Source organism: Nicotiana tabacum, chromosome 20 (assembly GCF_000715075.1).
Source record: "Nicotiana tabacum cultivar K326 chromosome 20, ASM71507v2, whole genome shotgun sequence".
NCBI classification, from domain to species: domain Eukaryota; kingdom Viridiplantae; phylum Streptophyta; class Magnoliopsida; order Solanales; family Solanaceae; genus Nicotiana; species Nicotiana tabacum.
This window is the reverse complement of record NC_134099.1, coordinates 26236934-26309022: the sequence shown is the minus strand read 5'-3', so window position 1 is coordinate 26309022 and position 72089 is coordinate 26236934. Positions and strand designations below refer to the sequence as shown.

Sequence of the window (72089 nt, the reverse complement as noted above, 5' to 3'; positions counted from 1 at the left end):
ACTTGTGTGGAGTGACGGATCTTGGGGCAACCAGGTATCTATGTCTCAAAGCTTCGGTACTCCCAACATAACCGCCTATCTCTTCCATAGTGGGTGTGAGTTCAAAGTCCGAGAAATGAAACACGTTGTGAGCTGGATCCCAAAATGTAACCAGTGCATTTATTATTTCTCCTCTAGGCCTGATCTTCAATAAACCGGTGAGACCCCCCAAGTAATGGTTGACCACATCTCGTCCTGATTTACCCAGATCTTCCCACCACATATACAGTTCCAAAGGAATCTTGGTCATGACCTTCATTGGCAAGTTTTGACTCGTGCCCATTCTGCACATTTAAATTAAGGTGATTGGTTTAAAACAAAGCGAATTTTATAAAAGAGGTCAATATTGCAAAAACTTAAATAACACAACTACTTTTGCAAATGCGGCCCTTCAGCACTTTGCAAAAGAAGATTTTAGGGCTATGTTTGCTAGGTAGCCAAAATTTTGAAAAAGGGCAATCGGTGGTTATTCTTGCAAAAACAGCCTTCCAGCGTCCTTTTGGGGACATTTTGGGTTATTTAGACAAGAACAACATTACCTAATTTTATTTATGACAGAATAACAAAATTTCAAATTTTGGGTTATTTTTGCAAAAATGGAGTTGGACCCGGTGAGGGTTGCCTATGTATCCCACATCCGGTGAGAATCAAACTTGCGTAGTTCGGTCAGTTTTGACATAATGAAAAATATGAAATACTTTTTTTTGTTTTTTTTTTGTTTTGAAATAATTTTCAAAATTTCGGCAGAGTTTCGGTATACTTTGGACAATAGGTTTTTTTTTCAAAGGCGAGTAATTATCTCTCTCATACCTCAATTTTATGTTTTCCAATTTCTCCCTATTCTAGCAACTAGTCAACGTGCAAACCGAAGCAAATAATTGCACAGGTAGCACGTAAAAATGCATCAGGATGGTCTTTTGATTCTGGGATCCACCTGTCCTAGACGGACCCAACCCCTATGTTGAGCCCCCAAAGTCAAATGCACATGATGCAAACAAGCGTTCCTACTAGGAATCCAGTATGAGGCTGAGTTTTCTAAGTTTAAAACACGGGTATATTGTTCTAGACTTGGTGTTCCAGAGCGGACAACTCGATAGGGGGTACGTACGGGGAACCAAAAGGTCATCCGGCTTTGTAACTTGTCTGAGCCTCTTTCTAATTCAAGGTATGACACTAAAAGAAAGAAGAGTCACGCCAGCGTGCACATCCCCAAAGATGAGAAGAGAAGGGTTTCATAACAGCTTATATACAGTTCAAATAATATCAAAGCGGTAAAAAGCAGCATTTAGCACATTAGGCTAAAACATGTAATAAACAATCAGATAATAAATAAAAGCCAATTATAACAATTATTCTAAGCTTGAATTCTTGAAACCTGAACCGAAGTTCTGGGTTTTGATCCCCAGCAGAGTCGCCAGAGCTATCACACCTCCTTTTTACACCCGAGAGGGGGATATAAGGGAGTTTTTCCAATTAAAGTGACATTATTCGAAATGGGATTAATTAATTTATCAGAGTCGCCACTTGGAATAGTTTATTTGTTGTTCCAAGTCACCGGTTTATTTTAAATCCCAAATCGAGGAAATTTTCGACTTTATTCAAAAGTCTGCGAACCAGAAATTCTAGATAAGGAATTATGTTAACCCGGGAGAAGGTGTCAGGCATTCCCGAATTCTATGGTTCTAGCACGGTCGCTTAAACTATTAATAATTGGCTTATTATCTGATTTACTACACATTTTAAACCTATTATGCATTTTTTAACTTTATAACCGCTTTTAATAATTACTGTTACATATTGCGAATCATGTCACGGGAGTCGTACCCACGATCTACAACATGTTTAATTTTAAAAGACTAAATTATGGCCGGGTCACATAAATGTACCCCCGAATTTTAGTAATTAAGCATCACAACTACGTCACGGGAACCGTACCCGTAGTTGTAATAATTTAATTGCGCGCCTAAAAGCAAACTACGGTATTAAAAAAATATTATTTATCCTAATTTGGGCTTATTGTAAAGGTCATAAATTAAGAAATTGATTGTGAGTAGATCCATGTTTCAATACTAAGAGAAGTATCATAAATGGTCATAACCTGATTGATTTAGTAATGCTCACATTCTGATTCTTGTAAAGTAATACGTATTAGGCTTTCTACAGATTTGCCAATGAATTTCGTAAGTCAAGTAAATTCATTTGAGTTAACTCTTGAAGCCCAATGACCTCAGTAGATCAGACTTGAGTGCATAGTCCCTTTCTGTTGGGCCTTTGGCAAGTTGGGCCCATCACACTTTGTACATACAAAATTGTAACGGATAGGTAATAGGTAATCTGAATCTTAAACAAAATCATACAAAAACAGCTTAAATGACAACCCTTGAAGTGAATTAATTCAAGCATTGACTACAAAATTCGACCAGAGGATAGGTGATTAACACATTTCGAGACTAAGGATTGCAAATTAAAACTGAATGATTCAACTAATTAGCAATAATATTCCCTAATTGGAATCAAACTTCCTAGTAGCTCACTAAGCATCATCCTCAAGCCATTTCACTATTTCACCCAAATTAAAATTCAAATACACATTCATAGCCCATTACAGCAATAGAAATCATAACTTTGGCCAACATGAAATAGTTAGAAGGAAATTTAATCAGTTCTTAAACATTCGCTAACTACTCTATTCCTTTGAGCTAGGACGGTCCAACTAATGAATCAAGTTATCACAAAATACAAAACCAAGGGCAACACAAAAATGTCTCATCACTCTCGTTTTCAGTTTTACTTTGTAATATGCTCAAAATCATATATAACTCCACATCACAGTGATTCAACTTAGAAAGTGACTACCAACAAATGTACAACTAAAAAATACCAAATTAATGTTGCAGTCATTTTCAATAATGGTTCCAAACGGCTCCATTTCAATTTGTGTATAAACAGTCAAAAGTCGGATAACATAGTTGTTCACCAAGCAAGCAGCACAACATATATGGCGAAGAAAAAGGCACCAGTTTAGGATGCCAAAGATTCTGTATCAGGCAATTCGCTCTCCTTTACAGGCCTAATGTGTCAAAGACCTTAACAGGAATAGTTGTTCCTCGTGAATCATGATGAGGCATGGACACCAAGAACTTTAAAGACCTTAACAGGGAAGAATCGCAGAAATATGAACCTATTCATTAACTGATAAACCTTGTTCAAATCTTTCATTTTTACTTTAACAAGAGAAGACAAACTAATTTTAATGTCCTAAACAGAAATACAGTCACAACTATTTTGACATCAAACAATTAGAACAACCAAACTCTCATTTAACCATAAACAAGAAACAATAATAGAGGCAAGAGTAATAGGAAGGCACCTGTTATTGCCAAAATTCTTAGTAAAAATCAACCAATACACAAAGGTCGACTCCAAAACTCGAGAAGAATCAGCAGCAAACAAATAAAGGCAGAGAAAGATATGAATCGAGCCAGCCAACACAAAATCAGCAGTCAAAATCAAACGAAATCAACGGCAAATCCACAGCTTTGAGAACCAGAAATCAACTCAATGCAAAACCATTCTTGATAACCAGAATCAACCAAAAAAATGTTGAAAAACGTTTTTGTGCTTTTGCTCTAATTTTCTTTTGAAAATGAAACTCGAATGAAGAATACAAACTCAGACCATTTTTTATTTCGTGTTTATCGTTTTCTGAAAAGATGTGGACTAAAAAGAAGGCCCGATCTGAAGAAAAAACTTCAAGAACCCTAGAAATTTACTCTACTAATTTTCTGAAAAAAATTTCCTCCCTTTAACAAGAAAAGACTTACCTTATATATAACCCTAAAAAATCTCAACGCTTCTGCTCAAAAATCCAAAAAATCCCCTCGTTTGTGAGCAATTTTAAGGACAAATGGAAGGTATGGACTGATTTCCATCCATCCCGGCTCCCATTCATCCAGCAAAACGCTCAATAGTACAGAATTCAGAGGGAATATTCTTTTTCTCTGACAGAAATATGTTGGAATAAAGGTGACGTGGAGAGAATGAACTCGTTTGATTGAACTCGCCTTGAATCGATGAAGAAGATGAACAGTACAAGGGGGCGCTGTTTCTGCATTTTTTAGGTCTAGGGTTTGAATTAGGGAAATGATATAAGGAGGTTTATATATGGAGGGGAAACGGGCGGGTAAAAAGGTGGGTTTGGGTCAGGTTTTTTGGGCTGGAGCGATAAAGGGGTATTTTGGGCTGGGGATTAAGACCAATTGAAGAGCAGCCCAAATGTGTTAGACCCCTTCCAAAATTCGTTTTTTCCCACTTTCTTTTATTATTTATTTTTTTTGTTTAATCTCTTTTTTTAATTAATGAAATCCTAAAATTAAAATCCTAAATTATCTAAATTGTAAAATTAGACTAATTATCTATTTATGAAAATTATAAACATCACTTAATTCTAAATTAAAAGAGAAAAAATCAATAAACTAAAAATTAAAAGACAAAAAATGTAAAAATGAGCTATTTTTGTGATTTTCAAATTTCTATAAAACAAATAATTATTGATTAATTCTAAAATGCAAGAACAAATCCTAAGTGTTGTGCATGATATTTTTGGTATTTTTTCATGATTTAGATAAAAATTAAACATGCACAAAAATGCAAATAATTAAGAAAATTCTACAAAAATTCCTAAAAATGGCAAATAATTAACAGAAAACCTATTTTCTTGGGATTTTATAGGAGTATTTAGTATAGAGAAAAAATCACATGCTCACACATAGTACACCGGATGAAACATTTTGTTCACTCTTTGACCCAAAACAGCCCCAACTGCAACATCACTCGCATCACACATGAGCTCAAAGGGCAAGCTCCAATTAAGTGCGGTAATAATAGGAGTGGTGGTCAACTTGTGCTTGAGAAGTTCAAAGGCTTGCATACATCTCTCATCGAATAGAAACTTGGCATCTTTTTCCAATAACTTGCATAAGGGATTCACTACCTTCGAAAAGTTTTTGATAGATCTCCGGTAGAACCCCGCATGCCCAAGAAAACTTCTAACTCCCTTGACAGAGGTAGGGGAAGGAGTCTTGGAATCACATCAATTTTTGCTTTGTCCACCTCTATACCATGCTTTGAAATTTTATGCCCAAGAACTATGCTCTCTTCCACCATGAAGTGGCATTTCTCCCAATTAAGAACAAGATTGGTTTCTTCACAACGATCCAACACTTTATCAAGATTTTTCAAGCATTCCTCAAATGAATCACCCACAACACTAAAGTCGTCCATGAACACCTCCAAGATATCGTCCACCATATTGGTGAAAATGGCCACCATACACCGTTGAAATGTAGCCGGTGCATTACACAACCCAAAAGGCATCCAAGAAAAGGCAAAGGTGTCATATGGACAAGTGAATGTGGTCTTTTCCTGATCTTCCGGAGCAATCAAGATTTGGTTGTATCCAGAATACCCATCCAAGAAACACTAGAAGGCACGACCAGCAAGGCAATCTAATATATGATCAAGAAAAGGCAATGGAAAGTGATGGGTCACTTTATTCAACTTACAGTAGTCCATGCATACCCGCCAACCTGTGACGGTTCTGGTAGGAATCAACTCATTTTGAGAATTTACAACCACGGTCATGACACCCTTCTTCGGTACACATTTCATCGGCGAAGTCCAAGAGCTATTAGAGATGGGGTACACAACCCCGACATCCAACCATTTGATCACCTCCTTTTTCACAACTTCTTGAATTGCCTCGTTCAACCTCCTTTGATGTTCCAATGAGGTCTTTACATCATCTTCCAGAATAATCTTGTGCATACATAATGCGGGGCTTATTCCCCGAATATCAGCTAAGGTCCATCCAATTGTCTTCTTCCACTTTTGGAGCACCGCCAAAGTGGCATCAACCTGCATGTTAGTAAGACAAGAGGAAAGAATAACTGGCAAAGTTGAACTAGGGCCTAAAAACTCATACCTGAGGTGTGGAGGTAACAGCTTCAACTCCAACACCAGAGGTTCCTCAATTGAAGGTTTTGTTGGTGGAGTCTTCCTATTCTCAAGGTCCAAAGATAGTTCCTTAGGCTCATAAGAGTAAGAGCCCATCCCATGTAAAGCATTCACACACTCCACTCGGCCTTCATCATCATTTACATCAAGATTCAACAATACGGCCTCTAGAGGGTCCTCCACATTGATCATTGCATTTATATCATCAACTATCACTGCTGTGACAAGGTCCACAAAAGAGCACACCTCAGAACTATTGGGCTGCTTCATTGACTTGCACACATGAAAGACCATTTTCTCATCCCCACCCGGAAGGTGAGTTCCCCTGCTTCCACATCAACTAAGGTCATCCCAGTAGCAAGGAAAGGTCTCCCCAATATGACTGGAACTTCATAATAAACCTCACAATCCAAGATCACAAAATCAGCTGGCAAGATAAATTTGTCCACCCGGACAAGCACATCATCAATAATACCCAATGGTCTCTTCATCGTTCTATCCGCCATTTGCAATCTCATGGAAGTCGGTCTCGGCTGCCCAATACCCAAAATCTTGAAAACTAAGTAGGGCATCAAGTTGATACTTGCCCCTAAATCACATAGAGCTTTAGCAAAGTCCGCACTCCCTATGGTGCAAAGAATGGTGAAAGCACCGGGATCTTCAAGCTTCGGTGCCATTGAATTCACTATTGCACTAACTTGATGGGTCATCTTTATAGTTTCACAATCCATGGATCTTTTCTTTGTCATCAAGTCCTTCATGAATTTAGCACAGCACGGCATTTTTTCAAGTGCCTCCACCAAAGGCACATTAATGGATAAGCTCTTTATCATGTCAATGAACTTTTAAAACTAATTTTCATTTTTCTGATTCGCGAGCCTTTGAGGATAAGGTGGAGGTGGCCTTGGCAAAGGAGCCTTGGCTTTAGGCACAACCGGATCCGTCATGTCTATTAAGTGTTCCCTAGACAGGTTCACGTCATTCTGAGTCTCCACCTCGGCATCTTGAATATCAATCCTCACTTCTTCATTCATGTTCTCATCAACCACATTTTCAACCACCAAAGGAATTTCATCTTATTGCAACTCGACTTCATCACTCTAAATTGCTTTTTGCTTAGAGGCATTCACATCACCGCCTCTTCCACTTCTCGTAGTCACCACCATCACATGATTGTTTCCACCCTTCGGGTTAACTATCGTATCACTTGGTAGTGCCTCCTTAGGGCGAGTATTCAAGGATTGTGAGATTTGGCCTGATTGAACCTCCAAGATTCTGATTGAAGTATTGTGGGAAGAAAATCGAGCATCAGAGTCCGCATTCTTTTTTATCATCTGTTCAAACATCATTTCAATTCTCCCCAGTTCGTTGTTGGAGGAACTAGGACCTTGGGATGGAAATGGGGATGGATTGTTCGGTTGTTGGTACATTGGGGGTCTTTGAAAGCCTTGCCCCCGATTTCCTTGATTGCCATTGTTCCAACCTCCCTAATTGTTGTTACCACCCCAATTGTTGTTATTGCCATTCCAATTACCCTGATTGTTCTGATTATTGTTCTGATTGCCCCAATTGGAATTTTGGTTGTTGTTTCCCTAATTATTGTTCCCTTGTTGTTGTTGATTGCCCCAATTGCCTTAGGGTATCCGTTGTTGTTAGTTGGAAGAATTGCCCTTTTGGCCTTGATAGTTGTTCATGTATTGTACCTCTTCATTCTGCCCATCATAACCATCATCGTGGAATCCACCACAATTATTGTCAAATTGATCTGAACTCCCTTGGTTTTGTTGACCTCTTTGTCTTCTTTTTGTTCACTAGCATGTTGACACCCTCCATAGCATTCACTTGGCGTGAATTTTGAACTTGTTGTAATTGTGCCTTTGCTAGCTGGTTCATTGTTGTTATCAGTTCTGCTATAGCCTGCCCATGGTCATATAGCTCTTTGTGCAAATGAGTGACCGTGGGATCACCCTGGGGCACATTGGCTCTACTTTGCCAAGCGGAGGACGTGTCAGCCATCTCGTCAAGGATGTCACAAACCTCATCCTATGACATTTTCATGAAGTTACCCCTAGTAAGTTGGTTCACTATGCACTGGTTTGTTGTGTTAATGCCCCGGTAGAAAGTATGTTGGATCATCGCCTCAATCATATCATTGTTGGGGCATTCCTTTACCATTGTTCTATAGTGCTCCCAAATCTCATGTAATGGTTCGATGGCTCCTGCTTGAAGGCTAAGATCTCATCTCTCAATGCTTCCATGTGCCTTGTTGAGAAAAACATCGCAATGAACTTATCTGCCAACTCATCCCAAGTAGTGATGGAATGATTGGGAAGTCACTCAAGCCAATCCAATTCCTTCCCTCTAAGTGAGAAAGGGAAGAGTCTCAAACGAAGTGCATCCTCTGACACATTAGTTTGTTTTCTCCCCCAATAGGTATCCACGAAATCCTTGAGATATTTGTAAGAATTTTGATTGGCAGCGCCCGTGAAATACCTACGTTGCTCCAGCAATATCAGCATCACATTGATAATTTGAAAATTGTCCGCTCGGATCTGGGGTGGGACAATTGCACTTGCATAGCCTTGGTTGGGAAGCACTCAAGGAACCACTCTTGGATGTGGAGGGGGAGGGTCTGGAATATTATCGTTGGCCTGGCGGCTTCTTCTTTGGCCTTGAGGCACAATAGGGACCTCATCATCAACATTGTCATTTACATCCTCCCCCGGCGGAAGATCTCCAAGAGGTGCGTTGTTTAATTTTGCTGTCATTTTGTCCCAGAAGTTGTGACACACACAAATTAGTAACACAGAAGGAAAGAATAACAATACACAAAACTAGTTAGATAGATAGCCAAAACCTTTAGCTCCCTGGCAACGGCGCCAAAAAGTGATCCAGGCCAACCTTGCACTACTACAAAGTAGTGAGAGTGGTCGAAGCAGCTTTTACCTAAGAAGGTCGGGATCGATTTCCACAGGGAGCTAGAAATGGGAATTGAGTGTCTACCTAAATTAGAGATGCGTAATTATTCTTAATTGCACTTCTTATCATGATTGGTTTTGATATTACTTCTAACTTTATACTACTAAGATGCTAAATTAAGTTAAGTTAAGCTAAGAGTAAGATATTCGAAGGTTGTCTAAATAGTTAAAAGGCACTAGGGAAGTGACTTTCTCCTAGGTGGATACTTGACGGGTTCTCGAGTCTAAGGCTAGGTTGTCATATTTGGGGATTATGATATAAACATTGCACGATACTTCTCACTCTATACATCTCGATAATTTGAGTGATTTTGCCCTAATTGACTTTCTCAAGACCAATTGGGTATGATAATTTGTGCAAGCAATTGAGGTTCAAGTCGGGTATTACTATCTCTAGGTTTAACCCTTTAATTGGGGTTATCAATCTCTTGGATACACCACAATTCCTTGTTGGACTAATTTTTCTATACTTAGGCTCTCTTTCTCGAGAAGAGCCCAAGTCAAAAAAGCATAAATTAGTGTTTGCAACCACTAATCCAATATTAAAACCCTAAATTAGTCCAAATATCAAACACTCATAGACATTCAAGCCTTAAAACACAAGAATCGTCAAATACCCATACTAGGGTTGAGCCACAACCCTAGCTAATGGGTCTAGCTACTCATGATAATAGAAGAAAACAAAGAAATAGATGAAGAAAAACCAATAATATTTAATTACTAGCTGAAACTTGAAGATTCAATGATAAAACTATTGTAAAATTACTCAAAATAGTAAAAGGACACTGTTCACGAGCGCAGCTCTGCTTGAAATTACAACTAAGGACCTAAAAATGGGAAAAGAAACTATATATACTAGCCCGAATTTTCTGGACAAAAATACCCTTGCAGGGGTAGTACGATCCGCACAAAATTGAGTGCGGCCACACTGAGGCTCCTTGGCTTAAACTTCTGCTCTCTGAACTTGGCCACCGCGGGCCGCACAAAATGCTTCGCGGCCACGGTTGCTTCTATTGTGGTCCGCACAAAAGGACCGCGGACCGCATTGGCTATGATCCCCAAAATTAGCAACTCTCTGAACTCCAGCTTTGCGGCCTGCCCAAAATCGAGTGTGGCCGCAATGAAGCCAATGCGGTCCACATGAAATGCTTTGCGGTCGCATTGCTTGATTGTCTGAATTGAGCACCTCTCTGAACCTCCTCTTTGCGGACCGCACAAAATCGAGTGCGGTTGTATTGGTTTTGTTACATTGTGCTTGGACTTGTTCTTGGTACTTGTGCATGTTTCACTCCTTTTGTTTGAGCTGGTTTTGATGAAGTATCACCTTGTTGACCAAACCCTGCAATCAAGTACAACATGTAAGCCTTTGAGACTATTTTGTATACATTTCTAATCAAAACTCGAGTAAGAAGGAGTATAAAATGCATTATAATCCCTAGTTATCATTAAGCAATAAAAACCTAAGGGCTTATTACGTTACGAGTCTGAACCGATACTCGAGCTGAGTATTTGAATCATCAAAATTTTCCACAAACGGGGACAAAATAAAATTCAACACAAGTCGAGGATAGAGCAAAAAGATACTTTATATTCATAAGGGAAATTTACAAAACATATTTAGAATGCCCACAAAGGGCCCTTGCACAAAAAAGAAAATTTAATCTATTTTTGGGGTCACACCCCCGGGAGCGTCATTTTCAGAAATTGCATCTTCAGCGGCTCTATCTTCGGGAGTCTACTATCCCTCGGGAACATCTTCTTCACCTTCCTCGTCCCCGGATCCACTCGCTACATCCTCATCATCGGAGGAGACAAGAAACCTAGCATCGGTTTATCGCGCCTTTGCCTCGGCTATCTCCTAGGCAAGGTTGAACCTTCGGGCATGGATTTCTTTGAGAGTCACCATATGGACTTGTCACTTAGCCAATTCATTGGTTCGTTTTCCCCGGTTGGAGGCCTCCCTCAACTCAGCTTGAATGGCCGCAGCTTCCCTCAAGTATATGGCAATGGATTTATCAGCCACAGCCTTTGTCTTCTCAGCTTTGGCCTTAGCCTGTACAGCTTCGGCCTGGGCTCTAGCTAGCTCAGCCTCTAACTCCTCGATTTTCCTGGCCTGAGCCAGATCCGTTGCTTCAATGCCTCGGAGCTGAGTTTTAGCCGAGGCCAGTTGGGCCGTAGCAGCTTGCTTATCGGCAGCAAGTTGATCCATGTTCTTCTTCCACTAATGACAATCAGCTCTAACTTGATCAACTTCGCCCCGGAGCTGCCCAATCATCTCTACCTTTTGCTGCAGCTGAGATATCAATGTGTTAGCCTCCGAAGCAGAGCCAAGAAGGTCGAACTCTGTTAAAATCACAATTACCTGCTCATCTAGCTCGGACTCGCCTTTTTGAGCTTTGGCCAATACGGTTCGGAGATTCTTAAGCTTCTCTTCCTTTTGGCTATAGAGGAGCCTTAGGGCTTTCTCTTCGCCCAAAACTTTCTTGAGTTCGGCCTCACATTGGCTCAGCTCAACTCTAAACTTTACAATGGCCTATACGTGAAATGGAGACATATCAGTTAAAAGAAAAAGAAAGAGAAAATTACAATAATGGAAGTAAATACTTACCCGGGAGAGGAGATGTTGAGCCTCTTCAAAGATGGTAGATACATCATTAAGGTCATTGGCATCCTCAATCCCAGTGTACCAACCCTAAAAGAGATTATCCTGGATGACCTTGCTCGGAATGGGCATACGCAGAGCGTTGGCTTCTTTGATTTCCCCGTCAGAATAAGTTGGCAAAGAAAAGGAGTGACATGTTGTCGCGGCCCCGAGCTCTTCACTCGGGGCGTTCTCATTAGCTTCGGGGGTCTCAACATTTACCCCCTCTGATGTAGTTGTTGAATATGGAGGGACAATCTCAACCTCCGGGGACACGGGGGCCTTGCCCACATTTTTCTTTGGGGTTACATCACCACGGGATAAGGTTTCTAGATCGGAAGGTTTGGCGGCCTCAATCGTTTTCCTGGTTCGAGACAACAACGCCGACTCCTCACCGTAATTTTCTTCATCATCCGGGGAATCATGGGCCGAATATGCGCCCGTTTGAGCAAACCTTTTCCACAGCCTTCGAGCAGGAGTTTTCTTATCTTGAGGGTCTTCAGGCTTTGAAACCCTTTTCCTTTTGTTGTCCCTCTTCGATTTCGGAATCGAAAGTTTGCTTTTCCCCGGGCGGATCCGGCCTCATCTCGGATGCATCACCAAGGCCTACGCAAATGAACGTTAGTAAGTTGATGACAATAATATACGAAGAGTGTTTGAAACTTGGGAAAAGCACTCACCATGGTTCTTGGCCTCCCACTAGCCCTTCGATAATTCACGCCACTTGCGCTCATCGTAGGATGAGGTGGAAGCTAAATTTCGAACCCAATCCTCGAGGTCGGGCACCACTTGGGGCACCCAGGCATTGGCTGCCAAAAGAAAGATAAAGGCGTTATGAAATGTGAAAGCAGAATATGAATAGATACTGGGAAAACGAACTCCACTTACGATTGAAATTCCACCTCTCCGGGAATGACATTTTATCCCCGGGGATGACATTCGAGGTTCTTACTCTAACAAAGCAGCTCATCCAACCCCGATCTTTGGTTTCATCGGTACTGTCAAAGAAGGCTTTCATTGTTCGAAGTTCTAGCTTGATAAGCCCTCAAAATAATTGAGGCTGATACAATCGAATCAGGTGGCTGAGGGTGAATTCCAACCCCTTGGCCTTCTCGGAAAAATACCACAGCATGATCACGATACGCCAAAAAGAGGGATGAATTTGACCGAGGGTGACTTCATACGTTTTGCAGAAGTCGATAACCATCGGATCGATGGAACCCAATGTGAAGGGGTAAGTGTAAACACTTAAAAAAACCTCCATGTGGGTAGTAATGATTTCCTCGGGGCTCGGGATCTGAATCACAACCTCATCTCCCCAGCCACAATTCTTCTTCACATCCTTGATGAGCTTCTTCGATATCAAGCTAATATATCGAGATGTGTGCTCGCATCGGCCTGGGACGTCGGGGATATTCTCGATACTAAAGTCCTTCTTAATTATGCAAGGACCGGGGGTGATTTCCTCAAGAGTTGGCGGCACCACCGGTTTTGCCGATCGGGAGGCAGAAGAAGACGATTCTTTATCCTTTTTAGGGATCGTTTTGGAAGTTTTAGCCATGGTTGTAAGCTAAAGAATACGGATTGCACAGGGATGTGGTGTTTCTTGCAAGAGCTTGGCGTTTTCCGACGCTTAAAGAGGCGGTGAAAACAGGTGATTAGAGAAAGAGATGAAGATGGGAAAGATGTGAAGAAAGAGTAAAGTTCTTTACTCAGAGGAATCGCCTCATATTTATAGAAGGGAAACGATGGTTCAGCAGCACTAGTGGCCGACCAATACTGCATGCATTCAATGTTTTTGGGGAAGTGGACCGATGGGACGTTTCGGTCACTTCAAACGCCTGCATCACGGAAATGACGCCATCATAAGAGGTTCGAGAAAATCGGGGCTCAAATAATTTTTTATCATCTTACTCTAAGAAACGCAGGGACTATCTGTATATGGTCGAGATCGAATGCCTTCGATCTCTATACTTGAGAGGTCGTCCTAAGTCCGAGTCCGGGTAAGATCAAGTCTGAGCTCAAGGGACCAGACCCGAGTTCGAAGGCTAAGCATGATGCATGCAGGGGCGGACCCACGTTGGTTTAAGGGGGTTCAATTGAACCCGCTTCGCAATTATTATTTTTTACTTTTTTATGTGGAAATTATCTTTCTGCGAAACAAACTTGTATTAAATACGAGCCGTTGACCCCTCTTAACGAAAGGCATATGTTGGTTGGATGGATAAAGCAGGTTTAAAGCTTGCAGATGGTTGCGTGGTCGAATCCACGCTCTTGCTTTTTTTTTTTTTACGTTTTTAGTTTTCATAGCTTTTCTGGCCCTTATGTTTCTTAAATTCCACTGTAGTAAATCCAGGAAAGCCAGGTAAATACTACACCATAAACCTTGGATTTTACTTTTTCAAGTTTGAGAATTGAGCCATGGTTTTATATTTTTCTTCATTTTTAAATGTATAAACATTGATTTTTTGCTTTTACTTTTTAATTATTTTTCCTTCATATTTTGTTCTATCAAACTTTGACCGCCTTTAGATATGAAACTTTCATATCACTTCTTTGTCTTCTTTCTTTTGCTGTTTAAATTAGTTTCTTTTTGTAGTTTTGGCGCTCTTTTTGATAAAATTATTAATTTAGTCGAGTTTATAGCTCTCTTTCATTGTTTTTTGTTTAGATTCAGCGTGAATTAAATTAGAATTAACGAGTAAGCCATTTAGTATTTTAATATAGATCACGTTGATGATTGTATGGTAAAACTAGTTTAAAAAATTCTAAAGTTTTAATAAATTGTTAAATTTGTAAAGGTAAATAGATTTATTGTTAAAATTTAGGTAAATTTATAGTAAATTATTTTAAAAAGTACGACTTTGAAACAAAATAAAGAGTCGCTAGCAAAATAAATTATGTTTTGTTAAGAACCAAATAAAGAGAGCAAGGTAAACTTCATTTGTTAACTCAATGTCGCTTGTATTGTCAATTGTCGTTGAAGACTTCAGCATGCGTTTGAACCCGCTTGCATAAAGTTTTGGATTTGTCACTGGATGCATGCTGAGGTCGAGTGTGTTCAACTCCGAAATAGTATCGTTGTGGATTTGTACCAGAACGAGTTAGATTCATGCCACGTCTTCAAAATCATGGCGCAAATCCCGAAATATGATTGTCTTATTCCGTACTAGGCGATTAGACAGTTGTACGAAGAATATTCCTTACTGTAAATAGAAATATTCTTTATTTAGGGTTCCCCTATTATATAAAGGGGACCTCAATCATTTGTAAGATCATCTTATCATCACTGAGAAAAAAATATATTTTCTACCTTTTTGCCTACTGTTCATCAGCATTGTCCTTTAGCTCCATTGTTCTTACTTTATTTTTATCACTTAATTGTTCTTATTGCCCTAAGCCACCTCGAGGTCACTAAGCTCGAGGTCACTGCTGCTAAGTAACATTGGTTTGATTCACTTCTATCTTTCATTTCTACTTCATATTTCTTGATTATTAATTGGTATTGAACTAAATCACATATCTTTAAAACCACTAATCAAATTTAATTGTTACTCGTATTTTTTAGGTAAACAAAATCTAAGTTCTGTTTCTTTTGTTGAGGTTCGTAACTACTAGAAATTCAGTCAAAATCGTCTATAGCACACCAACCAACTTTGGTGAGTTTTTAAAAATCTTTTTTTTTTAATTTTTTTTACGAAATCGATCGAATAAGGTCTTCTTCTTTTTTTGCATCAAAACGCGAAAAATTACTTTTGCGTCTCGGGAAGTTTATTTTTCAAGAAATCGACCAACTTCAGCAGGTTTTCCCTTTACAACAAATTAAAATTAATATTCAGAAAATCGATCGGTTATTTTCACGTAAAAATACGATTAAAGAGCATGAATAAAATAAAATAAAGTCTTAAACTAAAAAAGCACCAATGTTTTAGTGGCAAAATAGTATCTTGTCACCGTACAGACCCCAGTTCGAATCTCAGATGATGTAATTTTTTTGTACCTAATTTTAAAAAACCCGACCGAAGGCGATCGATTTTAACCAACCGAATTCAGTCGTTTTTTCGGTCGTTCTTTTTCTTTTGGGTCGGGTGTAGGATTTAATTGATTGATTGAAATCGGTCGGTCACAATCGACCAAAGTCGGTCGATTGGCTCTACAGACCTAACGATTTTCGACCCTATGAATCAGCCGTTTTACAATCAGTTTTTGCTAATTACTAACTGATATCAGTCGGTTTTGATCGAATTTCTATTAGTGATCGCTTCGCTTGTGGGTTTCCGTCTTTTTTATTTTTGATGATCGAAAAATCTATCTGAGGTTATTCTTAGGACTAATCACAACCTTCAAAACTCAAGAATAATGGGTCTATCAATATTTCCTTCTCCACTTAAATACCAAGTGTAGACATCGAAATTTTATTGGATAGAGCTAAATCCTAAATTCAAGATACTACAAGACCTCTTAAAATTCTAGAAATTTGTTAGTGTTGCTTGGAGACTACTCTACCAAAACCCTAAGTCACTCCTATAAAAAGGATCACATAATCCTTTAAAAAAATCTCAAAAATGGAGATCATCTCGAAAATTCCATAAACTCACGGGATATTCACAAAGAGATCAAGAAGTGGCCGAATAATTCTTGATATTCAAATATTTCTAGAAGATTCACAACATACTTCATGGATATCAAATAAATCCATGAAAGCCCGCAACATCCTACGTTCGAGAAACACGTTGTTCTAGCCCTCGAATCAAAGAGATAATCAGGAGAGAAGAATCAAGGGAACAAATAGAATTATACCCGCGCCATTTTATCGATAAAACTATGTTTCTTCATATTTATATTGTGGTTGCAATTTATTTTTGTATTCACAAATAATTTGTTGCAAACACCAAGCTTAATTTGCAATCCAAACTTGGGACCTAAGTCACAGGTCCCTTTTGCCACTTGAAATAAGTCATATGGGCTCGTTTCGTTCTTAAGTTTGGTATGTATTTGAAGAAATCTATATTAAGAAGAAGAAGATCCCTAAAACAGTTGCTTATTGCATTGAAGTTCCGGCCAGTTGGTGTGTGACAATCAGCAGCTCGGAAAATTAAATTTGTAAATGCTATTTGCGAGTTTGAACGACTAGCTCGCTAATCATTGATAGAACCTTTCAATACTCTACACATGCAACAAGTTTGGGACATATGATTTCCATGCCCAACTTGAGGGAAAATGTTGATTGAAATTAGTAAATTATATAGGAGTCACCTGCCATAATTAGTGTAGTAGTATAATTTTTTATAATGTTCCTCAGCTTTCCACTTCTCACTCTTACTCGCTCTCTATAATTGGAAATTTTGAAGGGAAAAGATGACCTATTGGAGATTAGAAGTTGAACCCTTTCTAAATATAGGATTAAATCCTTGAAAGGAACCCTTTTCATGTGAAGTTGATGTAACTGTCGTGTGGAATTGAAGCAAGAGTCTTTAGTGGTTTAAATATGGCTGAATTAGTTAATACTCTATTTCCAGACTCTTAGGGGTCGTTTGGTAGGAGGTATTAGAAAAAATAATGCAAGCATTAGGTCTATGCATTACTAATACCTTGCTTGGTACATTTTTTTAACATGTGTATAACTAATACAAGTAATGCATAGAAAACCATGGCATTAGTAATACCAACGCTATTTTCCATTGGCACCCGCAGTTATTGAGTTGCTTTAATTAAAAGAAAGTTTGTAAATATTCATGTGTAAGTCGATAAAGAGATAATTAATGATGACTACACCGATTTAGAATTTTTACCAATATCATATATTCAGAATGTCTCCTTTCAAGTCACTTATTAAGTTACTGAGGAACCATACTATACCATGGCAGACACATCGATCATAGAAAAAATAGAATGAGCAGATCTATAACTACACATATACACGCTTCCACAGGAGCGATTAAATGGGATACTTTTTCACCATCGTATGTATATAATATCAACTTGGCTTCGTCCCTAGTATATAATATCTAAGAGTAATAAGTCTCTAAAACATCTCTATAAAATTGTCGAAAAATTGTAGAAAAATTGATTGCGACAAATTACTAAAATATCTAGATATTCACATATACGAATCAACACTCCTTCCTCATTATAGATGACAATTTACATTATACAAGAACGTCAAAAATTGGGGACAAATGAATTGAATATGAGTGGAAGTATCAGATATCTTTCACTACTATGCTTTTGTTGGTTCGTTAACATGCCCTACGTGTAATGAGTATAATGAACTAATTTACTCAACCAAAGTGGAAGCCAGTTGATTTGTAATTACTTGATAAATTTGGTAGTCTGAGCATTGCAAAAATGCCAGCAGCAAGTGCAGATAAAGATGCCAAGACAAATGCCGGTACGTTCCCTCCACCAAACAAAGCATCCCATGGACCGGCACCAAGTGAAACAATCATCTAAGAAAATAGAACAATATGTCAACCTTAACGTAAATTACAAAATACAAAGAAACTTAATTACATCCTCGCATATAAATATTGCGCACACAATAGAGATGAATAGCAATAATTGGATAGAAAGACAAAGTTACCTGCGGTACAACAATTGCAAGATTTAGGACTCCTATTGCCAACCCTGCAAAAGGCATACCAGTTTCAAATAATATAATATAAGGCCTTATCGTAAGACATGATAATATTTTAACAGATTGAACAAACACCTTGACCACCACCAGCATCAGCTGTCAACTCTGCTGTGATAGAGAAAGGAACACTGTAAGTGACCTGCAGGCATGTAAAGCAAAATGCATGAAAGGATGAACATGCACCCAAAAGTATCAATCCCCACAGAAATACAAGTCATATCTACTGTATGATCAGCTAATAGGTACAAAAACATAATTAAAACTTACAGCAAGAGGAATGCCAAGAAGCGAGAAAACAACCAAAGAAGCAATTTTAGTTGATTCAGTAGCTTCAATCACATGTTGAACTCCTCGCGAATGTGCACTGATAGAAACCACGCTAATGATAGCGGTGCTGGCCATGCAGGCAAATACAATGAGGTTGCTCACAGCCCAAACAAGTCTGGAACCAATCCACTTGCACATTGGCTCAATAAAAAAGGAGGTAATGCCAAGAACAACCTGCTCAGGGAGATTCATGACAATAACTTAAGACGTTAAAAATACTGGAGCAGTTATGAGAGAGGGAAACATAAATAAGCTCTCGATTGATCATTACTTCTAGTTAAGCTGCAAAACACCTATTATTAGATCTAAATAAAGGATAACTAGTGATTCTCAATTCTGAGTTCTTACAGAATTCAATAGCAAACCAAATGCACCTTCTCTGACACCTTGGTTATATGCTTTTACTTCAGCTGCTTCTCCTTTCGGGTCCCCATGATAGACTTCTCTCCCCATCCAATCCGTGTCAAAGAGGAAAAAGGGAAACCAGGACAACTGGTTGAAAGAACATAAAGATATATAATTAGCGGCAGTGGAAAGATCATGAGAAAAATAAAGAATAAAACTCATAGAGTATAGCGAAATGGGAAAATTGTACAGCTAGTTAAAAGCTTAAATCAGAAAAATCAGAAAGTTACTCACCCAAGTCAGAGCCATGACAATGAGAACCGAATGCATTGCGGGAGGCAAATGTCGTAAGCTGGTCAATAGATTAACCAAAACCGCTCCAGGGCTATCAGTGAAGCTATCACCTTGATCCTGCTCATGTCTCTGGTCTTCATTCTTTGGACTATTAATGGTTACATGACCCACCTCAGATTCATTATTGGTCACATTATTTATAGATTGTAACTCCGTTTTTGATTGAGAAAGGTCAAAGCTAGTATTCTGTGGACTATCCAACAGAGGAGCAGAATCTGATAAGCGATTGGTTTGCTTGAGTGACAGCGGGACTTCTTTGGCAAAGTGGAGAGTTACCAACGTGCATAGAGTCAAAAAGACCTGTTCACAGTCCAGAAAGAACTTTGAATGACAGAGAACGAGCATGAGTACTAGATCATGCCAGTAACAACACTAGAGAAGGTTTCATTTTTACTATGTTCAAGCTTAAGCATAGTACTAATTCTTCACAGTCATAACTCATAACACCTAATAATTAGAATATAAAAAGAAAAATTGTCTCCCTTAATTAGCTGATTGCGTTTAGAAATGCTAGTCAACAAAATGACTTCTGCGAATTACATAGTACTTAAAGCTCTTTAACAATATTTTAAGACTAAACACAAATAGCAGGAAAAGACACGGTCAACTTATTTGATGAACCCTTGATTCCAGGTTCTGGAATTCACAAGAAATGTAACTGAATCATGAGATATACACTGTTCAAAGGGAAACTCATAAGGTTACATTTCCTCCATTTTTTCTCTTTTTTTTACCACCTCTTAAAGCCAGAATTAAAGAATTGACCCTTTCTAACTGAAAACATGTTCAGTCTCACTGTTTGAAGCATAAATTTCATTGAAGCGCATCGTTTCAACTTTCACCCATGAAGCAATAAACCCGCCTCGCATGACTTCATCACTTTAAGCAACGGTGCAATGGCTTTTCACAGCACTTATCCAATTTTAGATGAAACAGATTCACATGAAGTGGAACGAATAATGAGAATTCATATAATGTAGCACGGCAGCATTTTTACGAACTTACACCATTTAACAAGACTGGTGGGATCTACGAAAAGTGACCAAATTAGACGGAGGATTGACCGGGATTTGATCACGTTTGACCAAGATGTTGACTTGGACACTTGGTTGACTAGCATTTGGACTTCTGGAAATGTCATTCTCATGACCAAATCACTTGTGGGCCACATGTCCACCCCACTTGGGCCACACGGCCTACCTAGCTTTTTCTTTTTTCTTTCGTGGAGAAAGGCCACATTATAAGCAGCACTAAATATATACAGGTGAACAGAACCAAATAAGGAACCCTTTTCCAGTCTTACAAGGATTCTAGGAGGCTAAGTACAGATTCGGCTTCATTAACAAACTCCTCCCAACACCAAAAGGAAAACAAAAGTGACAATTAAACTTAATCTGATGGGCCTAGGCCATTAGCTTAGCGTATAAATAGGAAGTGTTTAAGGTTGACTTCAACAAAATCTCTTGTGAGAGAACCTTTTTGTGGGATTGACCTTTACCTCTTCTTGAACCTCATCTTGTTGCTTCTTAGTAAGTGTTTGTATGAGTTCAATTCTCCTCTTCCTTGGATGAACCTTAGGGGTCGTTGGTACGCAGACTACTTTATCCCACTTGGGAGGTGCGATAAAATAATATCAAGTTTGATGGGTTAAGGTGGGATAAGATGGGATATCTAATCCTGGTACAAAGTTCATACTATGTTTGGTTGCCGGTAATAAATCCCGGGATAAATGTATACTGTCAACCAAATATAGTATAAATTTAATATCACACTTTATCCCACCTTATCCCACGTACCAAACAACCCCTTATAGTTGAATTGCTAGTTAGTTGGTTGAACATATATTTTTCTTGTGTTGACTAATTGCTTCTTCTATGTGAACCAATCCTTTATTTCTTCCAATTCTATCTTGGTTTGGGCTAACTGATAGTGTTAGCAAGGATTCAAGCTATCTATTGCTTGCTTTTGTGTTAACCTAGTTAATTAGTTCAACTCCTCCCTATCCTTTATGTTTATGTTATTCATCTTCTCTTTAGGGTTGTTGGGTTTTCCATCAATTTACATGAATCTTCTGGGGTTTCTTGTAGTCATTAGCCGACCATAACTAGCTTGGGATTCGGGAGTATATGTTGTCATTGAAATTTATCCAATTTCGGAAAGCCAAATTTCAACAATAGTATATCAGCAACTAGCAAGAGACAAGATGCATAAGAGGACATGATTAATGTTTTAAGACATTGTTTAAAAAAGATGCTTGAGGAATATCTTTATTAACTAAGGATGCAGGATGTGACGAGTAGATCCAAAAACTCCCTTTTATGTTCTTTTAGCAATATTTTTTGTCAATGTACATCCATAAAAAATGTAGAATAAAACATGTCGAACTAAAGTAGAAGATCCCATAAATCAAGATTCAAAAATAGAAATTACTATATCTATGCAAGGGCTCTATCGAGGACAAATAACTCACCACTGCAACTAAGAACGCTGCTTTGAGATTTCCACATGGCTCACAACAAGCTCTATTTGTCAAAAAGGGAAACCATCTGTCCAGACACAAAGTTTTGTCAAAGGCTACTTTAAGCATGTAATGATTTTGTGAACCAAATCTTAATTGAGAAAACAATTTTTTGCCACTAAAAGAGTAACAAATTTCAAAGTGTTGACCCTTAAGAAGAATGCTGAACAAGTGTTATTGTTCAAGCAGGATGTGGACTATCTTTTCATATAAGCATATACACATATAACATCACCATGTCACTTCAGATACGCAATAAAAAACCAACCTGTGCCAACCTCCACTGGCTCCAGCAGAAAATCCAAGAATGTTTCCAACAGCCATCCAGGAGCAGAACACAGCGTTTGCAGTATTTCTTTGATCAGGACCTACAATCAAGTTACAAAGACATCTGGATAACTCTCAACAAAAGGAGAACTGTATCAACTAATTGAAAGACAATTCTCCCTTCCATCTAATGGAGCTTTTACCTGACAAATCTGCCAAAAGAGCTCGAGCTGGACCCTGCCAACATAAAACAATTACGGTACCATCTATTAGAATCATCTAAACTCCTAGCAATAGTATTAACCTTTCAGATGCTAACCTGCACAGTATTATTAGCAAGATCGAGCATCCAAAACCCAACAACGAAGACAATAGCCGCTCTAGAGCGAGTGCCTTTGAAAGTGCTGTATTTTCAGACATTAATCAAAGACTTCACAGCTTATTCAGATAATACCAAAACTACAGGACCAAGAGAAAGAAAGAACCTGCAATGCTCTTTTGTGTCCCCCAATAAGTATCCTATGTCTGCAGAAAACCCGATAATTATCACCTAAATGACAAGATTAAGTTCAGCCAATTTAACTGGAACCAATTAATTCAATATAGGATAAACATAACTTCTAAATGCTTACAGCAATAGATATCATGACAGCTCCAACAAAAATGAAAGGCCTTCTTCTGCCATATTTCGAATGACATTTATCACTCCATATACCTACACAAGGTTGTACCTGAAAGAATGTCCAAGAAGAAAAGCTTCTAAGTTGAATAATCGATGGAGCTGCAGCAAAACTTCTCCACATATTTTGTGTGTAGCATATATCTGGCGACATTAATTTACTGAACAAAGGACAGACTTCTAGTGCTAGGAACAGACAAATTTTGCAGAGCTCCAAAAGAAAAAATTGTAATAGTTCAACAAGCCATATCTGCTAGGTTAAGTACCAGGGCTGAAGTCTTAACAAATTTTTGTTTAACGAGTTAATAAGATTTCAAAGTGTTGGAGCTTTTATGTAGTTGGCTCTGCAGGTGCAAAGGTTATCCCTATTTTATATCTTCAGGAATTAATCTCAGTAAAGCTGTTCTCACATCTCTGATCCTAATTACTGCCTTTCATCGTTTTAGATGGATGTTTTACCAAGTAATCTGCAATAAAATGCCATGATATTTCATATCAAATTGATTGTGACACCTACCACAAGGCCTGTAATAGGACCGCAAAGCCAAATAAAAGAAGAGAAGGCATGCTCTATGCCAAGTGTCTGCAAAACACAAAAAAGAAGAATTTTAGGCAAAGAAAAAGCTCAAAACGAGAAATAGGCAAAATAAAACCTAAAGCCACTGAAAAGATAGAAAATTGTAAGAATTCATTGCTCGAGGCTAGCGGAAAGCTGCTATGGCTTTTAAAGACCATTTCTGCACATCTTCGGATCAATATAATTGCAACTAAGATTACAGAAAAATCAAACCTTCTAATTTTTGGCATGAGCAAATTCCATGCCAGCCATAATGACATGAACATGATTTTGCTTTCTGTTTCTCTTATTTACTTAAAAACAAAGTATCAACTCTCAAAGGCGACATATCAAATGCAAGCTGTATTTAAAAGCCGTTAAGCTATTAAAGAGTGCTATTTGCTGAAATATTCAGTGTGACCTCTTATAGACTAAAATTGTTCCCTTATAGAAACCGAAATTTGGTACAGAAAGAAACTGTTCTCGGATGTACAGCTTTTTACCAAAAATAGAAACTGACTTCTTAGCTTTGAAAATAATGTCACCTCCATTAAACGAACTTTTCAATTGTGACTCAAATGGTTCCTTTCACTACCAGTATTATAAATGCATATGTCAAATAACATCTCTAACTCCATATCCAGTCAAACAAATCAAAACGAAACAGGTACACAAGTCAAATTAACATACTATCAAACTTCAGTTCAACACTATCATATATAAAATGGATCAGAGAGAGTCGTAGCGCAGAAATCAATGCACCTGAATGTAAGGAGTGAGGAGAGAGAGTTGCAAGGCCCAACCGAACTGAACACCGGCGGCGACGGTGCAACTGAGAATTAAAGTGAGTAAACTGTTCCGTACAGGCGGCGGCTGAGGAGGAGAATGTGAATCGTGTGATTCGCCATTGGAAACCCTAGGAGGAGAAGATGAATCACTGTGGATCTCTAAATGAGTAAACCGAGATGATTCATCAACGTTAACTAATTCCACTTCCTGCTTTAAATTCTTGTACGGTACTCTTATCGACACCGCATCCATAATTGAATTTAGATCTGTTTCAGTTACAATTACAGCTACAAACTTAAATTGATTATTTTTTTCGGTATCACATTCGATCTGGAAAATGGAAATGCGTTAGCTAAGATATCAAAATTGAAGCTCAGCTGTATGAACCGTGATGGAGTGAAAATACGTCAAATATTTTTTAATTTTACAGGGAAACGACGTCGGATTGTTGATTCGGTAAGCGTTGGATTCAAAGGAGGGTGCTTGACTTTTTCCTAAAGGCAAACAAAGAAGACGTAAGACCACCGACGGCGATGGGTTAGGAGGCGAGCGAGGGAGGGGTGGGGGTGGAGTCGGGTTTAAGAATAGTCTAATGTAAGAATTTCACTTTCCTTGTTATGTCATTTTGTCATTGTGGCATGACACGAGAGTCCTTTGTGACATAACAACAGGAACATTTGTAATTTTCATATACTACTTTCTTATGATATGCTTCTGAATAAGACAATTTAATAATATGCTCTTCAATTGTACAATTCAATAGTCAAAATATTAACAACAACCTAATAGGATAACGAAAGAGAATGACACAACAACATGTAATAATACAGACCTATGAATATTATTCAAAAAGGACAGTCCGGTGTACAAAGCATCTTGCCTTCACGCAGGGTCCGGAAAGAGCCGCAACCTAAGGGAGTGTAATGTAAGCAGCCTACCTGATACAAGCATCAATGAATAATTTCACGGCTCGAACTCGTAACCTATAGGTCACACAAAGACAACTTAACCGTTGCTTCAAACATTTATGGAAACATTTCAACTCAAATATTGTCCAAACACCTACTGAATTTCGTGGATCTTTTATTTTTCTTAATGTACCCATGTAAGATATGATATTGATATGAGTACTCCATGCAAATTCTTCTTAATACGCTAAAACTTAGCAATAAACAAAATTTCACACACTTATCAAATACTTATGTACATCATAGCCAGCAACCGAGTCCAGTTTACATAGAGGGATAAAAGATTGTTCATCAGTTGTCGAAAGCAGCCTCCTTAAATCTAATCTTAAAATTTGTATCTTGAGAGCAGATTCTAACAAGTCATCTTTACAAAGAATTTTAGCACAACTGCATGTTGCAAGACCAGTAAAAAAACCTCCAATAAACTGAAGAAAATTTCTGCTCAAACACGTATTATCTACTGTATGTCCTTTACAACATCGACCTGATATCCAACAAAAGTGGAAAGGAAACACCAGTCTGATTTCAGCTGAATCAATATCAGCACAATCCATTCAAATCACAACTCTAGACCACACAACCCAGAGGACTAATACCAGTGCCAATGAAAGGGATACTGCATGCGACAGGCATAAAAGTATATACTCTAGAAAACTACATCAACTAGCACTATTCTCATATAGAAGAATCTAAGCTGCATGGCAGTTGCTCTGAATCTTCTCATTTGTTAATGCCTCGGCTACCCAAATCAGCTGCAGCTTTAGCCGCTTTACTTAAAGCACCAGACATCCAAAGAGCTCCTTTGGAAAAGTAGCTACTGTTAACAACAGCACTTGCAGCAGAGACAGCAGTTCTACCTGTAGCTGACACAGCTGATCTGGTGGTATCCGATATGTGATACCTCTGATCCACAGATCTGGCCACTTCAACCCCGGCACAAAACTTGTCGGTGAGGCCGATTCTCTCACTCAAATCAGCAACCTTGGAGACTGCAGTTGCTGACAGCGCATGAGATTCGTCAAAAGCTTTGGCTTTCCCTAATGCGCCTTTTCCAAGAATATACCCTTTAGATAGCATGGTTTTAACCACATCTTGAGTCATCATCACAGCTTCCCCAGCAGAAGAAACAAAATGCTGTCCCTGGGGGTCCTGCTGGAATTATAAATCCACTCATTAGAAATACACACCTCATTCATAGAGAAACGAGTACCATACAGATAGGAAAGCAGGAGGCAAGAACATACACTTGAACGACTTTCCTCTTGAGGTCTCCATGATGAATGATCCCAATAAGCAAATTCATCTTGGTAGTGACCCCAGCTGGTTATGCACACACGTTGATCCAAAATGGTAGCCCCCTGAGAGAAGTTAGTTATAAATGAGAACCATTCAATCAAAATATACATCTTAAGGAAAAATTAGTTTGGTGCGAAAAATAAAAAATTACATCTATCAACAATAAATTATATTTATATGTAACTGAATCTAAGTGCACAGAGATGTATGCAGAATCAAAATAATACTAAGGGGTTCATTGCTTGGATTTTGAGACCAAGCAAATTCATGAGAAGCGTTACAGGAGAATAGGACATCCAATTACCGCAAAGAAGATGAGCATTTTGACCAACTATAACTGGCGATATAATAAAACAATACCTTGTCGAGCAACACCAACATTACTTTAAGCTCTATGAAAACAGCTCGAGGAAAAAGAAAGTCTTTGCATTGTTGTGACAAATGGAAGGGTTTCAAATTATTGGTCCAACAATATTTATATTGGAACTCAAACATCAATATCGAGGTCTTGCCCTCACTCTCAAAGCACATACCATTTTGTTTAAGTCCAGTAGATGAACTATTTTACATTCAACACACACAAGTTAAAAAAAAATGAAAGTAACACATAATCCATTCATTTAACACCACATGGAACCAGAATTAGCAACTGTCAAATTGTAGACAGAATGCAATTCTATGCTGCTTATTCAGAGACCTAAACCTTACTCACTATACAACTAAACCAATAAACCATCTGAAGGAACTTACACTCAGTAAGACAGCTGTTTCCAAGGCATGAGGATTTCTAAATGTCACATAGGCTGTACTTGCATGTTCACCAGCTCTGCATTCTCAACCACAAGCATAAACTCAATCAACGACCAAAATTTTTTATACAGTAACTTATGGAAAAAGCAGGAATGAAATACATGCTGTGTGTTATGAGGCCAACTTGGCATAAAGTTCCTCGATTACATGATTGATTTTCACAAAATAACAACAAAAGTAGTAATATTGAAGCCTAATGTGATTTGTAAACAGTTGGCTGACTCAAAAAGCTCCTGTGAGGTATAAGACTTCAGTGGTGCTCCACATTTCTTCAAATTACAATAAAAATAGGTATCAACAAAAAGGCTGTGCAAACACTACTCTACACACATATTGTACTTTGGAAGGGTAAAGAGAAAGTAAAAGATAAGTACCATAAGTGAAATTTTTCCTGCTTTTCATTTGCTAAAGGACATAGCGACAATACTGGATTCTCAGAACAAACAATGAGACATAAAGATACAGTTTTGCCAAATAATCAACTAATTATGTCACAGACAAGACCAAATTATGAACAGATATAGATGCATATCCCCGAACACCAAATCCCTTTTGTTTTGCTCAACCTACATATGGCATACTTGCTCTATCCTGATACAAACATTTCAGAAGATTCAAAAGCTTTCAAGATTAGAAAAGAAAACAAGATAATAACCCAAGAAACAATAGTGGCTACAAAACTTGTTTATCGTACGTATATCAAGCTAAGTGTATTAGAAAAGATGATCTTACATTGTACGTACAATACAATTAAGGGGTCGGTTTGAACTTTGAGGGATTTGAAGAAATTGAAACAAAAGAAAAACAAGGAAGATACATTCGTGAGTTCAAAGATATAACTCTACTCATAATTTCCCTTCCAATTCGTTTCTTTTCATCCTAAACCATTGACACGGAAATATAGAGTATGAGTGATAAAATTGTAAATGCACTCCCAGATATTAAACACACCTGACAATCTCAACATGTTCAATTGCCCCACAGAAACCAAAGAAATCATGAACATCCTTTTCAGTAGTATTAGGAGAAAGACCTGTAACTTCTGCTGTATAACCCCCTGGATTCATATCTGCTGATTTAACTCTGCTTTACTGAGAGCAAAGAAATTAGGCATCAGATAAACTGAACTTTATACAACTTAGGCCATCGGTATACCGTACCACCTATCAGGCCCAAATATTATTTGTGATATATGCACAATAAGAAAATAACCATAAGCATCAGCAAAAAAAGTAAAAACTCAGAACATTCACACATCTACTAAAGAAGCTCGCTAAACTAATAATCTACAGAAGAAGAAATCACATCCTAGACAGCTGGTTGTTTTTATTGCACCAGCATGCATACTCATCAAAAGAGCACAGAAACCTAGGATTTTCCTGACAAAGATGTCATTATTCGATGCAAGTTAAGATTTGACAAGGTCCGTCGAATAGCACAAACCCATTACTACACACACACATAATTTTTCTTTTTACAACCGAAAAATCCCCGAGGACCGGTGACACATGGCTTCTCCACTTAAATACCATGCTTTTGTCTGTAGCAGGGTTCGAACCAGTGATGTGCGCCTAATCCACACATGCGTTGCGCTCTTACTACTAGACCAACACCCTGGGGGACAAACCACAGAAGTTGGAAAAAGAGGGGGAAATCATATCCGAGATCCAATTAAGGGCACTATTACCAAATCTCCAACTTCAATGCTTATAAACATATCCAACTGACTAAAGAGGAAACAAATGGTACTACAGCCGAGCAGCCCAAAAAGAGCCCAAATGGAGAAAGTACAACAGACTATTAACCAGTCAACATTATATTCCAACAAATTGATTAAAAAAAAGAGTACCCAATCTAGCTATCAGTAAATCGATTTACAGCAGGTTCAAGAAAACAAACAAACCATCCCCCCCCCCCCCCCGCCCGCCGCCAAAAAAAAAATTATCAACCATAGTTCTGTTTCATCCTTTTTCATAAATTTAACACTAAAATTAGCAAGAACAGCTTTAAAACCTAACTATAAAACCAACAAAGATCTCTGTATGTTTTTTTTCTTAATACCGAACAACGATTATGCTCAAATTATCAACAATTCCAATCGTAATTTAGAATTATCCAAGCATAAATGATATAAACAACATCAGTGTGATCATAATGTGCAATTACCGCACAAATTCAACCTACAAGTACTCCAATTTTATTTTTATTTTTCGCAAAGAAGAAAAAGACGAGAGAATACCTAGAAATCTAATTTGATAAATGGATTGATAAAGCTGATGAATAAATCCATAACTAAAAACTGAGACATACCTTCACTGGGTTTAGATGAAAGAGGGAAAGAAAAAGAGTCGGTGTGAAAGTGAAGCTTTCCAGTATTCAGTAGCGTATGTATGAAGTATCTTTTGTTGGTGAGCGGTTGATCCCTTTTGAAAAAGAACAAAAGCCAATAAACCCAAAATCGGTTTCCCCTTTTTATTTTCCCACTTACATATTGTTTGGATGGTTGTTACCCGTCTTATTGTATGGTATTATTATTTTATATACGATGTTTGTTTTGGTTGTTACTTAAATTTTATTATCTCGTATTGTTAAATCCGTCGTTACATAATGATGAAATGTGCTACTTTATGTAACGACTAATTTGGTATGGTCGTGTCGTTGCATTATCTTTTTATCTCAATCTCATCCTTCATTATTATTAATAATTTTATTTGATCATTTATCCTACTTTTTATATAATAATTTTACTCTGTTTCATAATTTTTCTTTATAATATTGCAAGTTTATTCTTCATATTGCTGGTGTGTGATATCATGAAATGATGGCAAACGACACAATCTATCCAAACATTGTATTTACCAAACGATACAGTACAATACAATACGATACGATACATTATGAAACGATACGTAACAATCATCCAAACAAGTTGTTACTTGTTTGGTAATGTTAGGATTATAATATAAGTAATTCCTGAATTATTTAGTATTATTTTGTAATTAAAATATTAGTATATAATTTAAAATATGCATTTGATTCGAAATTTGATAGATTTGGATAAAAAAAATTGTTCCAATTTTGATCTTGGATATTCTAGAAATGATAATGACATTGACTTTTGACCTTAGATATTCTAGTGATGATAAACCTAACAGTGGGTATACACATTCCTAAATGTTATATCGAGAGTAGAATTTTAATCACGATAATCCAACAGCCCCTAGAGTATAACTCTTCTCAACCTAAAAAAGAATAATTGCATCAAATAATTTTTGTACTTTAAATATTTTGACTATAAACATTTGTATCATTTTAGAGCCGTTTGGTTGTTAGAAGAATAGGTTTATATACGGTCGAAATCGGATTCGTCAATTCTTTGACCAATCGAGGCTGAAACATGGCAGGTCAAAGCTCGAGCTCGAGTTATATCGAACCAAGGCGCAAAATTAGATCGTCGAGCTGATGACCCCGAGACCGACCAAGATCGAGGGAAACTTATCGAGCCAAATAACGGAAAGCCAAAATATTCGCAATCGGTCGAGGATCACGGCGGAAATCTCGGCACGTATCAAGAAGAGGCCGATTAACTAGCAAATCATGAGTTTTTTACCTTGTATAGAATTATAACAAAAGTAGAACACCCCTACTATATAAAGGGGGTTCTGATCATTTATATGATACATTGTAACACGCATAAAAGAAAGCAATATACTGATCATTTCTAGTTCTTATCACCTTGTCGTTCAGTTCTAATACTAGTTGAGACATTTCTTGGCTCGAGGGTGATCAAAATCAGAGGCTAAGGCTATTTAATTTTGTGGTTTGCATTTATTTTCTTATTATTAATTTCAATATTAATCTATCTTCTTAATTTGTATCAAGTTATATCACATATCCTTAAAATCGCGTACAAATTCAATTGTTATTCAATTTTAAGGGTAAACAGTTTGGCGCCCACCGTGGGGCTAAGAATAATAGTGATTACCTAGTACAAACTTTCATAACACATACTATTTTACACTTGTTCTTTGGAGTATCTTTGATTCCAGGACCAAAATGTCGAACTCTCAGTCAGCACCCCTACACGTTGACAATGATTTCGGCCACCACGGCGAAAGTGATAAAATAGCACCAGGGAATGACGCTCCCCCGATTGGCCTCGATGAAGTTCCGGCTGTAGATCCAATCGACGTTAGCTTACATGTAGCCATCAATGCAAATTTGGTTGTCGATCCCGATGGCAGCATCAGTGAAGATGTTCGATCAGCCGCTCAACGCACTCATGGCTATGAAGATGGCAAGATCAGCCTGCGATTGATCTTCGAAATGTTGCAGGCTCAACAGGAAGCGATAGTCCAGCTTCAAAACCAGAATTACCCACCGAGTAGGATCGATCCCGAGCCATCCCAAGAAGTTGTTCACAGGGTCGAATCGGTTTCAAGGAAATCAAACGAGAAAGAATCCGAGACCAGTCCTACAATCATGGAGATTCTCGAAGAACTGACAAAACGAATTGAGTCGGGAGAAAAGAAGATCGAGAAAAACGACAAGAAGGTGGAAACTTACAACTTCAGGGTCGATCAAATCCCGGGGGCACCGCCAATATTAAAAGGACTGGGCTCCAAAAAGTTTGTGCAAAAACCTCCCCCCCCCCCCCGAGCGCATCTCCAAAGCCGATCCCCAAGAAGTTCCGCATGCTAGAGATTCCAAAGTACAATGGAACGACCGATCCGAATGAGCATGTCACCTCTTACACATGTGCTATCAAAGGGAATGATCTAGAGGATGACGAGATCGAATCTGTCTAGCTAAAGAAATTTGTAGAGACCCTGTCAAAGGGAACTATGATATGGTACCATAATTCTGTTGACTTATTTGTTATGCTTGCAGATTCTTTCGTAAAGGCACACGTCAGGGCCATCAAGGTCGAAACCAGAAAGTTCGACCATTTCAAGGTAAGGCAGAAGGACAATAAAATGCTCAAAGAATTCGTGTCTCGATTACAAATGGAATGGATGGACCTACCACCGGTCACTGATGATTGGGTTGTTCAAGCTTTCCCTCAAGGACTCAATGTTCGAAGCCCGGTGGCTTCGCAGCAGTTGAAGCAGAATCTGATAGAGTACCCGGCTATTACTTGGGCGGATGTGCATAATCGGTACCAATCAAAGATCAGGGTCGAAGACGATCAACTTAGGGCTCCTTCCGGGTCCGTTTATCCTATCAGACCCATCGATAGAATCAAGAGGGATATTGACCGAGAACTGAGTTGAACAGAGAGAGATACCGGTCGTATAATGGAGATCGTAGAAGTAGCAGATCTGGGCAAAATTCTGCATGAAATGAAAGGAGAAGTGATTGAATCCAGAGCTCTCGAGGGATCATGAGTAGGAATGGCTTGGATAGACCTATCGGACCTAAAGAAGCACCACGATTATCAGAGTACAACTTTAATGTTGATGCAGCTGCCATCGTATCGGCTATCGGAAGCATCAAAGATACCAAGTGGCCTCGACCTTTACAAACCGATCCAGCCCAAAGGGATCCCAACCAAATATGCAAATATCATGGCACACATGGCCAAAGAACGGAGGATTGTCGACAATTGAGAGAAGAAGTAGCCCGGTTATTCAACAACGGGCACCTTCGGGAATTTCTGAGCGACCGAGCCAAGAATCATTTTAGAAGCAGGATTCCAATAAACAAAACAAGCAAGACGAACATCAACATGTCATTCATATGATCATCGGAGGGGTCAATGTTCTTCAAGGTCCGATGTTAAAGCGCACCAAAGTATTGGGAAAAACGGACCCGAGATTACATACCAGAAGGAACTTTATCTTTGAACGACAAGGATGCAGAAGGAATCATGTAGCCCCATAATGATGCATTGTAATATTCTGTACTTATGAATAAAACTCAAGTTAAACGTGTATTAATTGATCCAGGTAGTTCGGCTAATATCATTCGATCGAGGGTCGTAGAGCAACTCAGCCTACATGACCAAATCGTGCATGCGGCCCGAGTGCTAAACGGATTTAACATGGCTTGCAAAACTACTAAGGGAGAAATAACGTTACTGGTAAATGTAGCCGGTACGACCTAGGAGACCACGTTTTATGTGATCGAAGGGGACATGAGGTACAACGCCCTATTCTGTAGGCCATGAATCCACAACATGAGGGTTATGCCCTCGACCCTTTACCAGGTATTAAAATTTCCAACACCGGAAGGGATCAAGACGGTCTACGGGGAGCAACCCGCCACAAAGGAAATGTTTGTCGTCGATGAAATAATTCTGATATCAATGCTCTCATCGACAAAGGAGCCAGGTTCGAAAGCAAAATAGGAAGCCAAATAGCAATCACCGATGCCAGCCTCGACCCAACCGAACAAGAAGGGGACTGACGAAGATGATGATTGCGGGGTTCCTTGATCCTTTACAGTTCCTGATGATTCCAACGCTACTAAATCAAAGGTTGAAGAGCTGGGGTAGGTCGTATTGATTGAACATTTTCCCGATCAAAAGATATACCTAGGTATGAGGTTAACACCCGAGCTCAAGAAAAAACTCATTCAATTTCTTATAGCTAACATGGATTTGGGTCACATCTCGATATGATAAGGATCATCACTACTCACAAGCTGAGCCTGGACCCGAAATTCCATCCAGTCAAGTAGAAAAAGAGACCCCAGTCCGATATCAAGCATGCTTTCATCAAGGACGAAGTAACTAAACTCTTTAATCCATCTGGGAGGTCAAATACCCGGAATGGTTAGCAAATGTAGTAGTAGTCCCTAAAAAAGGAAACAAACTAAGAATGTGTGTGGATTATAAAGATTTAAATAAGGTATGCCCCAAAAACTCTTTCCCTTTGCCTAACATCGATCGTATGATCAATGCTACGGTCGGCCACGAGATCCTCAATTTTCTCGATGCCTACTCTGGGTACAACCAAATACAGATGAACCTGGATGATCAAGAAAAGACCTCCTTCATCACTAAGTATGGCATATACTGTTATAATGTAATGCCATTTGGATTAAAAAATATTGGTGCCACTAACCAACACCTAGTAAACCGAATGCTCGAAGAAAAAATAGTGAAATCCATGAAAGTTTACATTGATGGTATGTTAGTTAAGTCCCTACAAGTAGAGGACCATTTAAAATATTTGCAGGAAACCTTCAGTATATTGAAGAAGTACAACATGAAGCTGAATCCAAAAAAAGTGCGTGTTCGGAGTCGGATCGGGTAAATTTCTTAGGTTTATGGTGTCCAACAGAGGAATTGCGATCAACCCTGAAGAGATCAAAGCTATCAAGGATATCACGGTAGTGGATAATGTCAAGGTCGTACAAAGGCTAACCGGGTATATTTTCGCCCTAGGGCAATTCATCTCGAGATCTTCCGATAAGAGCTATCGATTTTTCTCATTACTGAAGAAGAAAAATAACTTCACATGGACCCAGGAATGCCAACGGGCCTTAGAAGAGCTTAAGCGATATCTATCGAGCCCGTTATTGCTTCACACACTGAGGGCAGATGAATGACTATACTTGTATTTAGCAGTATCAAAAATAGCGGTAAGTGGAGTCCTAGTCCGGGAAGAACAAGGTACACAATTTCCAAGTTATTATTTTAGCAGGACCTTAGGTGAGGCCGAAACTAGATATCCTCACATAGAAAAATTGGCACTCGCTTTGCTAAGTGCCTCTAGGAAACTGAGACCATATTTTCAGCGCCATCCTATATGTGTTGTGACAACCTACCCATTACGAAATACAATGCACAAACTCGAACTCTCGGGATGATTGGCCAAATGGGCCGTAGAAATCAGCGGGTACGATATCGAATATCAGCCTCAGACATCCATTAAATCTCAAATTTTGGCAGATTTCGTTGCTGACTTTACGCCGATCGTAATATCCGAAGTCGAAAGAGAGTTATTGGTAAACTCAGGGGCGTCTTTGGAAATCTAGACCCTCTTTACAGATGGTGCCTCGAACGCAAAAGGGTCCAGACTTGGCATCGTACCGAAGCCACCCACAGGTAATATAGTTAGATAATCCATTAGAACTGTGAAATTGACTAACAACGAGGGCGAATATGAGGCCATGATTGCAGGTCTCGAACTGGCCAAAAGCTTGGGGCAGAGGTGATCGAAGTTAAGTGTGACTCCCTCCTTATACTGAACTAAGTTAACGGAACGTTCGAAGTCAGAGAAGAACGAATGCAAAGGTACCTAGATAAGTTACAAGTAACATTACATCGGTTCAAAGAATGGACTTTGCAGTACGTGCCTCAAGATCAAAATAGTGAGGTTGATGCCCTTGCAAACTTAGGGTCGTCGGTCGAAGACGACGAGCTTAACTCGAGGGCAGTCGTACAACTCATGAGGTCGGTAGTAGAAGAAGGTCACGCCAAAATAAACTCCATAAGCTTAACCTGGGATTGGAGAAATAAATACGTAGAGTATTTGAAGACCGGGAAACTTCTCTCAAATCCAAAAGAATCGAGAGCCCTGCACACAAAAGCAGCCCGATTCAGCTTGTCCGAGGATGGAACCTTGTTCTGAAGAATGTTCGATGGCCCACTAGCAATATGTCTAGGACCGATAGATACCGAGTGTGTTCTAAGGGAAGTTCGCGAGGGCATCTGCGAAAATCATTCAGTCATCGAATCATTGGTTCAAAAGGTGATCAGAGCCGGCTATTATTGGATCGATATGGAAAAGGATGCAAAAGAGTTCGTACGAAAATGTGACAAGTGCCAAAGATATGCTCCGATGATTCACCAACACAGGGACTTTTGCATTCGGTCTTATCGCCATGGACATTTATAAAGTTGAGAATGGACATCGTCGGCCCTCTTCCATGGGCACCGATTAAGGCTCAATTTATTTTATTTATGACCGACTATTTTTCTAAATGGATTGAAGCACAGGCATACGAGAAGGTCAGGGAGAAGGAAGTCATCGACTTAATTTGGGACCACATCATATGTCGTTTTGGGATGCAATCTAAAATTGTATGTGACAATGGGAAACAATTTATCGGCAGCAAAGTGACCAAGTTTCTCGGAGATCATAAGATCAAAAGAATTTTATCAACACTTTATTACCCTAGTGGGAACGGACAAGCCGAATCAACCAACAAAACCATAATCCAAAACCTTAAGAAAAGGTTGACCAACGCCAAGGGAAATGAGAATGAGGTCTTATCTGAAGTTCTTTGGGCATATCGCACAACCTCAAAGTCCAGCACCGGGGCTACCCCGTTCTTATTGGTTTATGGCGCTAAAGCTCTAATACCGGTTGAAGTCAGGGACCCAAGTATCAGATTCTGATATGCAACAAAGGAATCAAATAACGAAGCCATGAATACGAGCCTAGAGCTATTGGATGAAAGGCGTGAAGCCGCCCTTGTTCGATTGGCCGCCCAAAAGCAATGGACCGAGAGGTATTACAATCGAAGGGCCAACATTCGATACTTCAATGTTAGGGACTTAGTACTAAGGAAGGTCACATTGAACACGGAATTCGAACGAAGTAAAACTGGGTCCGAACTGGGAAGGACCGTACCGGATTCTCGAGGTCACCGGGAAAGGATCCTATAAGCTCAAAATGATGAATGGAAAACAACTACCGAACAATTGGAACATAACTCACCTAAAATGGTATTACTGCTAAGGTATGACCCCATTTCATTTCCTTTTATTTTCGGACTAACACTTGCAGGTGGTCCACAAGGAGCGGCACAAAGTCTTTAGGTCTAAAAGCACGCGTTGCACTCTTTTTTCCTTGAATTGTTTTTATCCCAAATGGGGTTTTCGGCAAGGTTTTTAACGAGGCAACAGTGGATTGTGCTAACTTAGAATCAAAGACCGCTCATGAATCAGTGTTGAAGATCGCATTAATGGTACCCGAGGTTCTTCTACAATCAACCTCGAATACTGGGAGGCATTACCCCCAGATATGCATTACCCACGGATATCAACTTTAGCGAGGAAATTACTTCGTAAAGGAAGGGTCTCGATTGGTAGGATTTATTGTAAGGGCCAAACGGTCAAACGAACCATGCCCACATAGATTGCTCGAGCCCTAGCATTAAATATGTATACATGTATAACTATTGTTTTAGAAAAATTACCTCTTTACATCCCTTAAAGAATTTCGTACCTCCGATCTCCTAAAGGTAACAAGCTAAAGGGCCATTTATAACCAGAGTTTGAATGGTTACTCCCTCACTCGGGAATTGCTTTCCAAAAACAAACTCGAACGGCCCAAATAACTGGGACTCGGGAGTATAAGACCTATTAGGCAACCCCCAAATTTTAAAGGTGCTTGGGGACTGTTATCTTGGGCAAGCCCGAATAGCTCAGGAAAGCAGGTCTAATGGGCAGCTCCTGAACTAAAAGGCTACGTCCATATTGACACAGTTCGGAGACGTCCGAAACACGTAACAAGAACTAGGCCTTCGAAAAAGAAATTTTTTTCATAATCGGTTCTAAAGGATACCCTCGGCGAACTACGATCTCGAATACCTACTTTGGGAAAAAAGTTTCCGGTAACACCGAACCCTTAAGACGCCTTAAAATAGAGTAATGTAAAGGCGAGGTTTGTTTGGACTTTCGAACATAACCTAAGTAATTTTATGCTAAGGCATCCCGGCCTTCGTGAATACAAGTAATAAGGTAAAGGGAAAATATAAAAACCAAAAGGGAAATAAAACCTCATATATATTTATCCAACAATCTTTTTACAAAGGCCAGAATTGCCCAATACAAAAATCTACAATGACCGAACAACCTAAAAAAGATGCAAAAAAGCAAAAAATAAAAACATATAAAGGCCTAAGTGGCCTGGTCCCCATCAGAGGCAGCCTCTTCATCCTCGGAATCTTCCTCGTCTTCAGACTCACTTAAGCTCTTGGAATCTTCCTCGGGAAAGGCCAGCTTCTGGGCCCTAGCTTCTTCTACTTTAGCACTCTCGAGTTCAAGCAGTACGTCGAAGTTCTGAGCATGAACTTCTTCGAGGGCTTTCCTTCGAGCTTGCCACTTTGCATGCTCCACTATACTTTTAGTCTACGTTTGGATCGCCTCGACGTCAACCTTGAACTAGGCGACTTTGGCGTCAGCCTCGAGCTTGGCCTTAACCACCTCTGATTTGGCTGCGTTGAGTTCCTTGGCCAGTTTCTCTTTACCAGAAATAGCCGAGTCCAATTGAGATCGGAGCTCATCTATCTTCTTGTCCTGCACCGAGGATTTCTCTTTTGCAACTAGGAGCTAGGCCTCGGCCGACTCCAGTTGTGCTTGGACAGCTTCCTCTTTCGAGGCTAAGAGGTCTATATTTTTCTTGAACTCCTCAGCCTCAGCTTGTATCGTATCTACCTGTGCCTGAAGCTGTCATATCAGTTCAAGCTTCTGTCGGACCTGCAGGATCGGATCGTTAGCCATTATGTCCAATTCGTCTTCACTATCGTGAAGTACTCAATTTACTTGCTCGGCCATCTTGGCATGCCCCCTCCGAGCCGCTTCTATCATGACCCAAACTGGAGGGCCATGACTAGCACCCGACCATACTTGCCGAGCACCAACGTACATTTTATCTAACCTTTTTTTATTATCTTTTAGGGTTGACGAGATCAATATAAATGGTAGACCTGGATCATGGACAACCAGCAATAAAATATGACGGCATGAACATACATAGTAGGGGATGACCAGACAATCAAGAAACTACATATAAGGTACGAGCTACCACGCTACCATGAAAGACTATACAACAAAAACCAGCCGAAAAGACATACCAAACTATACATGAGTCGACACTTGTCTATGAGCCTCTAAATGAACATAAGTGCTGCAACATAGCCGGAACAAGGCCCCGACATACCCATAATGTCTATACCAAAAATGCATACCAAGACCACGACAAGTCCGGAGAAGAGATCTCGCCAATCACTATTGAACTGGACAACCTACTATGGTAAGGGAGCTGCACCTGCCTGTCTATTAGGGCCTGCAACACGACATGTAGCGTCCACAAATAAAAGGACGTCAGTACGAATAAAGTACTGAATATGTAAGGCATGGAACCATAAATATGAACAGTAATGTAAGCAGGGATAGAGAATATACAACCTGGAACATCTGAGTACCTCTTAGGGCTACTGACATGAAATGCATGATACATATGTATGTATACATAAACTTTTAAAACATACGCCTCTGTGGGCCTCATCATCATTATATCGTACCCAGCCATAATAGGCTCGGTAAAAACATACCCGGCCGTCATAAGGCTCGGTAGAATCGTACCCGGCCACGTGGAGTTCGGTAAAACCCAACTGATCAGTGGTTGCACAATATGTGCCGTACCCGGCCGACTATAGCGCGGCTCGGTAGAGTAAAATAGATACATATATATAATGCATGCTCGACTCATGGAATCACATTCTAAACCTTTCGGAGTGACGTAAGGTCGGTATCCTCTGTACACGTTATTAGGACCAACTCTTCATTACGAACCTTATAAGAATCAGGAAGTACCAACAACATTGATAACATAAGAATAAGAGAAGCAACATTAACATCAATCGTTCCATAAGAGGGAAAGCAATGTAAGTACTGCTAGCTTCTAAGAGTAGAGTATCTTTGGAAGCTCGTTCATTACATTATGTACAATCGGAGTCGTGAAAAAAGAAGAAAAGGGATAGCCTCACATACATTGTATATACTGCCCCAATTACAAGCTATGCAATTGTCAAAACTCCTTAGTCTACAATAAGAGAAACGATACTATCTTTATCATTTAAGCGTCATAACTATTATGTATCGACCACAACCTATTTTACGTTGAAACGGACAGCACCTCCCCTATATATATGACTTCACACCATTCCAAACAATCACCAAACAGCCCAAACAACATCAATAATAAATATATTGAGCCTCCCAAAATAGTCCACGCACAACCTAATTACATCATACATACGACGATCACCGTAGTCGTGTCAAACGACCCAGAAATGTTACGAATCACTATCAGCCCACAACCCTACATATATATGGTTTTCCTCCACACACTTTCACCTCCAAAACTCCACAAAATAGTAGTAAAACACGCAGCCCAATAGTAACACAAAATAGTCCACAAAACAGTCCGCTACAAGTGAATAACTCAAACTCACGGCTTCTGATCACCGTCCCGTGAGTTCTTAAATGTATAGAATGAATTACCATGAATTCGCAGCAGAGAAAAATGTATGAAAGATGGCAGTAACTTACCTTACTTTTTGGATAACTCAGCCCTTCCCTTGGTTCTTCAAACTCTAGGTTTTACCTTCAAATAGAACTTGAAAGAGGGGGAAAACCGATTAGGGTTTGTGTGGGATTTTTGGGGAGGAGTTGCAAGGGTTAACTTTGGTTTTGAGGGTCTGAAATATGGATGAAATAACTGAGTTCATAACCCCTTAAAAGTCCTCTCTTGTCCGACTTAGGTCTTTTAATTTTGTCCTATCATTTTGGCAAGTAGGTGATGCACCTACTTGTCATCTACCAATCTGCGCAGGCTTGCGAAAATATGAATATCTCTATACTCCGAGATCGTATTGACAAATGGTTTAATGCGTTGGAAACTAGACTCGTAGATATTTAATTTGGTGGGTAGATCACCCCATAATTCTTTATAAATTAGGAGAAAATCTTAGAAACATTTAACCTAATGTTTAAGTAAAATTATGAACCTAAGTTACGACAACGTTTGTCGACTTTTGTTTCATAACTCGTTTGACTTCAAAACTCTTGATACGGATATTATATGATTCAAACACTTTAATACATGACCTTGAGTGTATTAAGAACCTCTAGATTTACCTGAAAATACGAGTTACAACATCCTTAATTCGTTTAACTTCTAATACTTGTTAATCACTCTTATACACCCTTGTATCACTTAAGACCAATAGGATTAACTTCTTATCATCTCAAAGGTAATTCCTTCTTGAATTTATGTTAACTAATATATGGTATGAACTAACGCGTGTGGATATGGGTTATAACACCCTTCCCCCCTTAGGAACATTCGTCCTTGAATGTAAGGGTTCATGGGGAGTTTAAATCATCGTGGATTCCGGTCAAGTCTCTCCCATAAATAGAGGACAAACTTGCAAGCGGTTAACTCAACGTATGGCCTTACAAGAGTATGCAAAGCATTATGGACATGTACATTATCTACATATCGCCATTTTGTATTAAGGAAGAGTATTCTCAAGTTATTACTTACCTCATAGAGCCATTTCACCTTCCAATGTATCATGTGTTCCACCAGCATCCTTGTTATCTTCATTCTGGAATAGGTACGGGTATTTAGACTTCATCTCCTCTTCTGCTTCCCATGTTATTTGTTCCATATTCTTGTTCCTCCACAATACTTTGATGGAAGCTACATCTTTTGTTCTCAGCTTGCGAACTTGTTGATCTAATATAGCCACTGGCATTTCTTCATATGATAGGTCCTCTGTAACCTGTACATCTTTGATAGGGACGACTCTAGAAGGGTCTCCAATACATTTCCTCAACATAGATACATGGAATACCGGGTGGACAAATTCCAATTCGGATGGCAATTCTAACTCATAAGCAACCTGTCCAATCCGTCGAAGAATTTTATACGACCCGATATACCTTGGACTCAGCTTACCTTTCTTCCTAAAACGCATAATACCCTTCATTGGTGAGATCCTCAGGAAAACCCAATCACCAACCTCAAACTCCAGATCACGACGTCGGACATCGGAATAAGATTTTTGCCTGCTTTGTGCCGTCTTCAATCGCTCATGTATCACTTTCACCTTCTAAATAGCTTGGTGAATCAAATCTGGCCCATATAATTCTGTTTCACCGACTTCGAACCATCTAACTGGTGATCTACATCTTCTCCTGTATAGTGCCTCGTATGGGGCCATTTTAATACTGGAATGATAGCTATTATTGTAGGTAAATTTTATGAGTGGAAAATGGTCATCCCAATTTCCCTTAAAATCTAGAACACATGCTCGTAGCATATCTTCCCGTGTCTGAATGGTACGTTCAGCCTGTCCGTCAGTCTACAGATGAAATGCGGTGCTGAGATTCACTTGTGTGCCTAAACCCATCTGTAAAGACCTCCAAAAGTTAGCTGTAAATTGAGCTCCTCGGTCTGATATAATAGATACCGGCACACCATGAAGCCTAACAATCTCCTTGATATACAACTTCGCATAATCTTCAGCCGTGTAAGTTGTCTTAACTGGCAGAAAATGGGCACATTTTGTAAGTCAATCAATTATCACCCAGATGGAGTCAAACTTATGATAAGAGCGAGGTAATCCAATAATGAAGTCCATATTAATCACCTCCTATTTCCAGGTCGGAATCTCTATATTCTGAAGCAATCCACCGGGTTTCTGATGTTCTATCTTTACTTGTTGACAATTGGGACACTGGGCTACAAATTCTGCAATAGACTTCTTCATGTTATCCCACCAATACTACTCTTTGACATCATGATACATCTTTGTCGAGCCGGGATGGATGGAATATCGGGATTGATCAATCTCATTCATAATCTTCTCTCGCAACCCTGCCACATTAGGCACACATAATCGGCCCTGGTATCTCAGTGCCCCATCTCTTCCGATCTCAAAAGCCATACTTTTACACTGCTGAATGCTCTCTCTTAATTGTACTAAGATAGGATCTTCATATTGCCGTGCTTTTACCTCGGCTACCAAAGATGATTCTGATGTATTCTGTACAGTAACACCTCCATCATCAGAGTCTAACAATCTGATTCTCATATTGGCTAGCTGATGAAGCTCTTTAGTCAACCCCCATCTACCCGCCTCAATATGTACTAAGCTTTCCATTGATTCACGGCTGAGAGCGTCTTCCACAACATTGGATTTACCGGGATGATACAATATCTCGACGTCGTAGTCTTTCAATAATTCAAGCCACCTACGCTGCCTCAAATTCAACTCTTTCTGCTTGAAGATGTATTGTAAACTCTTGTGATCTATGTAGATGTCAACATGGACGCCGTATAAGTAGTGCCGCCATATCTTCAAAGCATATATTACTGCAGCCAATTCCAAATCATGGGTTGGATAATTCTTTTCATGCTTATTCAATTGTTTTGATGCATAAGCAATCACCTTCCCACGCTGCATCAATACACACTCCAAACCTATACCTGAGGCATCACAATATACCACATAACCTTCTGTTCCTTCAGGAAGAGTGAGCACTGGTGCGGATGTCAATCGATTCTTCAGCTCCTGAAAACTACGTTCACAAGTGTCAGACCACTGGAACTTGGTATCTTTCTGTGTTAACTTAGTCAATGGTGATGATATAGAGGAAAACCCTTCCACAAACCGCCTATAATATCCTGCTAGCCCTAGGAAGCTGCGGACTTCTGATGGTATTGTAGGTCTTGGCCAATTCCTTACTGCATCGATCTTCTAAGTGTCGACACTAATACCCTCGTCAGATATCACATGGCCAAGGAACGCTACTGAGTTCAGCCAAAATTCACGTTTGGAGAGCTTAGCATATAACTTACGATCCTGAAGCATTTGTAATACTATCCGCAAATGGCCCGCATGTTCCACCTCCGAACGAGAATATAGTAGAATGTCATCAATGAATACAATCACGAACACATCAAGATAGGGCCTAAATATAGTATTCATGAGATCCATAAAAGTTGTTGGGGCATTTGTTAGCCCAAACGACATCACCAAGAACTCAAAGTGCCCGTATCTTGTCCGGAAGGTCGTCTTTGGAATATCCTTCTCCTTAACCCTCACCTGATGATACCCTAAACGTAAATCAATCTTGGAGAAATACTTAGCACCCTGGAGTTGGTCAAATAGGTCATCAATTCTTGGAAGTGGATACTTGTTCTTTATAGTAGACTTATTCAACTGTCGATAGTCGATACACATCCGTAACGACCCGTCTTTATTCCGCACGAATAGGACTGGTGCACCCAAAGGTGAAGTGCTAGGTCTAATGAAGCCCTTATCCAGCAAGTCCTTCAACTGCACCTTCAACTCTCGCAACTCTGTCGGGGCCATTCTGTATGGAGGGATAGAGATCGGTTGAGTGTCATGCAACACATCAATACTAAACTCAATCTCCCTTTCAGGAGGAAGGCCTAGGAGTTCATCTGGGAAAACATCTGGGAATTCGTTGACCACGGGGATTGATTATAAAGTAGGCGGTTTCGCCTCCGCATCCCTAACGCGAACGAAATGATAAATGTAACCTTTTGAGATCATTTTCCTTGCCTTAAGATAGGAAATAAACCTACATTTTGGTGTAGCAATATTCCCTTTCCATTCAATGATGGGTTCACTAGGAAATTGAAACCTAACCATCTTCGTACGACAGTCAACATTTGCATAGCATGAGGCCAACCAGTCCATTCTCATTATCACATCAAAATCAACCATTTCTAACTCAAATAAATTTGCCGAGGTTTGATGACTACAAATCATCATAGTGCAACCTCTATATACCCTTCTAGCAATCACATAATCTCCTATCGGAATAGATACCGCAAAGGGTTTACTTATCAATTCAGGTTCAATGCCAAACTTATTAGCCACAAAGGGTGTAACATATGATAATGTAGATCCCGGATCAATCAGAGCATATACATCGTAAGAAAACACAGATAATATACCTGTAACAACATCTGGAGACGACTTGAGATCCTGTCGACATACTAGAGCATAGGTTCGATTTTGACCACCCCTCAAACTCGGCACTGCACCTCTACCTCTACCACGACCTGTCGACTGCTGAAAACCCCGTGCTGGAGGTCGAACTAATGAGGAAGAAGCAGACACAGATCCAGTCGGCTGAGCCATACCATCACCTCCCCTGTTAGGACAATCCCGCATCATATGGCCAGGATGTCCGCAAGAATAACATGCATCAGAACCTCGACGGCACAGTCCAAAGTGGGCCTTGCCGCACTGATCACAACGTGGTGTTGTGGGTCTCGTCTGACTAGTATCCCTATGATGTTGCGAGCCTGATGCCTGCGAATTTTGACCTGGACCAGAATGGTTAAATCGATCATATTGAGGCCTCTAAAACTGTGGGGGAGCACTAGCTATAGGTGGCGCCGAACTCCTCGAAGACTGGGGCCTGACGCTGCCTCTGAAGTCATTAGAATACCTTGCAAATCTCGCCCTCTTATGTTGGCCCCTATCCTGCTCCCTATCTGCCCTCTGCTGGCGCTTACGATCCTCTAGGGTCTGGGCATAAGCCTAAATATGGGAAATATCCATGCCCTCCACCAAGGAGGTTGTCGTGCACTCATTTATCAGATGTGGTCCCAATCCGTTCACGAACAAATGCACCTTATCACTCATCTCGGCCACCATATGGGGAGCATACCTTGCTAAAGAATCGAACTGCATATTGTACTCTCGCACACTCATATTACCTTGTCTAAGGTTTGAGAACTTATCAACTCTAGCTCGTCGTATCTCAACTAGCAAGTAGTGACGAAGAAAGGCCTCAGAAAATTCCTTCCACACAGCTGGAAGAGCGTTCGAACCCCTGAATCTCTCCCAACTATCATACCAGAGAACCGCTAAATCCCGTAGCCGATATGAAGCCAACTCTACTGCCTCTGTATCACTAACATGCATAATTCGAAGTGTACGATGAACCTGGTCAATAAAAGTCTGTGGGTCCTCCTTGGGGTCTGATCCAGTAAACACTGGAGGGTCTAAATTAATAAAATCACGAACTCTCGTACTAACTGGTTTCTCAGCAGCACCTGTATTCTGCCTTTGAGCCTGAGCAGCTACCAAGCTAGTCAATAACTGCAAAGCACTCCGCATATCCTGGTTTGTAGTGCTAGACGGAGGAACTGGAGGTGTTGGGTGCCTCCTAATATCCTCTAAAGGAGACGGGGTAGCTGAGGTATGAGACGACATCTCATTCTGAGCCTCACTTTGGCCTGCTCTGGCTTGGGACACCTGACTGGTACCCTCTCCCGCAGCTGTATCAAGCCGTTTACTAATTGTTTGCTTCCTAGTCGAAGGCATCGCTGAAAGAAAACAAGGTGAATATTAGAGACAAATACTTACGACTCAACTCTACGCATAATCTAGATTCAGGAAGAAGGTAACAACCCTAGATGTCATGTAGCCTCCTGATTATAAATGTGGCACGCTACACATCCATAATCAAGACTCTACTAGACACGGCTCATAGACAATCCCTAGGACAGACTTGCTCTGATACCAAGTTTGTCACGACCCAAACTGGAGGGCCATGACTAGCACCCGACCATACTTGCCGAGCACTAACGTACATTTTATCTAACCTTTTTTTTATTATCTTTTAGGGTTGACGAGAGCAATATAAATGGTAGACCTGGATCATGGACAACCAGCAATAAAATATGACGGCATGAACATACATAGCAGGGGATGACCAGACAATCAAGAAACTACATATAAGGTACGAGCTACCACGCTACCATGAAAGACTATACAACAAAAACCAGCTGACAAGACATACCAAACTATACATGAGTCGACACTTGTCTATGAGCCTCTAAATGAACATAAGTGCTGCAACATAGCCGAAACAGGGCCCCGACATACCCATAATGTCTATAACAAAAATGCATACCAAGACCACGGCAAGTCCGGAGAAGGGATCTCGCCAATCACTGCTGAACTGGACAACCTACTGTGGTGGGGGAGCTGCACCTGCCTGTCTATTAGGGTCTGCAGCACGACATGCATCGTCCACAAACAAAAGGACGTCAGTACGAATAAAGTACTGAGTATGTAAGGCAGGGAACCATAAATATGAACAGTAATGTAAGTTGGGATAGAGAATATACAACCTGGAACATCTAAGTACCTCTGAGGGATACTGACATGAAATGCATGATACATATGTATGTATACATAAACTTTTAAAACATACGCCTCTGTGGGTCTCATCATCATCATATCATACCCAGCCATAATAGGCTCAGTAAAAACGTACCCGACCGTCATAAGGCTCGGTAGAATCGTACTCGGCCACGTGGAGCTCGGTAAAACCCAACTGATCAGTGGTTGCAAAATATGTGCCGTACTCGGCTGACTATAGCACGGCTCGGTAGAGTAAAATAGATACATATACATAATGCATGCTCGACTCATGGAATCACATTCTAAACCTTTCAGATTGACGTAAGGTCGGTATCCTCTGTACACGTTATTAGGACCAACTCTTCATTACGAACCTTATAAGAATCAGGAAGTACCAACAACATTGGTAACATAAGAATAAGAGAAGCAACATTAACATCAATCAGTCCATAAGAGGGAAAGCAATGTAAGTACTGCTAGCTTCTAAGAGTAGAGTATCTTTGGAAGCTCGTTCATTACATTATGTACTATCGGAGTCGTGAAAAAGAAGAAAAAGCATAGCCTCACATACCTTGTATATACTGCCTCAATTACAAGCTATGCAATTTTCACAACTCCTTAGTCTACAATAAGAGAAACGATACTATCTTTATCATTTAAGCGTCATAACTATTATGTATCGACCACAACCTATTTTACGTTGAAACGGACAGCACCTGCCCTATATATTTAACTTCACACCATTGCAAACAATCATCAAACAGCCCAAACAACATCAGTAATAAACATATTGAGCCTCCCAAAATAGTCCACGCACAACCTAATTACATCATACATACGACGACCACCGTAGTCGTGTCAAACGACCCAGAAATGTTACGAATCACTATCAGCCCACAACCCTACATATATATGGTTTTCCTCCACACACTTCCACCTCCAAAACTCCACAAAATAGTAGTAAAACACGCAGCCCAATAGCAACACAAAACAGTCCACAAAACAGTCCGCTACAAGTGAATAACTCGAACTCACGGCTTCCGATCATTGTCCCGTGAGTTCTTACATGTATAGAACGAATTACCATGAATTCACAGCAGAGAAAAATGTATGAAAGATGGCAGTAACTTACCTTACTTGTTGGATAACTCAGCCCTTCCCTTGGTTCTTCAAACTCTAGGTTTTACCTTCAAATAGAACTTGAAAGAGAGGGAAAATCGATTAGGGTTTGTGTGGGATTTTTGGGGAGGAGTTGCAGGGGTTAACTTTAGTTTTGAGGGTCTAAAATATGGATGAAATAACTGAGTTCATAAACCCTTAAAAGTACTCTCTTGTCCAACTTAGGTCTTTTAATTTTGTCCTATCATTTTGGCAAGTAGGTGATGCACCTACTTGTCATCTACCAATCTGCGTAGGCTTGCGAAAATATGAATATCTCTATACTCTGAGATCGTATTGACAAATGGTTTAATGCGTTGGAAACTAGACTCATAGATATTTAATTTGGTGGGTAGATCACCCCGTAATTCTTTGTAAATTAGGAGAAAAGTTTAGAAATATTTAACCTAATGTTTAAGTAAAATTATGAACCTATGTTGCGACAACGTTTGGCGACTTTTGTTTCATAACTCGTTTGACTTCAAGACTTATGATACGGATATTATATGATTCAAACACTTTAATACATGACCTTGAGTGTATTAAGAACCTCTTGGTTTACCTGAAAATACGAGTTACAACATTCTTAATTCGTTTAACTTCTAATACTTGTTAATCACCCTTATACACCCTTGTATCACTTAAGACCAATAGGATTAACTTCTTATCATCTCAAAGGAAATTCCTTCTTGAATTTATGTTAACTAATATATGGCATGAACTAACGCGTGTGGATATGGGTTGTAACAACTTCTAACTCGGACTGAAGTTTCTTACTAAGACGTTTGTAGGTGTCCCTCTTCTCAGTAAGCACTCGAACCTCGGCCTCATGTTGGGTTAACTCCTCCCGGTATTGGAGGAAAGTCTCATGGTGCAGTATCGAGGCCTACAAACATAAAGGAATGTGTTATGATTGTTTACAACTTTAAGTTTAAAATACATAATGAAAAAGACAGTTGAAGTTACCCGATTCAATGTTTGTTGAGCTTCATTAAATAGATAGGGCATTTCTACCTTGTCCATCATGGCCAGGTCCTCTTCGGTCACCAAACACCGAAGATAGCTAGCGATCCCCGCGAGGGCAAAGAAAACCTAGGTATCCTCCGAGTAGAGAAAACTATTGACCTCTTTCGATCAGGGTCAACACTCGGAGCCGGGACCCAGTCCACTAAATTTGGGCTCGAGGAAGACCCACTGGCTCCCAGCGATGGTACCTTCTTTGGCACCGGCAAATCTCCGAGCCCAGTTACATCCTCTAAGGTAGTAGACTCTAACCCATCTAAGAAGTTGTGGATATCTGCATCCCCCTGAGGCCCCTCGTAAGAATGACTTTCTAGCATGCCGGCCTCATGGATCATGGCATCTGAGAACTAAGGAGACCCACTGGTAAAGTCGATCGCCCAAGCGCATCTTTCAGGGCACTTTCCTTTGCTCGAGGAGCATCAGCCTCGCTCTCTTTCTCGACCCCCCTAGCTTAGGGCGGAGTGGCCTCACCCCCTTATGGTTCGGGAGCTTCGAATAAAACTCCCTCATCAACCTCCTCATGTTGAAATGGTTCAATTTCAGCACATGCCAGTTCGGAGGGCCCTTGTATCACGACACCTGCCCGCACGCAGGACACCAGCTTGAATTTCTCTTCTTCTTCTTCTTCTTCTTCGAAATCGTTCCTTAGTCGGTGGACTGAGTTCGAGGATAGAGTGTCGGTTCTTCCCTTGGGCTTGCGCAACCTCTTCTTTGGTTTTTTCTTTTCCGAGTTCGGGGAGCTCGAGGCTTTTTTCTCTTTTTTTCATCATCCTGCCTCGGAGCAGGGGACTTGAGAGGCACATCCTCATCACCGGATGGAGACCTCATAGAAACATCTTTGGGGAGACCTACAAAAGAAAATAAAATCGAAAAGAATTCGATAGCGCAAGGAGGAAATCAAACATTATTACATCAGAAAAGAAAACTTACCATGATTATGCGCCTCTCACCGACCCTTCGACAATTCGTGCCATGCGGGATCGGAATATGGTCTTTGTGGCACCAGGCCCTCGACCCGCTCATTGAGTTGAGGAACTGCATCTGACATCCGAGACACAGTTGCACCATAAAAATACCGTAAGAAGGAAGCAAAGGGAAGAAACAATAAATAAAATCCTTAAGGAGAAGTTATACTTACGCTTCATATTCCATTTCTCGAGAAATGGCATATACTCGGCAGGGATCAAGTCCGAGGTCCTCACTTGAACAAATCGACCCATCCAAACTCGGTCCCGATCCTTATCTATACTCGAGAACGGGGCCCTGGTGGCCCAGCGAGCAAGTTTGATTAATCCCCTCGATAGAGTCGGGGACTGTACAGGCGCATAAGGTGATCGAGGGTGAAAGTACACCGCTCGATTTTGTTTACGAAAAAATAAAAAAGAATCACTATCCTCTAGAAATATGGGTGAATCTGACCCAGTGTTTTGGAGAGCGAGAAGGCCTCGCTTCACCGAAGTGAGAAGAGCGAAGCGAAGCGTGCACTTTTTTCATATGAAGCGCAATTTAACACATAAATTAAATAGGCATAGATAAATGGCCAAGAACTCAATAAAAATAACATATTAAGCAAATGTTTAAATTCTTAAATCAAGAAGTAAATAATAGATACTAAAACTAGATAGTGAATAATCCTCAAAAGTCATAACATATTAAGCAAATGCAAAACAAAATCACAAAAGGAGCAACATCCTATTCTTCAACAAGATCTCCAAGCTTTTGATGTGTCGTCATGTTCGAGTTATTATATTGGTCATCTTTTTCTTCTTCTTCATCAGAGGCTTCATCAATTAGGGTTCTACTTGTACATGTACTTGTACTTGTAGATACTCTTTCTTTGCTCCTTAAAGTACTTCCCCTAAAACCATAAACATTCTCCTCAACTCCACTTGCCATAGCAACATGACCAAAAGTGAAACCTTCTCCTTCAAATACTTCTTCTTCTTCTTCTTCTTCTTCTTCACGATTTTTGGGGGCTCCGGTTAACCATTCATTTGCTTCATCAATGTTATCAAATAAAATTGGATCAATAATATTGCGAGCTTTGTAACGACGAGCCAATGTTCTATTATATTTTACGAACACGAGATCATTGAGTTTCTTTAGCTCAAGCCTATTCTTCTTCTTAGTATAAATCTGCATATAAGTTGTAGAAGGTAATTAAGAGGAGTACTTAGGACAATTGAGATACACTTCAATTTAGTAATAATGTAATATAGCTTCTCACATGTTCATAAACACTCCAATTTCTCTCGCATCCGGATGAGCTACAAGTTAAGCTTTGAACTCTAATAGCAAATTATTGCAAGTTTAAAGCTTCATAATCATATCGCATCCACCATTCAACTGTAGAAGTATTATTTTAGAAGTTAATAACTTAAAAGTTAAAGCTCTAAAGAGTAAAACAATTGAAAGAACTTGCTTACCTGGTGCCAATTTGGTTCTGCCTCTAATGGCCGAAGCTAATCCAAGTATTCTATCGGCTTGCATATACACACCAAGCCCTTCGCCTATTTTGTCTTTCATCGCTTTATCTGGAACCAACTTTGCAATACGTGCATGATACCCCTTTCACATGTCTACATCTAAAGTCTTCTTCTCGTTATTTGTATAAAAGAATCTGGGGTTCAAAATATGCCCTACTACATGTAAAGGTTAATTAAGTTGATCCGTCTACCTTTTAGCAATGATTTCAAAAACTCTCTCATATTTCCTCCTATCATGATCAAATGCCTTCTCAATAGATTCTTTAGCCCTATCCATGGCTTCATAAATGTATCTCTTTTCTATCCCCATTCACCAAACGAAGTACAGTAACAAAAGGATTACTAACTTTAAGTGCTTGAACAGTGTCATTCAAAAAATATGGACCAGCAATAAATCTCGCAACTTCTTTCCCAAGAGCTTCCTTTGCATAGATACTCTCACTCTATTTGGTTGACATGAACAAGGTTCGCAAATTTTTCTTTTGCAGGTAAAAACTATGCAAAGTCATGATAGCTGTCGTGAATCTTGTCTTAGCCGGTTTTACCAAATTTCTCTGATTTCTGTCTCTTCTCATCATGTTCAACAACAATGGCCTTTGACTAATGTAAGAACGTATCTTGATCGCCTTAGCAAAAACTGTAAGAAATCAAATTTCATAGTTAATAAGTATAAGCAATTAACATGAAGGTTAAAATACAAAATAAGAACCACTTGTTCACCTGTAAAATATGGGGCTAACTTGAAAATGTCACCAAACATCAAGTTGATACAATGTGCAGCACAAGGAGTCCAAAAAATATTCGGGAAAACTCCTTTCAACACGTCACCCACTTTTTTATTATCACTTGTGTTATCAGTAACAACTTGAACCATATTTTCCGGTCCAACTTTTAATATTGTTTTCTCAAACAAGTTGAATATTTTATTGGAACCGGTTGAAGAGTCACTAGCATCATAAAATTAAAAAAAAACACTACCTCTCGGAGAATTCACCAAAACATTAATGACCATTTTTCCATTTTTTTTGCTGTCTATTTATCCATCATAATGGAACAATCATAAATTTTTCATTGCACCTTATGCTCCTCGACAATCTTATTTGTCTTCTCCACCTCTTTTTTTAGACAAGGAACTCTTACTTCATGATAGGTAGGGGGCTTCATTCCTGGGCCATTTTGGCCTACGGCCTCAATAAATTCACCAAAACTATCGGTGTAATTTACACAATTAAAAGGGAGTCTTGCATCATACATCCACCTGGCAAAAGCATCTACAACGCGCTCCCTTAAACTCTTCCTACAAGAATCTAAGTCCATAGCTTCACCCTTTCTCTTTTCATTTGGTTTTTGCGAGAAAAAAGATTAAGAGGACCTTTCACATTGCTACCGGCGGTGGATGATCCACTTCTACTTGTTGAATTTTTTCCTTGAGATTTTGAGGGAGGTGGTCTCATTGATATATCATTGACTTCAAGGTCATCCTCATCCATTTGACTATCTTCATTAAGAAGATTAATCATAGATGCTCCATGGCTCATTGGATTTTTTAACTCATTTTCTCTCTCAACATACTCTCTAATTTCTTGCTTAACAGAATCCGGAACACTTGGACATTCTTTGACATCTCTAAAACCACCAATTAAATGTCTCTTGTGATGATGTATTCTACCGTTATAAATTTTTTGACAAAAGATACATTGCATTTTTGTGTTAGTACTACCAATTGCAACTCCTTCGCCCAAGTTGGATCTCTTTTTTGGCTTGATGCTATTGAATAATAAGAATGAATTTACTACAATCAACAATCCAAAAAAAAGAATAATTAAGGATACGAACCAGAACAGTGAAAGAATAGAAAATAACAAAAAACAGAGCACACAGAGAAAACATAGCATAAATTAGGGCAGAAGAACAGAGCAATAAAAACTGAAAAAAATAGAAAGAATAAGAGAAATGGGAGTCAAATAGTTAACTGAAAAAAATCAGAAGAAGAAGAAGAAGAAGAAACTTACCCGTCGAACAATGTAGTCGTCGCTTGCAGCAGAGTATTTGCGTAAGTGTATTTGCGAAGTTATTTTTTTTAAAACCCTAGCAGATGCCTGGACCTCGCTTAAGCGAGCTTTTCTGTGCTTTTTTCATCGCCTCGCTTCTCGCTTTTTAGGGTAAAGCGTGCGCTTATTCATGTGAGTCGCGGTTTAGGGCAGAAAAGCGCAGGGCAGTCGCCTCACCTCACTTCTGCGCTTTAAGCGAGAAACGTGCACTTTTAATAACACTGATATGACTGGGGGTCACTTCATACCTTTTGCAGAAGGCAATAATGATCGGGTCTAAGGGACCCAACATGAAGAGGTAAGTGTAAACACCTAAAAAAAACCTCCATATGGGTGGTAATTGATTCCTCAGGCGAGGGCACTACCACTTATTTATCGACCCAGTTACAATCCTCTTTGACCTTGAAGAGGAGATCATCGGTGATTGTATATATATATCCCGAGACCGGCTCACATCGACTCGGTATCGAGGAAGTTTTTTCTATCTTGAAATCAGCACCGATCAGCCACCCTCCTGGAACGAACTCTTCAGGGAGTGGCTCCGCCGCAATCCTATCGCCGACAGGCCATGATGAAGAAACTTTTTCTTTCTGTGGAAGAGTCTTACAAGTTTTCGCCATTTTAAAGCAAAGATGAAGAAAAGGATATTAAGAAGGTACGCTTAGTTGCCGCAAAAGGTTCAAGAAATCTTGGCACAAAAGTTGGAGAGTGAAGAGATTCTTAAAGAACAAGAGTAGAAGAAGCTTTTGAACATAAAGTTTGAATGAATGAAAGTTGGGATATTTATAGTTTACTAATGAATGTTCAAAACCACACATTTAATGCCTTGGAGACTGGACCGACGGGACGTTTCAACGACTTTTTGTCGCTTGCGTCATGATCTATCGGAGCGAGGTTCGGAAGTTCATATCGTTTCTCGTCATCTTCTCTCCGAAAAACGAGGGGACTTTCTGTATACGGTCAAAACTGGGTTCGTCCATTGTTTGACAAATCTAGGCTGAAACATGGCAGGTCAAAGCTTGAGCTCGGGTTATATCGAACCAAGATGTAAAATTAGATCGTCGAGTTTGTGACCCAGAGACCGAGCAAGATCGAGGGAAACTTACCGAGCCAAATAACGGAAAGCCGAAATATCTGCAATTGGTCAAGGATCACGGCGAAAATCTCGGCATGTATCAAGAAGAGGCCGATTAATTAGCAAATCATGAGATTTTTACCTTGTATAGAATTATACCAAAAGTAGAACACCCCTACTATACAAAGGGGGGTTCAGATCATTTGTAGGATACATTATAACACACACAAAAGAAAGCAATATACTAATCATTTCTAGTTCTTCTCACCTTGTCGTTCAGTTCTAACACTAGTTGAGATATTTCTTGACTCGAGGGTGATCAAAGTCAGAGGCTGTTCAATTTTGTGGTTTGCATTTATTTTCTTACCGTTAATTTCAATATTAATGTGTCTTCTTAATTTGTATCAAGTTATATCACATATCCTTAAAATCGCGTACAAATTCAATTATTATCCAATTTGAAAGGTAAACAAGGTTTAATCACCACATTAAACTCTCCACAATTATAGACATCATTTAGTTTGCTTCATTTATTTTTCTCTTAAAATAATATCTGCATAACTTATGTTGAAATTTACTTATTATTTATATAAGATATAATATAATATAAGAATATAGATGCTAAAAAAATTATCTAAAAAAGTAAAAATAAAAAATAAAATTTTTGCATTTTAATCCCCGCATTATAATTCATGAATTACTAATTTTCGGTATTATTAACTCTTGTATTATTAATCCTGCATAACTTGTCTTCGAACAAATGACCCTTAGAGTAAATAATCTATAAAGTTTACGCTTTAGTGAAAATTTATATAAATACATTATTGGTAGAGGGACGTATATTTTGATACATTAAAAAAAGCAGATGTTCATAGAAAAAGGATAAAGTAATTTATTTTCTAATATTTATTATTTTTCTATCCAACACATTTTTTTGGGGTTAACATAACAAAACAATCGAAAATACCAATACAAATCTTCTCAGTTCTCACTATAATTCAAAAATCAATTCATTTAAAACGACGCAAACATGGCAAAGAAACAAACAACACTGCATCGTTTTCTAATCTCCTAAGTAAGTGATGAATATTATCTATCTATATCTATATCTATATCTATATCTATTTATATTTATTCTATATTATATTAAAAGCATGAAGGCCCTTAGCGAAATGTCGTTCGCCTTTTATACCCTTAAAAATATATTTTTACACCGAACAAAATAGTAATCTAAGTTATCTTCCTAATATTTTTGGACTTTAAAATCATTTAAAATACTAATTATTAAATCTTTCCTTATTAAAAACTCCTAATATTTTGGACTATTAATCCCACTCGCACAATGACACTGCCCAAAAGACACAGTTTGTTTCGACATCCAATTCTAATTCTTCTCTTGTATACGAGAGGTATGGAAACCAATTACTACTTTTCTCATGATACGTTCATAACTTCATGTCCACTACATCACATAGGTATCTTCTTCTTTCTCTTTATTTTTGTTTTTGGCTTTTTTAACCATTTGCCATCTTATTTTTTTTATTACTTTGATGCTTGATTTTAATTAGTGTTCAATTTTTCGTTAGTGTCCTGCTTTACATAACATCTTATTTTTCTTGTTTTGATTTCCCAACATCTCGCTAGGTCAGTTATGGATTCGACTTGGAGAAAGTAAGCATAATCCGTATATAACTTAAAACGAGTTGCATTCTTTGATTTTTATAGATTTAACGATGTTGATTGATTTTTATTTTCTATATGATTTTTTGGATCTTCTTTGTGCTATTTAGGATAATGATTTACTTTAAAATCAGTTGCATTAGTTGTTGAGGACCCTATGTTTTATAATAGAATCAGTAATTATCTCTCAAAATGTATATGCACCAACTTTGAGAATTATATTGAACTAATTTAACTAATTATTTATTAAACGTAGTTTTGTTGTTATATTTTCCTTGAACAATACATATTCAATTTTTATAAATACATCAAGTGCAACATAATTAGCCTAAAATATTTGTAACATTTAAATCAATAAACATGTATCTGTGAGCATCTAATTTTTGACCATGCTTGAATTTTTTTAACTCCTTCACATCATTTAGCACGAACCTTACCACTAACACAATTATTCCTTCACAACTCACATTTCCACTATATCTTACTAATACAAACACACACAACAAAAAAGTCAAAAAAAGAAGGAGGAAAGTAGGGGACAATAAAAGGAAAATGAGCGTGTGAAAAGAGGATGAGTGCATCATCTTGCATCCTAAATAACCCAGCTGTAAAGCTCATGAAGAACTGGTCACTTTCGACAAACAAAGTCAAAAAAAAAGCAGCCATCACACTCCATTTTTTCCGCCATAAAAGCAGCCATGTAAAGCTCCTCTTAAAAAAAAAAAAGAGGGACAACTCAAACTTCGACCCCAGAGGCCAAAAAAGAGCAGGGAAATTTGCTGCGAAATTGCTGAAAAAAACAGCAAAAAGGCAGCCAAAAGTCGCCCAAAACCCACCCAAACCAGCTGGAAATTCAAGCTCCAAAAGACAGCGAAACAATCCTCAAACCCAGCAAAAAATTCGTCCATGTCCAGCACCCTTTTTCAACCCATTAACACAGCTCTAAAATCAGCCAAAAACCAGTCGCAACAGCGCTAAAACAACAGCAGAGATCAGCTGCTAACAACCCCGAAAATCAGCTCTAATGCTACCCAAAGCCAAGCCTAAAATACCCCTGAAATAGGTCTGACACTTCTCCACTTTCAGTCAATTTCGTGCTTTCGACAATGTTGTGCCATTGGAGGTTCCCGGTGGCGGTCGTCGCTCTTGGTTTGGTTGTTTAGTACCAGCAATTTTAAAGTTTGGATTCAATCAATACAAGGTATATTTTTACACCAATTTTTAATATGTTATTTGTTTCTTTGTCTTTTAGCCATGTGTTTATTTTAGTTTTTTTCAAATGTGATGATTGTTTGTTTTCTTGTCTTTTATCAACTTAATGCCCTGAATCAGTAGATCTAATGAATTAAACATATGTAAAAATGTTTGTCGTTTTAAAAACATAAGCAATTTTGTTAAAATATATTTAGATTAGGTGAGATGGTGGGATTTATCGGCACTGGACTAATACAGATTTGGACTTAATTGAAAAGAGGCTTAAGACATGTAATTCCTTTAAGTGACTTTGGCCAAACAATCTTAGTAATAATCAAGTGTCATTAGTTGTGTATGCGTATGCGTGACATAGATTTTGACGCACCAAAAGAGTATATGTACGTGTGATTCGTTTCAAGATTTTGTAATCAAGTAATTAAAAGTGGTAAAATATAAAATAAACATAGGTCCTAAAATGAGTAATTACATAATATAAGCCAAATATAGTCAATAAAGCGACCGTGCTAGAACCACGGGACTCGGGTAATGCCTTACACCTTCTCCCCGTTCAACAGAATTCCTTATCCGGACTTTATTTTTGCTGACCAATAGTAAAAGAGTCAAACCTTCCTTTGAATTGGGATTCAAATAAAAGGTGACTTGGAACACCGACAAAAATCAATTCCAAGTGGTGACCCTGTAAATAAAATAATCCCTATTTCAAATTGTCACTTTAATTGGAAAAACTCTTTAACCCACAATCCATAACCCACATTATCTTTTGGAGGGGTAAAAGGGGGTGTGACAGTATCGACTGATTTAAATAGACATTTTTGGAATAGGTGGTGTGTGCGCATTATCATTTGTTACTAACATACATTTCCTAAAAATAATTATGTAATTTTTATAAAATTTATACTTGTTGAGACGAAGTAATCTATATGCTATATTAAAAGCACGAAATTAATTTGATGTAAATATTTGATGCGAATAAAAAAGATTTAATATGATGAAAAAAGGACTGGAATGTGTTTATCTCACAATATCAAATTCACATATCAAGCCAATCTTGTAATAATAACTTTTTCCTTTAGTTTTTATTTTATAGTGCAAAAATATTTCTTACAATATTTATTTATGTGATTTTTAAAAAGTTTATATTTTTTAGTATGATATACACGCGCAACAAGCGTACTCCAAAACTAGTTATTATAAAAGTACGAATAATTTATGCTAAATATTGAACGATCAAAATATCCTTGAAATATTGATCGACTTTTATAACCTTAAATATTTATATAATTTGAGAACATAAATGTAAATCACCTAAGCCTAGAATTATTTTCCCATTCAAACTACACATAGGACGTTACACAAAGTTGACGAGGCTAACCTATCCGTATATTAGTTCAGTTAGTTATTTAGACAAGGAGACTGAAAAATCCCATTTTACCGCACTTTGGGATATAAATCCCATATGGTGTAGAAGTTTAATTCCAAAGTCATGGCTTAAACGTTTGTTTATATAAGGCTTTTGCCTAAGATTTTCAATGAAATAAGCGTAAATTGCCATTCCCCACACTCAAACGTTTGATTCCTTTTTGGATACTAATAATCTGAACGTTTGAAGGAATTCAGGCCATGTTAATCTATTATGTATCTATCGATCTATCTATTTATTTATATATTTATTTTATTTTATTGTAAAAGCATGAATGTTCCATACTAAATTTTGAACAACAAAAATATTCTAAAAATATTAATAAGCTTTTACATCTTTGAAATTAAATTATTTCTTTAAAAGAGATTATTCCATATTGGATAGAATGGTAATATTTAAGATTTACCGTGGATACTCACAAGGATTCAAATTCTTCTATTAAATATAACTTCAAATAGGATTCAATATTATTCTATTATTAGAAGTATGACTCAATGTCATATTTAAAGAAACTCTATATAAAATTTATGACAAAATTACAGAATAATGCAGGGAGAAATTCAAAAATAGCCAGATTTATAACTGGTCGTTCAAAAATAGCCCAGTTTCAAAAGTAATCGAAATTTAGCCACTTTTCATGTAAAGATAAATCTGAGCGAAAACACTGTTAAAACCCGGAAAATACGCCAGTATATTATGCTGGAGTTCCATCATAAGTATACTTGAACTCCAACATATTATACTGGAGTTCCAGGATAAATATGTTGGAACTCCAGCATAATATGATGGAGTTCCAGCATAAGTACACTAGAACTCCAGCATAATATACTGGAGTTCCAGCAAGCATACCGGTCTCTGTTTTTGCAGCAAAATAGTGGCTATTTTTCATTGACTTAGTAAACGTTGGCTATTTTTGAATGACCAGGCCGAAAACTGGTTATACCGTGCTATTTTTACAATAATGCACTCCATAAGTTGATCTTGCACTATTTTAGCCCAGTTACAAGTTTGCAAATGTGTAGCCAAATATCAATAAGATCGTTTCTTTTCCCATTCCCTCTAATTATAACAACCCCATTTATTCTTATCTACCCCTATTGTAGCTCTCTCCTCATTTTTCACCCATAAATATTTAATTTATTTAATTAATGAAAAAGAATCATATGCAAAACAAAACTGAAAACAAAAATCAGCTCCCCATTCAGTCAACATTCATTCGTGCCTTCTTCCATAACCAATACTTCTCTGATGTTTTTTTAATTTTGTATATCTTCAAGTTTATACATACCTATCACAACTGCAAAATGCAAAAACAGACACGAGAAACCTAAAATCTCATCTCCTTTAATACTAATCTTGTTAAATTTCGATTATGATTTTGTGAGAAATTTGGAGTGTGTATTGTTTGAACTTATTAGAAATAGTTTAAATAGATTGTATACAAAGTTTGAAACTATTTGCTAGAGATTTGGACTAGTTTTATACAACAATTGCAAGTGAAAATTGTACAAAAATTTCGTCAACGGTGCTTATACACTTTTATACAATGTTATACACTTTTATACAAAGAGGTACATTATGTATATAGTTGTATAAAAGTGTATAAAAATGTATAATCACAGAGTGAAAATATTCTTGATACACTATGTATATAGGTGTATAAGAAGAACAAAATGCGAGAAATTCACCAAATACCTGTAAATAATGTATCAACCTTGGATATAATAGTGTATAAATTGTGTTTATACACTATTATATACTATTTATATAATATTATACATTATTATACAAATGAATCCTATCAATGGAGCTTCACGTGTTCTTCTTCTTCCTTGGACATCCTCTGAAATTTAACTCAAATATAGCCTAAATCTACTCCAAATCACTTGAAATTTAAGTTTTGAACTTATCTTGATGATTCCAATCAATTGAGACAACACTCATTCCAAACAACTAACAAATCGAAAAACTCAATTTCTGAAATCGAATCTTCGAACCACCTGTAATGGTGACTTTTATTTTTCAGATCCTTAGTTAACCATTGAAATCTGAAAAAGAATTGAAGGAGAATAACAATAGTAGAGAAATTTTGTGGTGCAAAGGCTGACATGGGAAGGAGAATAAGAACGAAGAAAAAGAGGAACGAAGAAAAAAGGGGAACGCAGAAATAAGGGGTGGGCTAACCGGTGAAAAATAATTTTCAGGTTATGTACAACCTGGGCTACATTGGATAAGGGCTTCAAACATGGGTCATTTTTTTATGGGTTGTTCGGCCAAGTGACTAGGGACGTAAATGGAAAAATTTCATATTAAAACAACGGGGCTGCCTCCTTTTCAACTTTATAGCCCAAATTTCAATTTACAATTGAATAGCCCAAAAATTAGAGGCTCATATTCGAAAAAGGGGCGTTATTTTCGTTTTTGGGGAGTAAGAAGCGGGATTTTCTTTGTTTCAGCTGGATTTTCTCTGATTCTTTTCAATCTTCTTCCCCAAATACTACAAAAATGAGATCTTGCGATCAATGCAGCCCCAAACACCCTAGAATTTCTTTTTCATCTCGAATTTCTTCAATTTTTTTTGCTACAAATCAGCGCAATTCTCATTTTTGGCTGCAATTTTGATTTTAATTTTTTGTTCGATGGAGCTTTTTCCCGTTTACGTTCTTCATAGTGGTGAATGGGAAGAAAATAAGTTTATCAATTTCGTCAGCGATTGTGTAATAATCGAGTCGACATTCAGCTACAACAATTTAGTTGCAGCTATTTCGGAACAGATTAGGATCAATAGTGAGTTAAACACAATAGAGATTAACTTTCTCCCAAATGATGGTTTGCAACCGATTCTGATATACAATGATACAGGTGTAAAAGTGTATATCGAATTAAAGAAGAAAAGCTTGAATTTCACTGAATATCCCTTGTTTGTGACAGTGAAAGAGATTTATGATAATCGTTTGGTTGCTACAAGTTCCAGTTATTTGGTTGCTACAAGTTCAAGTTGTTTGGTTGTTACAAGTTCCAATTCTATAGATGTATCCACAATTGATAGCACTGAGATTATGCATGATATCGAATTGATTGAAAACACGAAACTTAGTGAAAACACGGGTATAATAGATAATATGTTGAACGAATTTGTTGAGGAGGATCAAGTTTATAAAGATAAAGAGACAGTCATGAATGTGATGAAGAACTTGGCTGTACGCGAGAGGTTCCAATTCAAGGTGAAGAGATCTAATGCAACAAGGTATGTCATTAATTGTATATGTTGTTATATATATGTATAAATATGTATAAATTAGTATATATTTGTATATAGGTATTAAAATTAGTATATATGTAGTTATGTTTTTGTATACAAGTGTATTTAGAAGTTGAATGATCTTTAATCCTAGGTATCACCTTATGTGTATGTGTGAGAACGTGATTTTTGCCTTACGAAAACTACTCCAAAATAAATCAAAAATAAAATAAATTTCTTTTATTGTGCAATTTTTGAATTTGCGTGATGTTTGTTAAATATTTGTCTTATATCCGTAAATATTTACGTTGCCATAATAAAATGAAAAATAAAATAAAATACATGTTGCATGCATATCTAGGATTTAATTATGCATTGATTCAAAATAAAATCACAAAAATATGCATTTTGTTCTATTTTAAATATTCCACTGTGTGATTAATATTGTTTAGAAGTTAAAATTGTTTTATAATTAAAATTAGAAATTTAAATTAGAAAAATAAAAAATAAATTGAAAAATAAAAAAAATATCGGACCTGGATTAAAATCCAGGCCCAAAACCAAGTTACCCCCCCTCAGCCCAATCCAGGCAGCCCAGATCCGGTCTTATTCAAACGAGTCAAAATGACATCGTTTGGTCGTAGTTTATCAGTGACCGTTGGATCAAAGCCGACCAACGGCTGAGATCCCACGAACCTAACCCGTAATCATTACCCGATCCGATACCCGGTTCAACCCGTCCCCCCAGCTTAAACCAAACGACATCATTTGGTTAAGTGGATAAATCCTGACCTTTCATTCTACTAGATCTAACGGTCAGCATCAACCCACCCCGTCCCTATATAAGTCCAAACCCCTACCCCGGCCCCCTAACTTAACACCCCCCTCTCCACTGTTCATCATCGTCTTCCTCAAACAAACCCCTAACCCTAGCCGCCCTAACATCCCCACCGCCTGAAACCCGGCGGCAACAACGCCGCCGGTCACCAAAATAACACCCCAGAACCCCACTGAACACCCTCTATCCGAATATGTTATCCGCTTGGCTCGAATCTCCCTGAAGGTTCTCGAATCTTCATTTGAAGATTCGAGCCAAGCTCAGATCTAAACCAAACAGCCCCTAGTTAACACCATAGCACCCCCTAGCATGCCTCGTTATGGATCTAGTGTTGGTTTGGTTCGAATCCCCTCAGAACTCTTCGAATCTTCTTTTGAAGGTTCGAATCAAAAATGAATTCACTCAGATCCCGTTCAAATTAACACCAAATCACCCTTAGGCTTCCCTCACCCTTGTGTCATCATTGGTTTGATTCGAATCTACCCAGAAGTGTTCGGATTTAAAATTCAAGATCTGAAACCCTAAATTTTCCAAGATTGGAATCTTTTTCAATTCAGACGAAAGATTGAGGTTTAATCGACCTTAGTCAAAGTATTTTCAGTTGAAAATACTTCGACTAAGGTCTGTTTGATTTCAAAAAGCCCGAACCCAAGTTGAGTTTGAGTCCGGTTGAATTTGAAGGTTCAGAGGTAATTTTTCTGTTTCTTATGTGTATTCTACATGTATTCTATGTTTGTTTCATTAGTCTGTTTAATTTTTCATAATTTTCTAGTCAATTTTGTTATACTGTCTCATACTCGTCTATTTGATCAGAATTATACTATTGTTTCTGTTGTTTATGAGTGTTTATAATATGTGTAATCGACTCGATTAAGTTCGTCGATTAGTTGTTTTGTAAATTCTTATTGCCATTAATGCTGTTTGTAATACCTTGTTTATCTGTTTGGAATTGATTATTATCATTGAAATCAGTCAATTAGTTCTTCCCAATTAATTGATTCTCGTTTAATAAGCAGAAAGTTTGTCAATGGTGTGTATATGTTGATTTCTGAACATTGAGTTTCAGGGCATTGTCAGTATATTGACAATGCTCCTGTGTTTGTTTAATTTTGTTCAAAGTTAAAGTTCAGTTTGAATTATTATACTGAATTCAGTGTAATGTTATTGTGATGTTAAGTTTGAATTCAAGCTTACAAGGGTTAGGTAGATACAATTATCTTAAGAATTTGTCTAGGATTGGTTCTAGCTGTTTAAATCAGAAGGATAATTAAGCCTGGACAGATTTTAAAATCTGTTTTGTAATAGATTCTGAATTTTAGGGCAGTAATAACAGTGATTACAGCAAGATTTCAGGGGCATTTCTGGGGTAAAATAGTGAAGGTAATCTGATAATAATAGTGAGCTGAAAGTGGAATGTTAGTGGCTATAGTTTAAGATAATAATGGGGAACAAAGGGTAATGAGGCTGCTTAAAATCAGGATAAGATCATTTAAAGTATTCAAAAGCAGTTTTTAATGGAACTTTCTGATTTTAAAAGAAGAAAAGGGTCCAGCCAGCACTTAAAAAGAAAGGGACAGACCTGTATAAATACAGGAAGCCAACAGATTTTAAGAGGTCAGATTTTGAATACAAATTTTGAAGAAAGATAGAGATCAGATTTTAAGAGGGAATTGAGAGAGAGAAAAATCTGATTTAAAAGGCAGATTTTGAAGAGAAAAAAAAATACAGATACATTTGAGAAAAACAGAAAGAAAGGAAGAAATAGAAATAGAATCAGAAACAGAAATCAGATTATTTTGTAAGAAGAGGAAAGAGAGGAAGAAAACAGAAAAAGAAACAAAAAGAGAATATCCACACACACACAAAATCTGAAACAGATACAAATGCAGAAACAGAAAATTAGGAATGTGAATTTGAAATAGGAAAGAAACTGAAATCTGAAAAATGTTATTCTAGAATCTGTCCGTTGTTTGTTTGTGGATATTGTTCAGTTTGAATCTGAAATTTTTCCTCAAGTTTCTGTCACTGTTCATCTGGGTTAACGGGTCTTGTTCAGACTTGCTGTATACTGCTATTCTGCTGAATTTGTTACTGCTGCTACTGCTGAAATCTTAACTCCTTCTTCCTTCATTGCCAGGTACATATCTTTTAAAACCTATGTTGTGAAGGGTTTCAACATGACAATAAATAAAGTTTGAATTGTAATAGTATCTTCTATTCATTTGAGCTCTTTAGTTAAAAATTCAGCTTTGTTTCATGATTAAATAAGTAGTATATGTTGACGGGATGACTGTAAGTTAAATGTCATTTCTTGAAGTTTGTATAAGTGTTGTAATAAGGTTAATTTCTAAATTTTCATTAAAGGAGGTTATAATTAAGTTGTCAAGGTAGGGAATAGGGCATGAATGTTGGCCATTATTTAAATTTTTTTTGGTGTTGTTAGCTAAGTAAAGAGTAATGTAGAAATATCAAGAAAACTACACTAGTAACATTTATTGTTAAATAAGATTAAAATGGTGTTGGTGGTGTTTTTCATGTATAAGATAATAGATGCGTGTATAACCATTGGCGAAAAGTGATATGATATAGCTTGTTACGATGTTTACGACATACAGTTAGGTTGCATGTAAGGCAATTTTATTGAATCAGCTTGTATAATAATTCTTTTCTTATCAACTTGATGCCTATTTACCCTCATAAATAAATTAACCAAACAATTAGGCCTATTAGATTAAAAGCAAGTATATGAGAATGAAATGAGGTGTACAAGCATAAATTGCAATACTTTATATCAATGGTAAGTAGAAATAGAATTTGCACTAAATAAAAATAATAAAAATTCTTCAAAAAATAGTTCTTCCCTTCATAAATCATTCTTGTTAGTTTCATATACAATTCATTCTTTGGCATATATATATATTGTATTTGCTAAAAACAGTATTAATCATATTTTTATTCTTTTCTTTGAATCAGAATAGTGTGGATGAATATAATTTATACTCGAAAATTATAATCGACGGGCAATATTTAATAAATTGTGAATCCTTTAAAAAAAAAAATTAAAGGCATCCTAAAAATGTGAATTCCTCAGGATTTTCATATAAAATGTGTAGATATAACAAACAATTTGTGAAAAATCCATAATACCATTACAAATATTTTGCGCAATTAGGGATGCGTTTGCGTACTCTGATTATATTTTTAAAAGCAAAATCGGATTATGCATACGCACAATTTCGAGCGAATATTTAATAAAAGGGATTTCTTCGAGGATGTAAAAAAAAAATTTCATATAACCCGGGATGTGCAGTTCACTGTTTAAATATAAGGGTGGTGACGTTCTTAATTTTATTTTAAATCACGAACATATGAATTTGTAATAAAGGATATAATATGGTCAATTATATTGTGTACACGTATGCGTGACATGATCCCCGTAATTATGGAAGGTATATAATACGAATATACGTACGCGTAATTCGTTTATATAATTGTAAATAATAAGTAAAAGCGGTAGTAAAATCATGAAATAAAAAAAACGTATTTAGTAAAATCAAAAAAATAATTAAGCCAATAATAAAAACAGTTAAGCGACCGTGCTAGAACCATGGAATTCGGAAATGCCTAACACCTTCTTCCGGATTAACAGAATTCCTTACTCAGGATTTCTGGTTCGCAGAATAATAAATAGAGTCATATTCTCCTCGATTCAGGGATTTAAACCGGTGACTTGGGACGCCTTAAAATTCCCAGGTGGCGACTCTGAAACAGAAATAATTAAATAAATCCCGTTTCGACTGTCCTTTAATTGGAGAAAACTCCCCACGCGCCCCGCGGGCGCGGTAAAAAGGAGGTGCGACAGCTCTGGCGACTCTGCTGGGGATAAAAGTGCTGCTGTAACCCAAAACCACTGGTTCAGGGTTTAAAGAATTCGAGCTTAAAATAACTGCGATAATTGGCTTTATTTACTATATGATTTTCAACTGTTTATATGATTAACATGCTAAATGTTTTTTTTACCGCTTTAATATTATTTGAATTGTGAATATATACAACTGCTACGAAACCTCCTTCTTTCTGAGCCTTCTGAATTTATGGTGTACACGTGCGCGTGGCCCACCTTTCTGTTAAAGTCATACCAAATAAGACGGAGTTGGGACAAGTAACTAGGCCGGGTAGACTTTCGTGCTCCCGGTACGTTGCCCCCACTTCGGCTCAAACTGTCCGTTTGGGTAAGCCAGGTTTAGAACAATTAACCTCAGGTTTTTCACCTAGAATAACTCAGCCATGTACCGGATCCCTAGTAGGAACGTCTATTTGCATCATGTACATTTGGCTTTGGAGACTCAACACAGGGGTTGGGTCTGTCTAGGACAGGTGAACCCGAAACAAAAAGACCATCCTGATGCATCCTTCTTGCTACTTGTGCATTCATTTGCCTCGAACATGCTTGTTGACCAGCTTAAATGAAATCATGGTGAGAACCAAGGAATAAAATGGGTTGTTTTTTTAAAAAAAAAATTCCAAAAAATAGTTTTAAATCTTGAAATAAAGGTTTTAATAAATAAAAATTTTTGAAAATGATTTTTAGTGTATATTTTCAAAATGAGTCTTGACTTTATTAAATTAAATTTCAGATACAAAATGAGCACCACGCAAAACCCCCCATCCACGTATACAGAAGAGTTTCTATTTCAGCTTCAAATGTGGTGGTATGATTTAGGCGAAGATGGTCAAAAATGGGTCGTCAAGCATTTGGGAAATCTCACGGATATTATGAAAGTTAAACCCCGTGATGATCTGATTGCGGCGTTAGTAACTTTTTGGGACCCTGTTCACAATGTCTTTCGTTTCTCTGACTTCGAGCTTACTCCTACATTAGAGGAGATAGCTGGATATGCTGGTTTCGACGGAAGTCTAAGAAATCAAAGCCTGATATTTACAAAGGCTCCTTCGGTACATCGATTCTTCGGTCTCCTGAACATCAGCAGTCAAATCAGGAAAAGCAATGTCATCAATGGATGTTGTTCCTTCAACTTTTTGTATTCAAGGTTCGGAAAGTCAGATGGGTTCGAAATTCATGAGAAAGGCCTTACTAACAAGCAAAACAAAGACACTTGGCAGATTCACCGTCGCTTTGCCTTCATGGTGGCTTTTCTAGGAATCATGATCTTTCCAAACAAAGAGCGAACAATTGATATTCGCACCGCGAAAGTTGTGCAAATCCTCACCACCAAAGAAAATCACACCCTTGTCCCTATCATTCTCTCAGACATTTATCGGGCTTTGACTTTATGTAAATCAGGAGCAAAAGTCTTCGAAGGATGCAAAATTTTGTTGCAAATGTGGGTGATTGAACATCTCCAACAACAGTCCAAGATCATACAGTATGGGTCAAACAATGATAATTACATCGAGAGTTATGAGGAAAGAATAAAAAATTATCAGGCTCCAGAAGGGATAGAAGCATGGGTATCTCATCTAAAAGCTTTAACGGAAAATCAGATTGAATGGACTTTGGGATGGCTCCCGATGAGGAAGTGATACACATGTCAACCTCAAATAGTTATCTGCTACTATTGGGATTGAGAAGCATCCAGCCGTATGCGCCACTAAGAGTCCTAAGACAACTAGGGAGATATCAAGTAGTTCCTGATGATGAAGATTTGAGTATGCAAGTAATCGAATTACACCCAGAAGCCACTATTCCCGAGGCTCTACTTCAGCAGATGTGGAATGGATGTCGATACTTGAAAAGTGATACTCAAGTCCCAGACACTACAAAGGGTGAGATAAATCCTGGATATGCAAGGTGGTTTGAAAAACGGTCTCGCGTGGATGATGTACCAGAGCCTGAGCTAAGAAGGCCAACAAAAAGACCCCATGTTCAAAACATCAATGATAAAATCCAAGAGCGGTTGATCTGGGGAGAAAAGGAAAAAGGGTACAAAGCAACTATCCATGCCCTAAAAGAAAATCTGAGAAGCCTCAGTTTGGAGAAAGATTTGCAAGCACAAGAAGCCGAAGGCGAGAAGAAGAGTCTGGCCTGTGAGAATGAAAATCTTCATGCTCGATTCCAAAAAATGAAAAGCGTTTTTGAGACACCAAAGAGGAGCTGGAAGGATCAAAAAACCATCGCCAATCTTTTTGAAAGAATGCAAGATTATGATTCCATTCTTGCGGAAAACGAAAGGGCGTTGAGCAAAGCAAAAGAAAGTATCCAACAATTAAACGAAGAGGCCAGATCTAATAAGGAACGCCAAGTAAGGCAATCCGAAGAAGACATGGCACAATTCAAGAAGGAAAAAGACCATTGGATACGATCGAAAGATCAGCTTTGTGCACAACTAGAAGAGGCAAGAAAATGCAACAGAGAACATCAACACGCAGACATCGACAGGGAAAGAGTGCATGCAAGATTAGAGCAGGCCAGACTCCGAGTTCTATTAGAGTCAGCTCTAGATCGTGAAAACCGTGTCAGAGATATAGCCACCACTCGCCAGCAGCAATTGCAGGACCAAGACCAACGTCTCCAAGATTTCAGGGCTCAAATCCACGACCTGGCAGTCTATACCTCTCAAAGTTACGTAAACTGCCAAGGAATGGATTATGAAAGATTTACAGAGCATGCACCCATTTTTGCCCGCCATCTAGCAATGGAGTTGGAAAGGATGTATCGTACGCTGGGAGGTCATCCAGGTCAAGCCCCACATTGAGCAAATAATCTATTAACACAAGTGGAAAGTGGGGCACGTTGTGAGATGTTAAGAATTGTATCTTTTATTTTGATTTAAATGTGTGTGTTTCAAGCCATTTTCTTACAAAGTTTTCAAATGTAATGTCTGTTCATCTTTGTATAATGAATAAAAGTGTTTGCCTCGTGTCCGAACTACGCAAGGTCTGATTCATGCGGGGGCATGATACGTAGGCAATCTCTATAAGATTCGACCACCACAATAAAAGATATATATAATAAATAAAATTAAAAGTGAACAATAATAAAAATTTCAAGAAAGCTGGGACGACACAAGCAGCCGAGCAAATGCATAATAGAAAGGGATTATTTGTCTAGGAGCATTGCATCTCAACGTGTAATTATATATGTGTTAAACTCTCAAAACTAACAAGTTTGTTCATTTTCAGAATTCAAGCAGTTAGTTTCTCTAAAGAGTATACTGGCATATTATCATTATCACACAAGATCAAAAGGACCAATACCCGAAAGTATGTTTATCCCAGATGTTGACACAGGTATGGAGCTAGAGGAGATGGATGTCGGGAAAATGAAAGAAGAGATGTTTAAACTCAAGCAGCAAATGGCTGAGATGTACCAAGCCTGGTCTACAGGACAGTTACCCCCGTCTTACCCAACTAACCCTGCTCCATCAATGACCCAAACTCAGGATAATATTACCACTGAATTATCCCCAAATTTCCCCATTTACCAGCACTACCGAGGCACCACCTCTCAGACACCGCAATCTCCACCTCCGAAACCAGTTCCATATTTTCCTCCACCTATGACTCCTGTTTTCGTAGCACCTCCCCCGACTACATTCCACAAATCTCCTAGTGAGCCTACATTCCAGGCCCAGGACAACCAATATTACCCCCCGGAGCCCACCCTCAAAGCCTCCGAAATCCATTCAACTGCTCCTCGTTTTGATCTCCCAACCGAAATTGACAAGCCAGCCAAAAATGCTGAACAAGAAGAGATGTTCAGGAAGGTCAAGAGTCTCGAACAATCGTTCAGAGAAATGCGAGGATTAGGTGGGCAAGTCAGTGTAGCATACAAAGATTTGTGCTTATTCCCCAATGTGCAATTACCAGTTGGCTTCAAGATGCCCAAATTTGACCTATACAACGGGCACGGCGACCCAGTAGCCCACTTAAGGGGTTTCTGTAGCAAGATGCGAGGAGCTGGGGGAAAGGATGAATTATTGATGACTTACTTCAGTCAAAGTTTAAGCGGATCAGCTTTGGAGTGGTATACACGCCAGGACCATGGGAGATGGTACACCTGGGATGACCTGGCACAGGCATTCGCATACCATTTCCAATACAATCTGGAAATCATCCCAGATCGACTATCTTTGACAAAATTTGAGAAGAAACACAATGAAAATTTCAGAGAGTATGGTTTCCGGTGGAGAGAACAGGCAGCAAGAGTGGATCCTCCTATGAAGGAGAGTGAAATGGTAGACTACTTCCTCCAAGCCTTGGAACCAACTTACTATGCCCATTTGGTTTCAGCGATTGGGAAATCATTCAACGAAGTAGTAAAGATGGGAGTTATGGTGGAAGAAGGCCTCAAGACAAATAAAATCATGAGCTATTCAGCGATTAAGGCGACTACTCAAGCTATTCAAGGCGGGGTAGGAAGAATCGGAAGAAAGAAGAGGGAAGAGGCAGCAGTAGTTGATTCAGGAATTTGGTCAGGACCAAGAGGTTCACCGCCTTACTATAATCAACATCGACCTCACCAATCAACTCACCACCACAATTCATCTCAACACTACTATCACCCTTCGGAACCTCATTTTTCCATTAACCATGCTCAAGCATACAATCAGCCACCTGTTCACACCAATTGGCGTGCTCCTGCCATACCAAGTACTCACCCACGAGCCTATCCCGAACCAGGTTTCAGGCCTAGGCCAGCATTCAGGGGAGAAAGGGAACAGAAAAAGAAAACTTACACCCCATTGGGAGAGTCATACACCAGTCTGTTCCACAGGG

The 72089-nt window shown here is 38.5% G+C and overlaps 2 protein-coding genes and 1 long non-coding RNA gene across 6 annotated transcripts; 1 reads left to right on the top strand and 2 right to left on the bottom strand.

Annotated features, from left to right (window-relative positions):
• Positions 1-17772: 17772 nt before the first annotated feature.
• LOC107775926 (sucrose transport protein SUC3) lies at positions 17773-24741 on the bottom strand. 2 transcript variants are annotated; one of them, XM_016595731.2, is made up of 14 exons: positions 24119-24741; positions 23318-23383; positions 22754-22852; positions 22607-22671; positions 22441-22525; positions 22325-22358; positions 22123-22222; positions 21807-21882; positions 19277-19636; positions 18986-19129; positions 18578-18811; positions 18386-18449; positions 18257-18300; positions 17773-18122 (listed from the first exon to the last, which is right to left on the bottom strand). In XM_016595731.2, exons 1-14 carry the CDS (start codon positions 24395-24397, stop codon positions 17955-17957), a joined length of 1818 nt encoding a protein of 605 aa, XP_016451217.1. In that variant the 5' UTR covers positions 24398-24741; the 3' UTR covers positions 17773-17954. The 2 variants fall into 2 exon arrangements, with proteins under 2 accessions (XP_016451217.1, XP_016451218.1); XM_016595732.2 differs by having other exon boundaries at positions 22607-22646; positions 24119-24528.
• Positions 24742-25534: 793 nt separating this feature from the next.
• Positions 25535-29670, bottom strand: LOC107775927 (binding partner of ACD11 1). Of its 3 annotated transcripts, none has more exons than XM_016595733.2 (5): positions 29530-29670; positions 28171-28310; positions 27160-27235; positions 26358-26471; positions 25535-26265 (listed from the first exon to the last, which is right to left on the bottom strand). In XM_016595733.2, exons 2-5 carry the CDS (start codon positions 28284-28286, stop codon positions 25834-25836), a joined length of 738 nt encoding a protein of 245 aa, XP_016451219.1. In that variant the 5' UTR covers positions 28287-28310; positions 29530-29670; the 3' UTR covers positions 25535-25833. The 3 variants fall into 3 exon arrangements, with proteins under 3 accessions (XP_016451219.1, XP_016451221.1, XP_016451220.1); XM_016595735.2 differs by having other exon boundaries at positions 25535-26262; XM_016595734.2 differs by having other exon boundaries at positions 29459-29595.
• A 27544-nt stretch (positions 29671-57214) lies between these two features.
• On the top strand, positions 57215-65724 carry LOC142174715 (uncharacterized). The gene is made up of 3 exons (XR_012703749.1): positions 57215-57837; positions 62203-62518; positions 65488-65724. It is a non-coding gene; the product is annotated as an uncharacterized LOC142174715 (long non-coding RNA).
• The last annotated feature ends 6365 nt before the right edge of the window (positions 65725-72089 follow it).

Excerpts from the sequence above, each read along its gene's own strand:
- LOC107775926 (XM_016595731.2), bottom strand. The coding sequence starts at position 24,397 with ATGGATGCGGTGTCGATAAGAGTACCGTACAAGAATTTAAAGCAGGAA. Across the intron at positions 22,359-22,440 it reads TTGCTAATAATACTGTGCAG|GGTCCAGCTCGAGCTCTTTT; the intron begins GTTAGCATCTGA and ends TTATGTTGGCAG. Across the intron at positions 18,301-18,385 it reads TGATGCTGGTGGTGGTCAAG|GGTTGGCAATAGGAGTCCTA; the intron begins GTGTTTGTTCAA and ends TGCCTTTTGCAG.
- LOC107775927 (XM_016595733.2), bottom strand. The coding sequence starts at position 28,286 with ATGAATCCAGGGGGTTATACAGCAGAAGTTACAGGTCTTTCTCCTAAT. Across the intron at positions 27,236-28,170 it reads GAACATGTTGAGATTGTCAG|AGCTGGTGAACATGCAAGTA; the intron begins GTGTGTTTAATA and ends TTGAGAATGCAG. Across the intron at positions 26,266-26,357 it reads AAGAGGAAAGTCGTTCAAGT|CAGGACCCCCAGGGACAGCA; the intron begins GTATGTTCTTGC and ends TTATAATTCCAG.